The sequence below is a fragment of the Pristiophorus japonicus genome, unplaced genomic scaffold, assembly GCF_044704955.1.
Source record: "Pristiophorus japonicus isolate sPriJap1 unplaced genomic scaffold, sPriJap1.hap1 HAP1_SCAFFOLD_37, whole genome shotgun sequence".
NCBI lineage: Eukaryota > Metazoa > Chordata > Chondrichthyes > Pristiophoridae > Pristiophorus > Pristiophorus japonicus.
This window is the reverse complement of record NW_027253543.1, coordinates 1,675,032-1,746,316: the sequence shown is the minus strand read 5'-3', so window position 1 is coordinate 1,746,316 and position 71,285 is coordinate 1,675,032. Positions and strand designations below refer to the sequence as shown.

General features: G+C 51.1%; 1 non-coding gene and 1 pseudogene across 1 annotated transcript; both read left to right on the top strand.

Moving 5' to 3' along the window:
• The first annotated feature begins 20,151 nt into the window (after positions 1-20,151).
• LOC139250312 (G-protein coupled receptor 15-like) lies at positions 20,152-36,846 on the top strand (annotated as a pseudogene).
• A 1,224-nt stretch (positions 36,847-38,070) lies between these two features.
• Positions 38,071-38,142, top strand: trnac-gca (transfer RNA cysteine (anticodon GCA)). Its single transcript has one exon. It is a non-coding gene; the product is annotated as a tRNA-Cys (tRNA).
• Positions 38,143-71,285: the final 33,143 nt, after the last annotated feature.

Sequence of the window (71,285 nt, the reverse complement as noted above, 5' to 3'; positions counted from 1 at the left end):
AGATAGGTTAGAATAGGTAAGTCTGCCTGGGTTCGAGGCCCAGAGCTTGCCTGGGATCGAGGCCCAGTGTCTGTGTGGGTTCGAGGCCCAAGTAAAACCACGTGGCAACGCGGAGAGAGAGAGAGAGAATCACACGAACCGTGTATGTAAACGTGGAGGTTAGGGAATTATGTAAAATTAACCTGCGGGACTACGCGGGACTGTGTAAATTTTAAATTGTACTTACGCCAGGTACAGCATCGATCTTGTATATCACTTGGTCCGCCTTGGCTCTGGGTAAGATAACTGAAACCACCAGGGGGCGACGTGGGGACAATCAGGTCCAATTAGAACCCTGATCCAACGTGTGGCGACTCAGGATGGGTAATTTAGATAAAACTACGAATTTCCTGAAAGGTCATGGATTCAAAAATTAATAGGAAAGAAGAGAGACTCTTGTGAACATCTGTTTTAAATGAGAAATGCTTGTGTGATTTTTACTGTGAAAAAAAAAGCCGGGGTGTTGTGGTTTGTTTTAGCTCCACCCACTTTTTCAAACAGATTGAAAGTTGTTTTAACCCTTTGTAGTGTTGTCCTGTATGTGGGAAGTTTAAGAGTGTGAACCTGATTGAATTAGGTATATTCGGATGTTAAGTTATGGAGCCATGAAATGCACAAAGGATAGGTTTGTTGAGTAAAAAAAAAATACATGGTCCCGGTGGTTAAAAAAGGATTTGACAAGCTCACTTACTTGTCGAAAGAAAACATTCAGAGAAGGCACAGCAAAACAACTGAGATGGATTCAAAAGGATTCAAAAAAAATATTATGTTAAATAACACGACCTTGAGGCTGGAACAATTGAGATAACGTGCCAGACTCCCCTCTAGTTATGGAAAAGACAATAAAAAAGAAGTAACGTACTAAATAGGTGCTGAAAGAAAAATAAATGTTCTGAGATTTTAAATTATGAGAAGAGTTCCATTGCAGTCTGAAAAAAAGAATTCATCACGCCTGTCGAGTTGGCAGAAAAACTCCATTAAATTAGGGCTTTCATTGACAGAGGGAAGACATATTAAAAACTGTAGACGTCTTAAAGAGTGCACGAACGAGAAACGTACTCAGAGTTCCACTGGGACCTCTGAGAAAGGTATCGATAGACTGCGAAGTTAAAATGGTTGGCTTTGCATTGACCGAGGCTGATGACGAAATTGAATTTCATCAAACAAATAGCCATTAAAAATATGTGGTCTCGTTTTAAATCAATTAAAAATATATATCTTTGGAAATTACTTGAATTGGAGTTTAATCAAATGCTGCCTTTCCTTATGAAAAGATTTTTTTTTCAGATGGTTACGTGAAGTCAAGTAATGACATCAGGTCTTCTTACAAACCTGTAAAGGCGTTAACCCCTTCCATTGACAGCCGTTTCATACTGAACATTATCAATTTGGATTTCTTAATCGAAAAAAGACTCACCTAACAGAGGAATGGTGCGATAGTCAGAATAAAAATAAAAACAGAACTAGCTAATGAAAAAGTACTTGCCTGATACGATAAACAAATAGATACTCAAACAAAACAAATTGAAGAGTTAAAAGGCGAAGATAAATAAGCTGAAAGGGATCCACAAACCCAACTTAACCCTGACCTCCGACTTCACGGAGTGACCTCGACATGCATAGATATAATGCAGAATCAAGTGACATGTGGGCCCTGGTAAAGCAAACCCTGAGCCCAACTGAGCATGCCCGATTTCTAACTCACCTAGGACGTGCTACTCATGATGCATTGGTGGTTGCTCACCCTAACGACGTCCAGGATCGCCGAAACGCTATCTTTAATGCTCTCACCACGACCCTTGAGAAGCCCATCAGTATGCCCGCAGTATTAGAAACTAAATCCAAACGAGATGAAACTGCCGATGAATTCATGGAAAGATTTATTGAAATATACGGAAGTCAATCAGCAGATAATGCCTTCAGGGCAGGAGAGGATTCTCCTCAATTCTGCGCGATCCTACTTCAGTGCCTGCCCTATTCGGTTGCTCACGCTATCCGGACAAATAATTGGGCAGATAACAGTAACGCCCAGATGGAAAGGGCGGTTAAATATTATTAGTAGGAAAAGAAAGAAAAGGGGGGAGGTGCGCCCACAACCCAGGTCAAGACTGAATACATGACTAGAAAGGAAGAGCTGCCTCGGGTGGAAGGACCAAAACCCGACCCAAGGGGATACCAGATGGAACCGCAGTGTTGTGTGCAGGGTTGGGTGGATAATCAGAGATACGGTTATATCAAACACCCAAATGGCCCGGGCCCTGCTATTTACGGATCACCCTACCGTCCCCGGCCTGGTATGGGAAGAGGTCAGGGCTGGGAAAGACGAGATAGATGCTTTAATTCTGGGCAAGAAGGACATTGGAATTGAAATTGTCCCTCCCGTCAGCACGAAAAAGGAAGAGGAAGAGGATGGGGGCAATGGGGGAGAGGTCGGGGATCTTACAAAAACTTCTCCCAGAACTACCCCTTTGGCCAACCATCCGCCGATTCGCATTGACTACGCAGCTTGATTGTGCAGGGACCATCCCCGGATGACGAACTGATGATATTGTTAAAAAGTCGGAATGAGTGGCAACTCTTCTTGATAGATACGGGAGCCTTCATGTCTTCTGTACAATCAAAGCTTAAACTCCCCGCCTTCACTGAAACACAGCGACTGTCAGGATTCCTGGGACAAGTCTCTACATTCCCGGTGTCAGAACCGGTTAAAATGGGTTAACAGGAAGAATCGGTGGAACATCGATTGGTTATCACAACCAATCTGGACTGTAACTTGATGGCTAGAGACCTCCTCTGCAAATTCCAGTTGCATTTGGAGTGTTGAGATGATGGGATTATTGTAAAACAGGGAACCCTTAAGCGGCAGTATTATACCACTAGAACCCCTCAGTGGTGGTCTCTGGACCTGCCGCAGGCACCCTATCACGTGACCCTAGCATACGATCCCAGTGGAAAGAATCAGGACCTGCAGAACTTTTATCAGCATCACGAAGTGGAAGTGAAGGAAATTCTATTAAGGGCTAGAGTGACTGGACCGGAAGGGAAGGCAGATTTTGTGGAAATGGACAGCCCCCAACAGTTGCACCACATATTACTCGTGGAGTATTACCTCCCCACCACGCTAAAGATTTGGGAGTTATAGTGCGCCAGGCTATAGACGAGGCTGACCCTAGCAGCCGGGATGTGCAAATGTGGACTGGCCCTCTATCCGACAGTGCCCACTTAAATCACAGGCAATACCGAGTATCCACCGAGCTTTGGAGGCTAGCCGAGTCGAACCAATTTGCCATTTCCTGTCCCTAGCACTGCTAAACAAATGCGACAGTGGTTGGGGATGATCAATTACTGCAGATCCTGGATCCCTAATGTTGCCCTGATGATTAAGCATCTCACCCAGTATACAAATAAGTAAGGCAGCTTTGAAATAGTAACCGTAGACGTCCAAGCCTTCAAGGAACTAAAGAAAACCTTGCTGCAAGCTCCGGCTTTGGGCCGGCCCCTATATGACCGGCCCTTTCAACTGTATTGTACAATTCTGAAAGACTGTGCTTAACACCTCTCACTCCGTAACTGCCCTCCTGTGTCAACTGCAGACTCAACACCTTACCATAGCCAGGCAGAGCAGATATGAGATCTACTTACTAAACAATCCTAAACTGACCTTTCGGCCCTGTACAGCAATTAATCCGGACTTTTTTCTGACTGAGCCACCCCAAGATGAGGAAGAACACAGTCATGATTGTTTATCTTTAATTCAAGAGGCCACATCAGTCAGGGAAGATTTAGTTGATGTACCAATGGAGGACCCAGACTGTATTATGTATGTTGACGGAAGTCCGTCTATTAATGCAGAAGGTACACGAATCTCAGGATACGCCATAGTAAACCAGGAGAATCAGGTTTGGAATCTGCCGCTTTTGAAACCGCCTATTCTGCCCAACAATCTGAACTATTCGCCCTCACCCGAGCCTGTATCTTGGCCAAAGATCTAAAATTCAATATCTAGATCGACTCTAGTTATGCCTTTGGGGTAGCCCATGATTTTGGACAATTATGGCAAAATAGGGGATTCCTAACCTCACAGGGGAATGAGATATCCCATAAGCAACTAGTATCTGATTTGTTGCAAGCCCTCATGCTCCCCAAGCAAATTGCCACTGTTAAATGTACCGCCCACACCACCAGAAAATCCCCGGTTGTTATCGGGAACCACAGTCGTGACAGCGAGGCTAAACAGGCCTCTCGTGGACAACAAATGGTAGTGCCCAGAATGATGAGTCAGAATAAAAGTCCTGCAAAGGATAAGTTAGCCTCGGAAAAACCAATGCCAACCATCCAAGATGTTATTAAAGCACAGGAGGAAGCTCCTGAAAAAGAAAAACTGTTGTGGAAAAATTATGGATGTACTTATGACAATGTTTCTAAAATCTGGACCACTCCCGCGGAACAGACTTGCATGTCTGACGAGTTGGCTCCATGGGTTATTGAATGTATGCATTTTGCTACTAATTTGGAGCAAGGACCACGAGTCACACTTTTGGCTACTTGGTGGTACCCTAGACTCCAGGCGCTCGGCCACAACATCAGTAGTCGTTGCCTGGTTTGCCCGCAACATAATCCAGGGAAGGGAGTCCCCTGTTATTGTGGTAAAACGCCCCTACCCTAAGGTCCCTTTGAGACATTTCAGTTGGACTACATTGAGTTGCAAAAAGTTCAGCATTACAAATATGTATTAGTAATAGTAGATGTGTTTCGCAGATGGATTGAAGCCTACGCAACCCTGGACAATAAGGCTCAAACTGTTGTTAAGTGTTAATGAGGGGAATTGTTCCGAGATATGGTATCTCAATTCGACTGATGACCACCTATGTTCTTTCTCTGACTCAGGCTCTGCGACTAGCTCACAACCAGGTTCAAGATGCTCACCTCGACCTCCCAGTTTTACCCGAATTGTCCCTTGTGGCACCAGGGAAGTATGGATTCGGAAGGGATAGAGCCACAATGGGAGGGGCCTTTTCAGTTGTTACTCACTACCCCACTGCATCCAAGGTTGAGGAGAGGGGTGCCTGGGTTCACCTGCACCACTGCAAGCTCACCACCCTCTAACAAACCTATTTTACTGGTTATTCTAATTACTGTTTCTGTTCCAGACTTCCTCTTCTCCATATCTGAACAAGGCCGTTGGCATCCTAATTGGAACGTGGACCAGTTTGAACTTTTACCCATAGTGATAGACAGCCAGCTACGCCGACGGTGATCTAAGAAGAGAGTCGGGAGAACTGAAATATTTTAATCAGCAAAATAATTTGACTATTTAACTGAAATCTGAGCCATAAGATGAAACTGTCTGTATGCCACAGTCTGTATAATAGTGTTGATGTATGACAGTTTCGGCGCATGGGAGGGGAGACAGAGACGAGAGCTCCATGTAAACACCTTTTTGTACATGTCTTATGTTTATGCGCAAAATGGGAACTTTTCTCGATGTTGGGTGTGTTCACATTCCCTATACATTTCCCTATACATTCCAAAGGGGGAATTCCTTTGCGCCCCGTTCCACTGACCCTAACTGAGACTGTCAGATGGATTCAGAGCCAAACTATCACGAGTGGAGGGCGGGCCAATACAAATACGAGAGAGGAAAGGCGGGTCAAAAGAGGGATCACAGAGATCAGGAGGAGTATCTTATCGTTACCACATGAACGACCACGGGATGGTCACCAAGTGGGAGAGTGCTGGAGATCCCATTAGTCAGACATTCCAGGGATGGTAGAAACCAACCTACAACCGTGAAAAGAAAACCCCATTCATAGACCTGACCAATAGCTCAGGGATTGGGAGGCCAACCGGGGACATATGTCTAACCCGAAATGACACCAGTAACAAGGGTCATAACGTAGGGTACAGCAATTGCCAACACAGTCTGAACCTCACCACAGGTGCACGAGTAACCATCCACTCTCACGATCCGAATCCTTGGTTGCCTAGGCGATGGACAGGGTTCTGCTATCTGGGATATGTGGTGCCATTTGTGCGGCAAGTACGTACCCTGGCATAAGCACATGCCTCCAGCCGATACAAGCGAGCCATCACCCCCACCGACAAGTTATTTGGGGTCTTAATGTTCCCAATCGGGATAAGACGTCTCATGGACGAATTACATAACCTAGAGACGATATTGGAAGTGATAGCTATCAATACTGCTGAAGCTCTGGAGGGTATCACAGCTGAAATGGTAGCAATAAGGACGATAGCATTACAAAACCGAATGGCCCTCAATTACCTGTTAGCTGAGAAAGGGGGAACGTGTGCCCTGATAGGATCTGAATGTTGCACTTACATTCCTGATAGTTCAGAAAACATAACCAATCTCGCTGATCACATAAGAAGGGAGGTGAAGAAGTTATCCACACCAGCAGAAGGATCTAGCTGGTTCGATTGGCTATCAGATGGATCTTGGAGATCCTATCTAAATGTTGGTTGCCTGAACCTTTGTTGTAAAGTAATGACGGCAAGGTTAGCAAACCCTCTTGTGGTCAAGGGCTCCCGAGTTATGATCCAACGAAGTAAAGAACTACTCGACACTAACAACAATATGATTCTGGAAATAGAGTGTGAACGGATGAATGCGATACTCCTAGAATGATCCTAATTGTTATCATGGAATGATAAAAGGGGGGAATGTGTATGTTTAAAAATGTATAGAGACATTGAAGTTGAGAACGTGGGAATTATATAGGAACAGTATAAGCTAACATAGAAATCATGGAGGAATATCCATGACATCTCAGACTCGAGACTGCGAAATGTTACAACACTAACACATATTGAAACAAAACCCACAGCTTGCAGAACAACCTCAATGTCTTATTAAATCATGTTATTAACCTGAAACATTAACAGAAGGTCTTTGTTTAAAATCAGACCATACTTAGGTCGGCTTATGAGTGGACAAAAGGAAAGAGGGATCAAAAAGAGATAGGCTGAACTAGGATGTCACTCTAACCCTATCTTGTTATCTTTTGCCGAAAATGTATAACCGTCGTCCCTTTACAATGTAACGTCACTTTGTCCGTAGGAAGTGGGTGCGTTCTATCAGAGTGGCATTCCTTCTGTCTGATAAAGTCCCGGATCGGGATTTGCTTTTTAAATAAAAGTTTGTTTTGTTTACAGCACAAACGGTATTCGTTTCAGTAATTTTGCTGAACCAGATTGAGGTAAAAGAATCCAGAAATCAACAATGCTGGACAGGCTAATGGGACTCAAGGTAGAAAAGTCCACTGCCCCTGAAGAAATGTACACCAGGGTATTAAAAGAGATGGCTGAATTTATTGCAGATGCATTCGTTATCATCTACCAAAATTCTCTGGACTGTGGGGAGGTACCAGCGGATTGGAAAGCAGCTAATGTAACGCGTCTGTTTAAAAAGGGGGCAGACAAAAGGCAGGTAACGATGGGCTGGTTAGTTTAACTTCTATAGTCGGGATAATGCTTGAAACTATCAATAAGTCGGAAATAGCGGGACATCTAGATAGGAATAGTGCAATCAAGCAGACGCAGCATGGATTCATGAAGGGAAAATCATGTTTAACTAATTTACTGGAATTCTTTAAGGATCTAACGAGCATGCTGGATAAAGGTGTACCGATGATGTGGTGTATTTATATTTTCAAAAGGCATTCGATAAGTTGCCAAACCAAAGGTTACTGCAGAGGATAAGGTTCCGCGGCGTCAGTGGAAATGTATTAGTATGAATAGAGATTTGGCTGGCTAACAGAAAGCAGAAAGTCGGGATAAATGTGTCCTTTTCGGGTTGGAAATCTGTGGTTAGTTGTGTACCACAGGGATCGGTGCTGGGACCATAACTGTTTGCAATATACATAGTTGACCTGGAAGAGGGGACAGAGTGTAGTGTAACAACATTTGCAGATGACAGAAAGATTAGCGTGTTGTGTCGAGGACACAGAGAGGCTGCAACGAGATTTAGAAGGTTAAGGGAATGGGCTAAGGTTTGGCACATGGAATACAATGTCGGAAAGTGTGAGGTCATCCACCTTGGGGAAAAAAACAGAAAAGGGAATATTATTTGAATGGGGAGAAATTACAACATGCTGCGGTGCATAGGTACCTGGGGGTCCTTGTGCATGAATCCCAAAAAGATAGTTTGCAGGTGCAACAGTTAATCAGGAAGGTGAGTGGAATGTTGGCCTTCATTTCGAGAGGGATGTAGTACAAAAGCAGGGAGGCCTTCTGCAAATGTATAGGGTATTGGTGAGGCCGCACCTGGAGTACTGCATGCATATCTGATCACCTTACTTCAGGAAGGATATACTAGCTTTGGAGCGGGTACAGAGGCGATTCACGAGGTTGATTCCGGAGACGAGGGTGTTACCTTATGATGATAGATTGAGTGGACTGGGTCTTTACTCGTTGCAGTTCGGAAGGATGAGAGGTGATCTTTTTGAAACATTTAAAATAATGAAAGGGTTAGACAAGATAGAGGCAAAGAGATTGTTTCCACTGGTCACGGAGACTAGAACAAGGGGGCACAGCGTCAAAATACGGGGGAGCCAATTTAAAACCGAGTTGAGAAGGAATTTCTTCTCACAGAGTGTTGTGAATCTGTGGAATTCTCTGCCCAAGGAAGCAGTTGAGGCTAGCTCATTGAATGTATTCAAGTCACAGATAGATAGATGTTTAACCAATAAGGCAATTAAGGGTTATGGGGAGCGGGTGGGTAAGTGGAGCTGAGTCCACGGCGAGGTCAGCCATGATCTTGATGAATGGCGGAGCAGCCTCGAGAGGCTAGATGGCCTCCTCCTGTTCCTAATTCTTATGTTCTTATGTATGTTCTTATGTTCTTATTAGCTGTTTCATTGATAAGTATCTCACTTTCATTTTCTCCTGCTGGACTGCTCCTGCGCACCCTTGTGGGAGCGTCGGCAGGTTCAGCAGGAACGGCGAGGTCGGGTGAAGGAGCAGCAAGTGATTGTAGAGGGACATGTTCGGGGACCAGGAGAGTCGCGAGTTCGAGGCCCAGAATATGTGAGTCCTGGGGTAGCATGGGCCAGCCCACACTCGAAATGTGTGTGCATAATTTGCATGCAGCGCAGCTGGTCTCCAGTCGCCTTGATTTAGCCTTGCCACTGGAACAAGATTAGCTCTGTCAAGCTCATGTGGTGGCTGGTGTGCAATGGCCACCACATTTTAAAAAAAACGCACATGCATCTTCCACTTTTCAAGATTATTTCGGGACGTGGGATTTTAGCTCCTTCATTGAAATACCTCTGCACTTCTCTGAGCTCCTCTGAAGCAAATCATACTTGATTTGAGGGACTGCCTATGATGATCACCCTTGCTTAAGAATGGAGAAATGCATAGGCCCAGTAATTACAGACCACGCAGCCTAACCTCAGTGGTGGGAACATTATTGGAAAAAATCCTTAAAGACAAGATAAATCTACATTTAGAATGGCAAAAATTAATGAGGGGCAGTCAGCACGGATTTGTTAATGGAAGATCGAGTTTGACTAATCTGAGCGGATTTTTCGAGGAGGCAACCAGGAGGGTTGATGAGGGTATTGCGTATGGTGTAGTGTATATGGACTTTAGCAATCCTTTTGATAAGGTCCAACTTTGTAGATTGGTCACGAATGTTAAAGCCGACGGGATCCAGGGCAAAGGGGCAAGATGGATCTAAAATTGGCTTAGAGAAAGAAAAAACGGGTAATGTTCGATGGATGTTTTTGTGACTGGAAGGATGTTTCCAATGGGGTTCCGCATGGTCAGTGTGGGGTCCCTTGCTTTTTCTGTTATAAATCAGTGATCTATATTTGCAGATAGAGATTATGATTTAGAAGTTTGCAGATGAGACTAAAATTGGCTCTGTGCTTGAAAATGAAGAGGAAAGTCATGGACTGCAGGAGAATATCAATCTACTGGCCTGGCGAGCAGAACAGTGGCATATTGAAGTTAATTCACAGAAGTGTGATGTAATGCACTTGGGGAGGGTTAATCAGGAATGGGTATACACATTAAGCAGTAGACCACTTAATAGTGCAGTTGAAAATTGGGCCTTGGAGTGCTTGTCCACATAACCCTGAAAGTTGCAGGCTCGGTGGATAATGCGGTTTCGAAGGTAAATAGAATGCTTGCCTTTATTAGCCGAGGTTATATTTAAATTGTATAATACTCCGGTTAGGCCACAGCTGGAGTTCTGCCTGCATTTCTAATTGTCACTTCATAGGAGGGATGTGGTTGCACTGGAGAGTGTGCAAAGGAAATGTACTCGAATGCTGCCTGCAATGGGAGAATCTTAGCTTTGAGGACAGAAAGGATAGGCTGGATTTTTTCACATTGGAACAGAGGAGGCTAAGTGGAGACCTCATTGAGATCTCTAACTTTTTGAGGGGCCTGAATCTATTGGAAAGCAAGGGCATAATTTCCTTGCTGCAGTGGTCAATTACTCGGAGTCTCAGATTTAAAGTGGTTGGTCGTAGACCAGAGGGATTTGAAGGGGAAAACTTCTGCACGCAGAAGCTTGTGGCGCTCCGGAACTCGCTGCCTGGATGGCTGATGGATGCAGAAACCCTCACCACATTTAAAAGATGCTTGGATGGACACTTGCATTGCTGTCACCTGCAGGGTTAAGGAACTAGAAATCAGAAGTGGGAATAGACTGGAATAACCTCTTGTTGTCTGGCGCAGACACTTTGGTAAACATAGAAAACATAGAAAATATATGCAGGAGTAGGCAATTCGGTCCTTCGAGACTGCACCCCAAATACTGCAGGCAGTCTAATATGGCCAGAGTGGTATGTTGGATAGATTAAATCGCCTGTCTGTGTCGAAGAGGAATTATCCAAGATTTTCTTCCGCAATTACCTCGGAATTTGCCTTGTGTTTTGTCTCTCCCAGTGGATCCCAGGCCTCCAGGTGAGCTGATGCGTAGAATGTTGCAGGCAAGGGGTCTCGCAGTTGTGTGGGGCAGACTGCTTGGGCCTGATGCTCGTTTCCTGTCAGCCATCGTTCATTCTTCATAGTTTTATATGTAAACTGCAGAGCTGCTGACTGAGGGCCGTCTTGATCGTTATCGGCCGGCACGGACACATTCGTCCGAAGTGACCTCCTTCTGCACTGTGCATTTCTATGGTTTAATGTTTTAAGCGGGAGCAAAAAGATAACTATGAAAGTTGTGCCCATTAGAGACCATAAAGGAAATCTGAGTGTGGAGGCGGAAGAGGTGGGACCGATTCTCAGTGAATACTTAGCATCCCTTTTCGCAGAAGAGAGGAACGATGCAGAGTTTGTAATGAAGGAGGAGGAGTGTGAAATATTAGACGTGATACATATAGTGAGAGAGTATTATATTGAGTATTAAGGGGATTAGCAGCTTTACAAGTGGGTAAATACCGAGGAATGGATGAAAAATTAACCCAGGATTTTAAGAGAAGCAAATGAGGAAATAACAGACGCTCTGACCATCATTTTACAATCCTCTCTTGCTGCAGGTGCGGTGCCAGAGGACTGGAGGACCGCTAATGTTGTAAACTTATTTTAAAAGGGAGAAAAGTAAATACCGACTACATGCAGGCCAGTCAACCTAACTTCGCTGGTGGGAAAATTATTGGAAAAAATACGGAAGGACAGGATGAATCTTCATTTGTAAAGGCACAGATTAATCAAGGACAGTCTGCATGGAGTTGTCAAGTGAATTTCCTGTCTGTCTAACTTTATTACATTTTTCGATAAAGTAACCAGTAGTGTTGATGAGGGCAGTGCTTATGATATAACGTATATGAATGTTAGAAAACCGTTTGATAAGGTCCCACATGTCAGATTGTTCACGAAAGTAATAGCCTTTGGGATCCAGGGCAAAGTGGCAAGTTTGATACAAAATTGGCAAGGAGGCAGGAAGCAAAGGCTAAGGGTTGCTGGTTGTTTTTGTGACTGGAAAGCTGTCTCCAATGTGGTTGCAAATGGCTCAGTTCTGGATCGCTTGTTTTTTGAAGTATATATCAATGTTTTGGACTTAAATATTTGGGTTTTGATTGAGATGTTTGCAGATTATATTAAAATAGCCTGGGTGGTTGATAATGAAGAAGTAAGATGCGGGCAGCAGGAATACATCAATGTACTGGTCAGGTGTGCATCACAGTGGCAAACGGAATTATCTCCGGTAAAGTGAGAGGTAATACAATTGGGGAGGTCGAACAAACAACGCAATACACACTAAATGGTACGACACTTAAAAGTGCAGTGGAACAAAGAGAACTTGGTCTGCAGGTCCTCAGCTCCCTGAAGGTAGTAGGCCAGGAAGATAAGGTGGGTATGAAGACATATGTAATGCTTCCCTTTAAAAGTCGAAGCATTGAATAAAAGTGAAAGGAGTTTATGCTTGAACTGTCCAAAACCCTGGTTAGGCAGCAGCTGGAGTAGAGGAGTCTAACAGAATGGTGCCTGGACTGGAGATTGTCAGCTATGAGGAAAGATTGGAGATGCTGTATCTGTTTTGTTTGTAGCAGAAGAGGTTAAGAGGAGACCTGATTCAGCTGGCTAAAATTATGAGTGGCCCTTATAGATTGGATAGGAAGGACCTGTTTCCATTGGAAGAGGGGACAACAATCATGAGGTATAAATTTAAAGTAATCGGGCAGAGATATGAGAAGATATGATGGGAAATGACTGCACCCAATGAGTGCTGGAGGTTGGTAACAAACTGCCTGAAAGCGTGGTGGAGGCAGGAAACCTCACCACATATAGAAGATAATTGGGTGCGCGCTAAAAGTGCCATAACTGACATGGCTACGCACCAAAAGATTGAAATTGAGATTAAACTCCCAAGGCAGGTAGACCATGCGGTTAGCTACAAATTGAAGCTCCCTCTGCACACTCCCATCAAGCAATATCGGGGCAGGCAGAGCACGGGTTACATGCAGAGTAAAGCTCCCCCTGCACTTACCCATCAACAGTCGCAGGGCAGAAAGGAAACGAGCTGGGGCCGTTGCTGGTTAAAGAGGAAATTAACACATTAACACAATAGTAATGAAGGACATTAGCTTAGATGATGCGAAATCGCTATGGTTGGAGCTACGGAATATTAAAAGGCAGAAAATGCTCGTGGGAGTTGTGTACAAACCAATAAACAGTAAAGTGAGGTTGGGGACAGCATGAAACAAGAAATAGGGAATGTGTGCAATATTGGTACAGCAGTTATCCTGGGCGACTTTAATCGACATATTGATTGGGCTAAACAAACTGGTAGTAATGCGGTGGAGGAGGATTTCTTGGAGTGTATGAGAGATGGTTTTCCATACTAATATGTCAACGAACCAACGAGTGGGCTGGCCATCCTAAACTGGGTGATGTGAAATGAGAAAGGACTAATTAGCAATCTTGTTGTGTGAGGACCCTTGGGGAAGAGTTACCATAATATGGTAGAATTCTTTATGAAGATGGAGAGTGACAACAGTTAATTCATAAACTAGGTTCTGAACTTAAAGAAAGGTAACTGCGATGGTATGAGCCATGAATAGGCTAGAATAGATTGGCGAATTATACTCCAAGGCTTGACGGTGGATAGCCAATTGAAAATATTTGGAGATCAGATGGATCAACTTCAACAATTGTACATCCCTGTCTGGAGTAAAAATAAAATGCAGAACGTCGCTCAGGCGTGGCTAACAAGGGAAATTAAGGAGAGTGTTGAATCCAAGGAAGAGGCATAAAAATTGGCCAGAAAAAGCACCAATACTGTGGACTGGGTGAATTCTGTAATTATGTAGAAGAGGACAAAGGATTTAAATAGGAGGGGGGAAAATGGATTAGCAGAGGATGCTTGCTGGAAACATAAAAACTGACTGCAAAATAGATATGTGAAGAGAAAAAGATTAGTGAAGACAAACATCGGTCCCTTGCAGTCAGATTCAGGTGAATTTCTAATGGGGAACAAAGAAATGTCGGACCAGTTGAACAAATATTTTGATTCTGTCTTCACGAAGGAAGATACAAATAAAATTCTGGTAATGCTAGTGGACCGAGCGTCGAGTGAGAAGGAGGAACTGAAGGAAAGCCTTATTAGTCAGGAAATTGTGCAATGGAAATTGATGGGATTGAAGGTGGTTTAATCCCCGCGGAATGATAGCCTGCATCCCAGAGTACTTAAGCATTTGGCCCTAGAAATAGTGGATGTATTGGTGATCACTTTCCAACAGTCTATCGACTCGGGATCAGTTTCTATGGACTGGATAGTAGCTAATGTAACACCACTTGGTTAAGAAAGGGGGGAAAGAGAAAACGTGTAATCATGGACTGGTTAACTTGACATCGATATCGGGGAAAATGTTGGAATCAATTATTAAAGATGAACTAGCAGCGCATTTGGAAATCAGTGACTGGATCGCTCTAATTCAGCATGGATTTATGAAAGGGAAATCATGCTTGACAAATCTTCCAGAATTTTTTGAGGCTGTAATTGATAGAGTGGACAAGGGAGAATCCGTAGATGTGGTGTATTTGGACTTTCAAAAGTCTATTGACAAGGTTCCGCACAAGAGATCGGTGTGCAAAATTAAAGCACATGGTACTGGGGGTAATATACTGACGTGGATAGAGAAATGGTTGGCAGAAAGGAAGCAATTGTCTGGATAAACTGGTCATTTTCAGAATGGCAGGCAGTGATTATAGCGGTGCCGCAGGGCTCATTGCTGGGACTCCAGCAATTTACAATATACATTAATGATTTACATGAAGAAATTGAGTGTAATATCGCCAAATTTCGATTGACGTTTAGATGGATGGCGGTGAGAGATGTGAGGAGGACGCTGAGATTCTGCAGGGTGAGCTGGACAAACGCATGGCAGATGCAGTATAATGTGGATAAGTGTTAAATAAACCACTTTGGTGGCAAAAACACGAAGCAGAATATTAGCTGAATGGCGGCAGATAAGGAAAAGGGGAGTTGCAATGAAACATGGTGTCATGGTACATCAGTCATTTATGTTGGCATGCAGGTTCAGCAGGCGATAAAGAAGGTAAATTGTATGTTGGCCTTCATAACTAGGGGATTTCAGTATCGTAGCAGGGAAGTCTTACTGCAGTTGTACAGGGCATTGGTGAGGCCTTACCTGGAATATTGTGTTCAGTTTTAGTCTTCTGATCTGAAGACGGACGTCCTTGCTATGGAGGGAGTGCAGCCAAAGTTCAGCAGGCTGATTCCCGGGATTGCAGGACTGACTTATGATAGAGAGACGGGATCGACTGGGCCTGAATTCACTGAAGTTTGGAAGGATGAGATGATAACTCATAGAAAAATATAATCTTCTGATTGAACTGGACAGGTTAGATGCAGGAAGAATGTTGCCAATGTTGGGGATTTCCAGAACCAGCGCACAAATCTCAGAATAAGGGTAAGCCACCTACGACTGCGATGAGGAGAAACTTCTTCACTCAGCGAGTTGTTAACCTGTGGAATTCCCTACCACAGAGATTTGTTGATGCCAGTTTATTGGATATGTTCAAGAGAGAGTTACATATAGCCCTTATGGGTAAAGGGATCAAGGGGTATGGAGAGAAAGCAGGACAGGGGCACTGCGGTGATCGATCAGCCATGATCTTATTGAATGGTGGTGCATGCTCGAAGGACTAAATGGCCTATTCCTGCATCTATTTTCTATGTTTCTATGTTTCTATATGCAGTGCGGGTAAGATACAGAGTAGAGCTCCCGCTACCCTGTCGCATCAAACTCTTCGAGTGAAGTTACAGCGCTGGTTAGATACTGAGTTACGCTCCCTCTCCGATGTTGCATTAAACAGCCCAATGGAAGGTAAAGTACGGGTTACATTCAGATGAAAGATCGTTCGATAAGCTCCCATCAAACACTCACAGAACATCTACAGCACGGATTTCCTATAACATACATTTCCCTCTCCACTGTCCCATCAAACTCTCCCAGGGAAGATTATATTCAGCGTAAAGCTCATTCTAAATTGTGGCATCAAACATTTCTAGTACACGAACAGCATGGTTAGATACAGAGTAAAATTCAAGCTACACTGTCCAATCAAACATTAACAGTGCAGATACAGCTCAGGTTAGGTACAGACTAAAGCTGCATCTACACTGTCCCATCAACCACTCCATGGATAGCATCAGCATGGCTTTGATAGAGAGTAAAGCTCCCACTCCGATGTCGCATCCAACAATCCAATGGGAGGTCAAGCAGCGGTTACATTCAGAGCAAAGTTACCTGGACACTGTCCCATCAAATGTTCCGTGGATAGCTTCAGCACGGGTAAAATAGAGAACATAGCTCCCTCTACAGTGTCCAATCAAACACTACCAGTGCAGGTTCAGCTCGTGTTATAGACAGAGCAAAGCTCTCTCTACATTGTCACATCAAACAGTCGCTGGATAATTTCAGCAGGTGTTAGACACAGATTAAATCTCCCTCCACACTGTCACATGAAATATTCCCAGGGCAGGTGCAGCATGGTTTCGATATCGATTAAAGCTCCTTCTATAACGTCCCATCAAACATTCCCAGGGCAGTTACAGCAAGTAGTAAGACAGAGTAAATCTCATCAGAACATTCGAAAATAAGATATAGAATTAGGAGTCTGCCATTTAGCACCTCGATCGTTCTGCGCCATTCAAGAAGATCAAATAAGATCATGGCTGATATGACCATGGACTCAGCTCCACTTCCCTGCCGCTCCCCATAACCCGTTATTCACTTCTCGCTCAAAGATCTGTCTATCTATGACCTTGAATATATTCAATGACCCAGCCTCCACAGCTCTATGCGGAAGAGAATTCCATCGATCTACAACGCTCTGAAAGAAGAAGTTCCTCTTGATATCAGATTTAATGGGTGGTCCCTTATTTTGAGACTATGTCCACTTATTCTGAGACTATGTCCCCTTTGAGTGGAAATATCATCTGTGCTTCCACCTTGTCGAGTCACGTCATTATATTATATGTTTCGATAAGATCACCTCTCAATCTTCTGAACTCCAATGTGTATATGCTCGACTTACTCAATCTGTCATCATAATTCAAAAACCTCATCTCCGCAGTCAACCGAGTGATCCTTCTTTGAAAAGCCTCCAATTCAAGTATATGATTCCTTAAATACGTAGAGCAAAACTGCACGCAATAAACAAGGGGTTAACAGTACCCTGTAATGTTGTAGCAGGAATTCGTTTGTGTTATACTCTGCAGCCCTTGCAATAAAGGCCAACGATCCATGTGCCTTCCTGATTAACTGCTGTACGTGCACCCTAATAATTGTGTTTCATGTACAAGAACACCAATTCCTCTGCACAGCAGTACTTTGCATTTTTTCTGCATTTAAATTATCATTTGATTTTCTTTTTTTTCTGCAAAGGACGATAACCTTCAATTTTCACACACTATACTCAATCTGCCACATTTGTACATACTCACAAAGTCTCTCTTTACCCCTTTGCATATTTGTTGTTTCCACCTCACAATTTGCTTTCCCACCCATGTTTGTATCATCAGAAAACTAGGCTACGTTGCCCTCGCTCCCTTCACCCAAGCCATTCATATTGATAGAAAATAGCTGACGACCCAGCACCGATCCCTGCGGCACCCCACCAGTCACTTTTTGCCAACCAGGAATGATCTATTTCTCCCGACTTTCTCTTTTCTCTTTGTTAGCCAATTCTCTATCCATGCTGATATTTTACCCGGATCCCTGTGAAGTTTTATCTTGTGAAGTAACTTTTTATGCAGCAGCTTATCGAATGCCTTCTGGAAATCCCATTACACCACATCCACTGGGTCCCTGTTACCCACCCTGCTCCTTTCTCCCTCCAAACTTTCCAATCATGAATTCACAGGCCATTTGCAGCACGGGTAAGATACAGAGTAAAACTCCTTCTGTACTCTGAATATTGCCAATTGATATGAATAGCATAATTAAGTGGGCAGTAAAGTGGCAGCTGGAGTGAAGTGTGGGGAAATGGGAATTAATTCACTTTGGTCGAAATAATAGAAGTCAGAATATTTTTTAAATGTTGTTGTTCAGAGAGATGTGGTTGTCCTTGAGCAAGAAACAGAGAAAGCTAGCATGCAGGTAAAGCACGCAATAAGGAAGTCAAATGGAATATTGTCCTTTATTTCAAGCGGTTTGAATTCAAAGAGTAAAGTAGCATTTCTAGAAACTTACACGGCCCCGGTGAGACCACACATGTCGTACTGTGCACAATTTTGCTCAACTTCTCTAAGGAAGGATATATGTCCCTTGGAGGCGACACACCGGAGGTTTACTAGATTGATTCCTGGGATGAGAGGGCTGCCTTATGAAGAGAGACGATTAAAGTTGGACTGTATTCTCTGGAGTTTAGAAGAATGAGAGGCGGTCTCATTTAAACATGGAATTTTCTGAATGCGATTTACAGTGTAGATGCTGAAAGGTTGTTTCCCCTGGCTGTAATGCCTATATCGAGGAGTCACAGACTCAGGATTAGTGGTCGGCCATTTAAGGCAAGCATGAGGAGGAATTTCTTCATTCAGAAGGTTGTGAATCTTTGGAATTCTCTGACCCAGAGCGCTGTGGATGCTGAATCTCTAAATATATTCAAGGCCGAGATTTGTAGGTTTTTGGAGTCGAGTGGAATCGACGGATAAGGGTATCGGGCACTAAATTGCAGTTGAGGTCGATGATCAACCATGATCTTATTGAATGATGGACCAGGCTCGATGGACCATACGGCCTGCTCCTGCTCCTAATCTTTATGTTCTTATGTTTCTTTATGTACACTGCTCCATAAAACACATCCAGGCCAGGTACAGCATTGGTTAGATATAAATTAAAGATCCTTCTGCACATTCGCTCCATCTCTCCCTCTCAATCTCACTCTCTCGTTGCCTCTCCCTCTCCCTCCCATCGGCTCTCTCCCTCTCCCACCATCTCTCTTTGCTTCTCTCGCACTCTGTCTCTCTCTCATCTCTCTCTCTCCATCTCCTTCCCATCTTCTCTCTCTCTCTCCATTCCGCCATCTCTTTCTCGGTCTCTTTCACTCTCTCGCTGTGTCTCTTATTTAAACAAAGTTCTCGCAATTTGGGGACCATCCCTATAGATTGGTACCTTGTGCAAGTCAATCTGCTATTTAAAACTGGTGAGAGATGGAAATCTAGGAATTATATAACACTAAAATGCGATCTGTTGTCGGGCAAATGCTTGAGTCTACAATTAAGCGTAGGGATTCTGAACAACTAGAATATATTCAGTTGGTCAGAGAGTGCCAGCATTAATTTGTGAAAGATAGATCTTGCTTGACAACGGTTGCGAGATCTCGGCGAAATGCGAGGTGGGAGGAAGACCACGGGAGGCCCGAGAGCAGAGGGGGCATGGTCGGGAGCAGCAGCAGAGATGGAATAAACAGCGCGGTATGCTCGAGTGCAGAGGCGGCGCGATGGGGAACGAAAACAGATTTGCGAGCATCTCATCACATGCAGAAGTTGAAAGATTGACGTCAGAGTGATATACCAAAACTGCGGTCGGCAGAAGGGATTAAACTGATTGGCCCGTATCTGGTGAATATTTTTCAAACTTTTATGTTCACTTCTTTTAAGTCAATTCTTACTCTATTAAATAGGACAGCTCAATCCACTGGAAATTATTGGGCGCATCCCGCGTCTGGGGCAAACACATGTACAGCAATTGTCGGCAGCTGGAGGACCGCGAGATCTGGTCTTCTGTGCTTATATAGCCGCTACCGTCGCTGCGGTGCATTTTTGAGGCTGAGAGCTACGTGGATAGCATGTTTAAAGAGGTGATTACCTCGCAGCTTAAGAGTATTCAGCCAGAGAGGGAATGGGTGACCGCCAGAGAGACAAAGAGTACCAAACAGGTATTGTAAGAGTCTCATGAATGAATGGCTCCCTCCAACCAGTATTCTGTTCTGAGTGCTGGTGAAGGCGATAGGGACGCTGCGGAATGCAGCCAGAGCCATGTGCACGACACTATGGCTGGCTCAGCTGTATAGGGGGGGAGGAAGAAGAATGGAAGAGCAATAATGGCAGTGGATTCGATAGTCAGGGGAGCAAACAGGCATTTTTGCGACTGTCGACGTGATTCCAGGATGGCATGTTGCCTCCCAGTTTTCCCGATTAAGGAAGGTTGCGAGCAGTTGCAGGACATTCCGAGAGGCGAGGGTGAACAATCAGAGCTCCTCGTCCACATCAGTACCAGCGACATAGGTACAAAGAGGGATGAGGTCCTGCAAGTAGATTTTAGGGAGCTAATCGAGAGTTTAAAGATCAAGCTCTATTATGTAATAATCTCTCGATTACTTCCGGCTCCATGCTCGAATAAGTACACAAATAGGAGGATACAGCAGATTAATGCGTGACAGGAGGGATGGTGCAAGGGGCTGGGCTTTAGTTTCCTGAGGCCTTGGGATCTTTTCTGGGGGAGGTGCGATCTGTAAAGACGGACTGGTTGCACCTCAACAAAGCTGGGATCAGTGCCCTCACAGGAAGGTTTGCTTTTACGGTTGGTGAGGGATTGAACTAATCTGGAAGGGTGATGGGCACCAGGATGTAATATTAGAACGGGGAGGGGGGGTGTGCTCAAAGTATTAGGAGAGGCTGAGTGTACTAAAATAGTACAGTGTTAGTTTGGTAAATCTAAGAGGGAATACATGCATATTCCAAGATACGGTTACAGTGTATGGATGTGAATGCACGAAGTGTAGGAAACAAGGCAAATGAGCTGCGGGCACAAATAGACGTATGGGAATGTGATATAGTGGCAATAACTGAGACCTGGCACAATGGATAGGAGTGGCTAGTAAATATTCCTGGTTATATTACAGGAAAAATAGCGAAGGAAAGAGAGGTTGTGGTGTGGCATTATTGAATAAGGTGAATGTTATAGTGTTGGAGAGGGAGGATTTCATGGATGGGTCAAGCACAGAATTTATATGGCTAGAGTTGAGATATAATAGAGTTGACATTAAACTACAAGGTGTATTATATAGACCTTCAAATTTTGGGAAAGATATGGAGGAGCAATTTAACAGAGCCATATAGAGAGGAGCAAGAACTCTAGGGAAGTAGAAACGGTGCACTTCAACGATACTAATATAGACTCGGGTTGTAATAGTGTAAAAGGCAGAGAGAGGCAGACTTTCTAAAGTATGTCCAGGAGAAGTTTTTTGATCAGTACATGGATTTTCAAAAGCTATTTTGACAACTTGACAAATAATAGGCTTGCAAGCAAGTTTGAATCCCATGGAATAAAAGGGACAGTGACAACTTGGATATTAAATTGCCTAAGTGAGAGGAAACAGATCGTCGTGGTGAACGGCTGTTTTTCGGATTGGACGAAGGTAAACAGTGGTGTTCGCCAGAGGCCGGTTCTAGGACCACTGCTTTTCTTGATATATATTATTGATTGGATGTGGATGCAGATGGCAGTTGGGAAAAGAGTTAAAAATTTCGTGCGATCTTGGGCTTCATAAATATAGTTATATGATACAAAATGTGGTAACTATGATGAAGCTGCAGAACACACTGGTTCTGCCCCAACTGGAGTACTGTGTCCAATTCGGGACATCGCATTTTGGATAGGATGTGAAGATAGTGGAGAGGGTTCAGTGAAGCTTTTGCGAGAATGTTTCCAGGAATGAAGGACTTCAGTTATGTAGATAGACTGGAGAAGCAGGGGTTGCTCGCCTTCGATCAGAGAATATTGAGAGCAGATTTGATAGCGATCTGCAAATTCACAAGCTATCCAGATAGAGTAGATAGAGAGAAATGGCGGAATGGTCGAGAAGCAATGAACATAGATTTAAGGTTATTGGCAAAGGAACCAAAGTTATATACGGCTAGTGGAATGCACAGTCTGAAAGGGTGGTGGAGGTAGACTAAAAAGGGAGTCGGATAATCATAGAAACACACACATTTACAGCACGGAAGGAGGCCGTTTTGGCCCATCGTGTCGCCGCCGCCAAAAAGCTATCGAGCCTAATCCCACATTGCAGCTCTTGTTCGTAGCCCTGTTACGTAGAGTATTCGAAGAACACATCCAATAAAATTTTTTTAATGTGGTTTGTGTTTCTGCCTCGATCACCCTGTCAGGCAGTTAGTTCAGACCTCCACCTTCCTCTGGGTGAAGACATTTCCTCTCGTACCACATCTAAACCTCCCCCCACTTACATAAATCGATGCCCCTTGGTTGTTGACACTTCAGTCAATGAATGTGCATTGACGCAAGTGTCATTCGCATATTGTAGTTCGACGACATTGGTTGGGACTGTCTTTTTTCTGGCCTAGAGATGTCGAAGTTTGAACAGGTTCCTACTGGTCCTGTATTCAATTTCCACTCATGTGATGAGCCTGTTGAGTGTGAGGTGGAGCATTGCAGCGAGCAAGATCGAGAAGAGTGTTGGCGCGATGAGGCAGCACTGCTTGACCACGGTCCGGACGTGGGTTGGGTCTGTGATTGGTCCGTTGGTCAGAATCCCGGCTTCCATGCCTTGGTGGAGCAGGCAGAGGATGGTGACAAACTTTTGCGGGAACCATTTGATACGCCTCAATACCGTCTCTCCTCAGCCTCCTCTGCTCGAATGAATTCAAACGCAACCAATCCAAACTTCCCTAATGGGCAAAAATGTCCAATCCAAGCATCGCTCTTGTAAATCTTCTTCTGTACCTTCTCTAGTGCAATCACATCTTTCTTTTAATATGGACACCAGAACTTCAGGCAACACTCTATGTATGGCCTAAATAGTGTTTTATACAGTTCAAACATAACCTCGCTGCTCTTGTCTTCTATGCCTTGGCTAACAAACGTCAGTATAACAAATGCCTTTTTACCATCGCATCTCATGGATTACGACCTTCAGCGGCCTGTGGACAAGCACTCCAAGGTCCCTTTGTTCCTCTACACTTTTCAGGACCTTACCATTTAACGCGTATTCACTTGCCTTGTTCGCCCTCCTCAAATGCATTTCCTCACAATTCTCCGCATTGAATTCAATTGGCATCTGTTCTGCCCACATGACAAAAACGTTGATATCTTCCTGCAATGCACAGCTTTCTTCTTTATTATCAACCGCACAGCCGATTATAGTATAATATGCAATTAATACCCCCTACATATAACTCTAAATCTTTTAACACAGAAAGCAAGCGACGTAGTATTGAGCATGGTGGAACCACGCTGGAAATAGCCTTTCTGTCAAAAAAACACGCATCAACATTTCCCAATTGCTTCGTGGCACTGAGCATTTTTTGGGTCCTACTTGCCACTTTGCCCTGGATGGGCTTTTGCATTCGTGAACAATCTGCTATGTGACACCTTATCAGAAGCCTTGCAAAACTCCATATACACTACAGCAAACGCACTGCCCTCATCGAGAGTTCTTGTTACATCCTGAAAAAATTCAAAAATATAAGTCAGACACGACCTACCCTGAACAACTCCATGTTGACTGTCGTTGATTCACCCGGACCTTTTAAATGAAAGAAAGACAGTGCAGGGCTACACAGAAAGGGCGAGGTGGTGTGGGACAGGATGTGAGTCGGCAGGATCGCGATGGGCCGAATGGGCCTCGTCCATGCTGTAACAATTTTATAACTCTGATTCTATGATTTTTGAAAGTTTTATAATGATTCATTAATGGACATGATGAATAGAGGTGGCTATAACGGATTGCAAAGAGCTCTGAAGGCTTTATTGGAGATGCTGCCAGTATTCTTGCGCACAGGAGTTGCACTGACTTAGGAAGCATGTAACGGCCGTCAATGTTTGTGCAGGGTAGAGGGGCCTTTCCAGAGGGGCCTGAGACAGAGTCGTACCTCGCACAGGGAGCCCAGTCTAGAGAGTGTGTGAGTGTGTGAGCGTGTGATCCTTCACCCGGATCACTGGCCCACCACCGGGAGCCGATGGGAGACAAAGTGTGAGTGACAGTGTTAATGTTCGCCCAGATCACTGAACCCTCACGCGGAGCGCATTGTAGATAGTATGTGAGTGAGCATATTAATGTTGGCCCCGATCACTGGCATCTCTCAGGGTGCTCAGTGTTCACAGTGTGTGAGTGAACATGTTAATATTGAGCCAAATCTCTGGCTGCACGCAAAGAGAGCCACTCGCTCACAATATCAGGACACAGGGAGTCGGAGGATGGAAAGTCTCCGCTGATTCTCATCGTTTAATGAATTTCACAATCAAAGTAAAGGGATATTTCCCCACATTCTTCAACTGCTCTCTGAACTTAGTCTGTGTCAAGGAATAAATAACCGTGTTTGTGCAGCAGCTCAGCAGCTGCAGCATGAATCCAAATTCCCTCACATAAACTGGTCGACGTATCAGCAAAGTATCGAACCAGCGCAATGAGCCCCACAGAGAATAGACCATATACACCGGCCATAACAGGATGAAATTCCCCGAGATAAGAAGCAGGTAAATGATGGATTTCCTGCGGCTCTGCATCTCTGGGTCTGTGGAACTCTCCACATTGCTCGGTCCCGGAGGCTCCTGCGGGCTCTGCTGGACACTAAAATATAATCTGACGGTTTGAGCATTGAGCAGCACTATGACCACAAATGGGACACACGGGGTGAGGATGTAATGCAGGAACTCGATTGTTTCCCCAGACCGTTGATCTCATAACCTAGTGTTTATTCTGCAAAACGAGGGGTTATTAAATAGCTGATTGTTATCTGACTGCATAATATACCAGAAAATGACTATAAAGCAGCACATCACAGTCACTGTTCCCAGAACCACAGCCACCGTTTTTCCGTTGCAAAATTTAGTCTTCAGCTTCTGACAACAAATCGCCACAAATCGGTCAAAGGTGAAAGTGACAGTGAACCAGACAGAACAGTTTGTGGCTGCATAAACCAGGACAGCGTGGATATTACACGTGGGGAGGGAGAACAGGAAATAGAAATGTATCCGATAAACAATCGGAAGGTGCCTCATAATCATGTCGAGGATAATGACCAGTAGATGCGCCGCTGCCATGGCCACCAGGTAGCGAGTGACACATTGAGAGAGACCGCACTTTCCCTGAGACAGGATCACAATCGTTACTACGTTTAACGTGAGGAAGGGAAATAAACAGAGAAAGTTTACATCAGGCTGCGATCAAGAGCAACAGTTTAATTGAAGTTGGGGTGAAAAGTGAAAATCATTATCGAAATGTACATTTTTTGGCAATAAAATTAAGGAAACCGCAAAGACGTGCTGTAAATATATTGAGAAAAAGTGGATTACTACAGAAAGGATAGTGCAAAATACAGACCATGAGTGTAATCTACGTGTGGAGGCGGAAAATGTTGGTTTGGTGCTTAACCTATTCGTTGCGTCTGTTTTCTCAAAGGAACGGGAAAATGCAGATACTGTTATAAACGAGGAGTATGAAATTGTGGATGAAGTAAACATAATGAAAGAGGAGGATTTAAGGGGTTTAGCAGCTTTAAAAGTAGATAATTCACCAGGCTCGGATGAATTGCATCCCAGTCTGTTGCGCGAAGTAAAAGATGAAATAACATACGCCTTGACCATTATTTTCCAGTCTGTTTAGATTTGTGCATCTTGCCGGAAGATTGGAGGACTGCTAATGTGCTACCCTTTTTTAAGATGTGAGAAAAAGTTAGGCCGAGTAATTCCAGGCCCGTCAACCTAACCTCAGTGATGGCAAAATTATTGGATAAATCTGGAAAGGGAAGGATTAATATGGGGCAGTCAGCACGGATTTGTTAAACGATGATTGTGCTTGACTAACTTGATCTAATTTCTTAAGAAGGTAACCTAGACGATCGATGAGGGTAATGCATACGATGTAGTGTACAGTACTATAGCAAAGCTTTTGATAACGTCCCACATGTTAGACTGGTCATCAATGTTAAAGCCCATGGGATCCAGGTATCCACGGCCATGTGTCTAATTGAATCAAAATTTGGCTTAGAGTTAGGAAGCAAAGGATTATGTTTGATGGATGTGTTTGTGACAGGAAGTGCGTTTCCACTGGGGTTACACAGGGCTCAGTACTGGATCGCTTGCTTTAGTGGTAGATATCAATGATCTACATTTGAATTTTGGGAGCATGATTAATAAGTTTGCACATGGTGCGAAAATTGTCTGTGTGGTTATGAATGAAGAGGAAAGTCATGTAGTGCAAGAGGATATAAATATACTGGTCTGGTGGGCACAGCAATGGCAAATAGAATTTCGTTCAGAGAAGTTTAAGCTTATGCATTTAGGGAGGACTTAATCGTGTTGTTGAGCAGAGGGATCTTGGAGTGTTTGTCCACAGAACCCGCAACGCATCAGCCGATATGCAAAAGATGGTTCAGAAAGCGTACAGAATTCCTCGGGTATTGGGTGAGGCATCGAATACAAGAGCAGGGAGGTTATGCTTACATTGTGTAATATTCTGGTTAGGCCACAGCTGGATGACTGCTTGCAGTTCTGGGTGCCGCATTATAGGAAGAACGTGATTGCACTCGAGAGGGCGCAGATGCTGCCGTGAATTGAGAATCGCAGCTATGAGGACAGATTGGATAGTCTTGGTCTGTTCTCATTGGAACAGAGGAGGTTGCGAGGAGACCTCACTGCGGTCTGCAACATTTTGTGGGGTCTGGAAAAAGGGGGTAGCAAAGGCCAATTTCCATTGGTGGAGGGGTCAAGTATGAGGAGTTTAAGTGGTTGTTTAAAGGTTCAGAGGGGATTTGAAGGGGGCCTCTTCACGCAGAAGTTTCTGGTCTGATGGACCTGGAAAATGTGGAGGTTGCAAAAGGAATCACCACGTTTAAAATGTGCGTGGTTGTAACTTAAAGAGGTGTAACCTGCAGGATTACGGAGCGAGTGCTCTTAATTGGGAATAGAATGTCCATCCTGTTGTTGACTGACGCAGAAACGGTGGTAAGTACAGCAGCAAATCGAATCCGGCCATTGTGATCTCCTGGATTTATTTCGATCGCCTTGATGGGTCCGGGACGAATTTTTCTAGATTTTTTTTCCCTCAGTTCGCCGAGGTTTTTATTTGTTTTCTGCGCCTCCCAAGAGAACAGATGGCTCCGTTTGCGTTGGAGTATAGAATATGTCGGTGGAATGGGCGTCGCAGTTGTATGGGGCAGATGGTTGGCCTGGGTGTTCTTTACTTTACCGCCTTTGTTAGTTGTTCATATGTTTATATGTAACCTTCAGGGCTGCTGACCGAGGGCCTTGTGGCTCTTTGAAATAGCTTGGCAGGGGGATGGGAACCTGAGGACGAATATAAAAGAGATGTAAGTAAAGCAGACGTTGGATAGTATGAATCTTGAAAGCGAATCTCTAAGACAGAGGCAACATGCCTTAGCACATAACAAGTAAGGATGTCTTCCGTTGCTGAGTGGTACATATTTACTGCAAGGAGTATAACGAATAAGACGGATGAGCTAAGAGCACATGTAGACTCTTGGGAGTGTGACCTTATAGCCATTACATGAACTTGGCTGAAAGAGGGGCAGGTTTGGCAGATCAATATATCTGGCTGACGGATTTTTAGGCAAGTGAGAGAGGGGGGAAAACAAAGGGCGGTGTTGCTGTACTGATTAAATAAGCACTTACAGCGGTGAGGAAGGATGATATGTTAGACGGATCATCAACAGAGGCCAGATGGGTCGAATTGGAAAAAAAATCGGCGATCACACAGCTGGGAGTGTATTATAGATATCCAGAGTGTGGGAGGGAAATAGAAGGAGCAAATATGTAGACAAATTGCTGTGAAGTCTAAATATTAATAGTAGGGCACATTAATTATGCAAATATTGATTGTGACAAATTTAGTGTGAAGGCTATAGAGGCTGCCAATTTCTTGAAATTCTTTGAAGAGAACAATTTTAGTCAGTACATAGCAAGCCCAACACAAGACCGGGCGGACTTGGATTTAGTTTTGCGGAAACAAAGTCGGCAGTTTGAAGTGGTATTCGTGGGGGAGTATTTGGGTGACTGTGACCATAATTCAGTGAGATACAAGTTGTTTATGGATAAGGACAAGAATAGGCCTGCAATAAAATTTCTGAATTGCGGAAAAGTTAATTTAGCTAAGTTAAGGAGTGATTTGGCCAGAGTGGACTGCAAACATCTAATTGTGGGTAAATCCGATTCGGAACAGTGTGAGGCATTTTAGAAGGAGATCCGGAAGGTAGGAGCCAAACGTATGGCCTTAAATAAATAAAGCTGGGCACATAATTCTTGAGCGCTCTGGATGTCTAGCGAATTACAGGTGAGGATTAAGCAAAGAAAAGGACGCTAATGTCACATATCAACGGCTTAATACTTTAGAATTTTTAGAGAAATATAGAAAGTTAAGAGGCGAAATTAAAAACGATATTAGGAAAGCTAAGAGTGAGCATGACACATTTTTGACCATTAAAATTTAAAAAAACCCTAAGATGTTCTATAACGATAAATAGTAAAAGGTTAACTAAAGATAGTTTAGGGCCCATTAGAAATCACAAAGGTAATGTTCTGTGGAGGGGGAAGTTGTTTGCAGGGTTCTTAACGAAAACTTTGCATCTTTTTTCACAAAGTAAAGAGCTAATGCAGATACTGCTATCGAGGAGGGTGTGATATTCTGGATGAAATAAATATGGTGAGAGAGGAATTGTTCAGGAGTTTAGTAGCTTTGAAAGTAGATAATTCCCAAGGCCCGGATGAAATGCATCACTGGCTTTTGAGTCAAGTAAAATATGCTATCGCAGAGGCATTGACCAGCATTTTCTAGTCCTCTTTTAATATGGGCATGGTGCCGGTGGATTGGAGGAATGCTAACGTAGTACCCTTGTTTAAGAAGCAAAAAAATGATATGCAGAGCAATTACAGGCCTGTCAGCCTAAACTCAATGGTGGGAAAAGTATTGGAAAAAATCGGAAAAAGAGGATAATTCTGCATTTGGACAGGCAAGGATTAATAATGGACAGTCAGCAAGGATTGTGAAGGGAAGATCATGTTTGACAAACCTAATTTAATTTTTTGAGCAAGTAACCAAGAGGGCCGCTGAGGGTAGTGCAAACGATGTCGTGTATGTGGACTTTTGCGAAGCTTTTGATAAGGACCCACATGGTAGACTGGCCATGAAAGTTATAGCCCATGGGATCCAGGGTAAAGTGACAAGTTGAATCCAGAATTGGCTTGGAGATAGGAAGCAAAGGATAATGGTTGATGGATGTTTTTGTGAGTGGGAGAATGTTTCCAGTGGGGTCGCACAGGGCTCAGCACTGTGTCCCTTGCTTTATGTGGTGCATACCAACGATTTATATTTGATTAAACGGAGTATTATTGAGACGTTTGCAGACGATGCTAAAATTGGCTGTGCTGTTGCTAATGAGGAGGAAACCATGGGCTGCAGTAGGATATGAATCTACTGGTCAGCTGGGCAGAGCAGTGGCAAATGGAATTTATTCCAGAGAACTGTGAGGTGATGCAATTTGGGAGGTCATTTTAGTCCCACCCTTTTTCATTAAGGGCACATGATTGGCCTGGGCCTTCCAGATCTCCTCCTTCAATGCCTCCCACTGTTCTGACATTGATTTAACCATAAACAGCAGTTTCCAGTCCTCTGTGGCGAAATCACCACTTAACGTAGCACAAATATAATTTCCCCAATTTGGGACATTTATTGCACGCCTATCCTTGACCATATCCACAGAAAACTTAAATTTGTCCGAATTATGGTCACTGGCACCCAAGCGTTTTCCACTAATACCACTTCAACCTGCCCAGATTATTTTTCCAGAACAAAATCCATCACCGCCCGCTCTCGTGCTGTGCCTGTTACATATTGACTGAAAAAGTTCTCTTGAATGCATTTTAAGAATTAGACACCCTCGATACCCTTCACACTCTATTTGTCAAAATAATTATTTGGATAATAAAATACCCTGCTATTATTACCCTGTAGGTTTTGGACTTCACAGCAATTTGCCTATATTACTTGGTCCTCTATCACACTCCCACCGTTTGGCGGCCAATAATACATGCCCAACGGTGTGATCACCCTTTTGAATTTTTCAGTTCGACTCTTATGGCCTCATTTGTTTGTCCCTCTAGCATATCATCACTCCTCACAGCTGCAATAGTTCCTTTAATCAGTACCGCGATGTCCCCTCCCCAAATCTTTACTATATTTTCAATTCAGTTTTATTCGTTATATTGAAACTCCACTGCTGCCATGGTGGAATTTGAACTCATGGTTCCGGACCATTATTCCAGGGATCTGGGTTACTAGTCCAGTAAGATAACCACTATGGTGGACCGGGGAAATGTGCTACATTGCTGTGGTACAAAAAGTGTTGGATTGAAATGGGATAAGTGAAGCTGTTTGTTCAGTGACTGTAATTAATGTCAGTCTCCACGGGTTAACTGAAGCTGTTTGTTCAGTGACTGCAATTATTGGTATTCTCCATGGATCCTAATGTATCTTTGCCTGGTTTCCCTCTTCTATTAATAAGGAATTCCTTTCAAAGCATTATCGCATAGTATCAGTGAGAGTTTCACCTCCGGCACTAACAGGGATCAGAACAGTACTCCAAGAGAGGCAGCCAGAATCTGCATTCTGTTAAATTGGAATGTTACGAAAATGGATTGGAATCAGACAACAGTGACTTGGAATGTTACAGCAATGGACAGGAGTTTCATCTGGGAGTTTGACATGCTTTATGAACATTATAATAGAATTCCGTTACACGCACGGATAGAATTGGCACTTCGTGCTTTTAAATACATTTACTATCCACTGCTTGCTGTTGTTGGAGTTCTGGGTAAGTCTCTCTATCCAGCTATTAACTCGGCAAACTCAAGCAAACTGTATATCTGTTCTTGTAATTTACTTGTCATCTTTGTTGAACTTGGTGTCCGTGGTAAGTTTCTATATCCAGCAATTAAATGTGTAAATCACGTTTCACTGTATTACTGTGCTTGCTAGTTAAGCATTTGCTTCGTATCACAATCTCAATTTTCGATCGATCGATGTATTCCCGGTCAGTGACCAATATCTGAGGCTGAATTTGGAAGCTCGCAACCTCTGCCTTTTCTTTGAGCCAGAGCTGAGTTCCGACCTCACATCCTCTGAGTTACCAAACCTGCCAACTATCTCCTCCTTAATTTTGTCTGGTCTCTGCACCATATCAGGCCTTATGCTGCATAAACTCTCATCCCTTTCATTTTTACATTTGAACTCATCTATTCCAGACTTCTTACAAAACTCCGCTGTCTACATCATAATTCGCACCAAGTACCATTCAACAATCACTGCTATTATCACTGATCAACATTTGCTCCTGATCCTACAATCTCTCTGTTTTAATATTCCCGTATTAATGATTTAACTTCAGTCGTCGGAGTATTTGAGGGGACTGAGGGGAAATGTTTTTTTCACTCAGATTGTGATAGGTGTATCGAAATCACCGCCTGAAAGAGTGGTAGAGGCAGAAACTCTCAGCACATTTATAAATTACTTGGATGTGCAATTTAAGTGATGTAACCTATAAGGCAATGGACCAAGAACTGGAAAGTGGGATTAGATTGGGTAGCTCTCTGTCAGCGAGCCCAGACACGGTGGGCCGAATGGCATCCATCTGTGCTGTAAATATCTATGATTCTATCATCAAATTCCACCACCTCCAGTTAATCCCAATGCAATGCCCATTTCACACAGTTGTGAAAGTCCCTGGTAATCTCTGTATCCAGGAATTAATTCTCGAAATGTTTCTTAAATGTGTTTCTCTCCACGCCCTTCGCTATCCTATCCACACTGCCGTTGGCTATTAATTCTGAGTGTGAAACGTTTTACCAAGTTTCAAATTTTCTATTTTCGACTCAGGCAAAGATATTGGTCGAGAAATGTTATTGAACGAATTTCAGTATTCTCTCTCCCCTCAACGTTTATAACAGGTGAAATGAAATGTGTCTTGATTTACTAGACCTTTCACCCGATGGCTAAAGATAATCGACCTGAAACATAACTGTGTTACTCTCTCCATGTGTGCTGATTGACCTTCGGGTTATTTCCAACATTTTCTGTTTCCATTTCACATTTTCAACATCCACAGTAGTTTGCTGTTTTTTTCACCTAATGTTCGGTATGGTTAATATCACACACTGTCATCTAATGCCCAGTATGGCTATTGACACACACTGTCACCTGATGTTTGGTATGGTTAATTACACACTGTCACCGAATGTTCGGTATGGTTACGAACACACACTGTCACACTGTCACACTGTCACCCAGTGCTCGGTATGGTTAATGACACACAGTCACCTAATGACCAGTATGGTTATTAACACACACAGTAATTAATGTTTGGCATGTTTCATGACACACAATCACCTAAAGTTCGGTATGCTTGCTGACACATTGTCACCTAATTCTCGTTATAGTTGCTGACACACAGTCACCTAATGCACCGTATGGTTACTGGCACATACTCAGTCACGTAATGCATGGTATGCTTACTGGCACACACAATGGCACCTATTTCGCTGTATAGTTACTGACGCACACAATGGCAGCTAATGCCCGGACTGGTTACTAAAATAAATTCAATGGAACAAATCCTGGCAGATGATCATTAATTTCTGAAATGTCCATGAATCATTTAGTTCCAGTCAGTGTCTCCTTTGCAAAACTGCCCAGTTCTACATTCGTGGCACTGCTTCTGATGGTCAGAATAGGGTTTCAAGGATAATTTACATTCTCACAAAATGTTCATTCAGGCAGATCTCTCTTGCTTTATTCCAAATCATTGTCACAGTGCTCTATCGCCGCCTGCTATGTTTCATGATAAACGATCCCAGCTATTGTAACGGGAGTATTGAGAATATGAAAGTCTATTCATATTTTCTCGAATAATTTTCTGTGCACAAGTGAAATCCAACAGGTGATAAAGGACATGGACAAATCTCTTCCATTTGTGTTGATATACTTTACTAAATTATTCGCTGACTCTTTGCCTGAGGAATAACTCGCCTTGTCTCGATATTAATACATGCATTTTGTCGGGCATAACCTGATCAATGATAACTATTTATTTTAATTCGGTGCCTATTTTTTGTAATTTTATTTGGAATATCTTCCTTTCTATAAGCGATAATTGATGTATTTCAACAAAAATGCATAAAACTAATTCTTTAACACATTTCTCTCAGCCCTGTTATATTTGTAACTATAGTGCATACGTATTCACTATCTTAGCATTGTCATACTATATCTGTATGTTTTAAATACAATTGCCAGTAATCATTGCATGCCAAGGAAAAAGGTTATGTATTTTGCTATTTCATTCATTTTCTCTTCTAAATATAATGGATATTCTAACCAAGCAGGAAGCCAGCGCGATATCCAACTCCCTAATCCAGGGGCACAGAAGCGAATTACACCGCTCCAAATGTTGACTGACCCCACGACACGAAAACTTTCTGAGAGGTTCTGGTCCTTTTTGACCTGGTACATGGTATGACGCTTTTGTCTGCAGGGATAAAGGTAGTTCTATCACTTGACCTCCCATTGATCAAACATCTGTTACTTTCCTGTTGTAGTTATTGCCATTTCATTTATTGATTCCACGATGTACTATTGATAATTTTTAAAATAAACCCTGTATTAAACTCCCCGGGTAATATAATTAGATTATTTCATCGAATGTCATCGAAACATAGAAAAATAGAAAAGCAAAGAGCGGAAGTAGGCCATTTCGGCCTATCGTGTCCACGACATCCGACAAAGAGCCACACGGCCCTCGGTCAGCAGGCCTGAAGTTTACATAAAAACATGTGAACAATTAACAAAGGCGGAAAGGTAAAGAGCACCCAGGTCAACCATCTGCCCCATACAACTGCGACGCCCATTCCACCGAAATATTGCACACTCCAACCCAACCCGAGCCATCTGAGCTCTTGGGAGGCGCAGAAAACAAGTAAAAACGCAGACTAACTGAGGCTAAAAAAATCTTGGAAGATTGGTCTCCGACCCATCCAGGCGATGGAAATAAATCCAGGAGATCACAATGGCCGGATTCGATTTAATGCTGTACTTACCATCGTTTCTGCGTCAGCCAACAACAGGTTGTACATTCTATTCCCAATTAAGAGCCCTCGCTCCGTAATCCTGAAGGTTTCGCCTCTTTCAGTTACAACCACGCACATTTTAAACGTGGTGATTGTTTTAGCATCCACCACCTTTTCCGGGGCAGCACGGCCCATTAACCCAGATCCCTCTGCGTGAAGAAGCCCCCTTGAAATCCCCTCTGGACCTTCAAACAATCACTTAAACTCCTCATAATTGAGCCCTCCACCAATGGAAATTGACTGTTGCTACCCACTTTATCCAAACCCCTCAAAATGTTGCAGACCGCAGTGAGGTCTCCTCGCAACCTCCTCTGTTCCAATGAGAAGCGACCAAGGCTCTGCAATCTGTCCTCATAGCTGCGTTTACCAATTCAGGGCAGCATCTGCGCCCTCTCGAGTGCAATCACGTCCTTCCGAAAATGCTGCACCCAGAACTGCATGCAGTATTCCAACTGTGGCCTAACCAGAATATTACACAAAATAAGCAGAACCTTCCTGCTCTTGTATTCGATGCATCACCCAATAAACCAATATTTCTGTACGATTTCTCAACCATCTTTTACATTTTGCCTGATACGTTCAGGGTTCTGTGGACAAACACTCCACGGTCCCTCTGCTCAACAACACTATTAAATCCTCCCAAAATGCATAAGCTTAAACTTCACCGAACGAAATTCTATTTCCCACAGCTCTGCGCACCAGACGAGTATATTTATATCCTCTTGCACTCCATGACTCTCCTCTTCATTCCCATCCACACAGATAATTTTAGCAACATGTGCAAACTTATTAATCATGCTCCCTATATCCAAATGTAGATCAATGATATCTACCACTAACGCAAGGGATCCAGTACTGAGCCCTGTGTAACCCCAGTGGAAACAGCCTTTCTGTCACAAAAAGATCCATCAACCATAACCCTTTGCTTCATAACTCTAAGCCAACATTTGATTCAAGCAGACACATTGCCCTGGATAACAGGATCCCATGGGCTTTAACATTCATGACCAGTCTAATATGTTGGACTTTAGGAAAAGCTTTCCTAAAGTGATGTACACTACATCGTATGCACTACCCTCATCGACCGTCTTGGTTACCATGTCAAGAATTCAATCAAGTTAGTCAAGCACGATCATCCTTTAACAAATCCGTGCTAACTGCCCCTTATTATTCCTTCCCTTTCCAAATGTAGATTAATCCAATAATTTTGCCATCACTGAGGTTAGGTTGACAGGCCTGGAATTATTCGGCCTATCTCTTTCTCCCATCTTAAACAAGGGTAGGACATTGGCAGTCCTCCAATCCTCCGGCACTATGCACAAATCTAAAGAGGACTGGAAAATAATGGTCAAGGCGTCTGTTATTTCCTATTTTACTTCGCTCAACAGACTGGGATGCAATTCATCCGGGCCTGGGGAATTATCTACTATGAAAGCTGATAAACCCCTGAATACCTCCTCTCTCATGATGTTTACTTCATCCAGAATTTCACACTCCTCATTGATCGCAGTATCTGCATTTTCCCGCTCCTTTGTGAAAACAGACGCAACGAATTGATTGAGCACTATACCAACATTTTCCGCCTCCACACATATATTACACTCATGGTCTGTATTATGCACGACCCTTCTTTAGTTATCCTCTTGTTCTCAATATATTTATCGAACGTCTTTGCGGTTTCCTTAATTTATTGCCAAAAAATGTACATTTAGATAATGATTTGCACTTTTCACCCCAACTTCAATTAAACAGTTGCTCTTGTTCGCAGCCTGATGTATACTTTCTCTGTTTATTTCCCTTCCTCACAGTGAACGTAGTAACGATTGTGATCCTGTCTCGGGGAAAGTGCGGTCTCTCTCAATGTGTCACTCGCTACCTGGTGGCCATGGCAGCGGCGGATCTACTGGTCATTATCCTCGACCTGATATTGAGGCACATTCCGATTGTTTATCGGCGATATTTCTATTTCCTGTTCTCCCTTCCCGTGTGTAATATCCACGCTGTCCTAGTTTATGCAGCCACAAACTGTTCTGTCTGGTTCACTGTCACTTTCACCTTTGACCGATTTGTGGCGATTTGTTGCCAAAAGCTGAAGACCAAATATTGCACCGGGAAAACGGCGGCTGTGGTTCTGGGAACAGTGACTGTGATGAGCTGCTTAATAGATATTTTCTGGTATTTTATGCTGTCAGATAACTATTAGCTATTTAATAACCCCTGGTTTTGTAGCGCAAAATCTAGGTTAATGAGATCAACAGTCTGGGGAACAATCGAGTTCCTGCATTACATCCTCACCCCGTGTGTCCCATTTGTGGTCATAGTGCTGCTCAATGCTCTCACCGTCAGATATATTTTAGTATCCAGCAGAGCACGTAGGAGACTCCGGTGTCCCAAAAATGGGGAGATTCCCAGAGACCCAGAGATGGAGAGCCGCAGGAAATCAATCATTTTACTGCTTCTTATCTCGGGGAATTTCATCCTGTTATGGTCGGTATATATGGTACATTCTCTGTGGGGCTCATTGCGCTGGTTCTCTGCTAGGCTGATATATCTGCCGGATTATGTGAGGGAATTTGGATTCATGCTGCAGCTGCTGAGCTGCTGCACAAACACGGTTATTTATTGTGTGACACAGACTAAGTTCAAAGAGCAGTTGAAGAATGTGGGGAAATATCCCTTTACTTTGATTGTTAAATTCATTAGACGATGAGAAGCAGCGGGGACTTTGCAGCCTCCGACTCCCTGAATCCTGATATTGTGATCGATTCGCTCTCACTGCGTGGGGCCAATGATCGGGGTCAACATTAACATGCTCATTCACACACAGTCTACATTGCGCTCCGCGTGAGGATTCACTAATCTGGGTGAATATTAACACACTCATTAACAACCTGTCTGCCCTCGGTTCCAGGTGATGGGCCAGTGATCTGGGTGAAGGATCACACGCACACACTCACACACTGTCTAAACTGGGCTGCCTGTGCGGGGTACGACTCTCTCTCAGGCCCCTCTGGAAAGGCCTCTCTGCCATGCACAAACATGGACTGCCTAACGTTCTTCATGAGTCAGTGTAACTCTTGTCTGCACGAATATAGGCAGCATCTCCGTTGTACCATTTATAGCTTTTTGCAATACGGTATCGGCATTTCGATTTATCGTGACCATTTATTAAACATTATCACAATTTATAATGCTTTAAAAGTGTTCGAAAATCATAGAATCAGAGTTATAAAATTGTTACAGCATAAGAACATAAGAACATAATAATTAGGCACAGGAGTAGGCCATCTAGCCCCTCGAGCCTGCTCCGCCATTCAACAAGATCTTGGATAATTCTGGCCGTGGACTCAGCTCCACTTACCCGCCCGCTCCCCGTAACCCTTAATTCCCTTATAGGTTAAAAATCTATCTATCTGTGATTTGAATACATTCAATGAACTAGCCTCAACTGATTCCTTGGGCAGAGAATTCCACAGATTCACAACCCTCTGGGAGAAGATGTTCCTTCTCAACTCGGTTTAAATGGGCTCCCCCGTATTTTGAGGCTGTGCCCCCTAGTTCTAGTCTCCACGACCACTGGAAACAGCCTCTCTGCCTCTATCTTTTCTATGCCTTTCATTAATTTAAATGTTTCTATAAGATCACCACTCATCCTTCTGAACTCCAACAAGTAAAGACCCAGTCTACTTAATCTATCATCATAAGTTAACCCCCTCATCTCCGGAATCAGCCTCGTGAATCGCCTCTGTACCACCTCCAAAGCTAGTATATCCTTCCTTAAGAAAGGTTACCAAAACTGCAGGCAGTACTCCAGGTGCGGCCTATAAAATTGCAGCAGGACCTCCCTGCTTTTGTACTCCATCCCTCTCGCAATGAACGCCAACATTCCATTCGCCTTCCTGATTAACTGCTGCAACTGCAAACTAACTTTTTGGGATTCATAGCTCAGTGGTAGAGCATTTGACTGCAGATCAAGAGGTCCCTGGTTCAAATCCAGATGCCTCCTCAGAATCATTCATGTTGCACAACTAATCATTCTGTGCTCCTCAGTGACCATAAGCACTATTCACCACAAATGAATCCTTGTGGTGATGGAGGTCGATTGGATTAACTCGAAAAGAGTTTCATGCACAAGGACCCCCAGAACCCTTTGCACCGCAGCATGTTGTAATTTCTACCCCTTCAAATAATATTACCTTTTACTGTTTTTTATTCCAAGGTGGATGACCTCACATTTTTCGACATGGTATTCCATCTGCCAAACCTTAGCCCATTCGCTTAACCTATCCAAATCTCTTTGCAGCCTCTCTGAGTCCTCTACACAACCCGCTTTCCCACTAATCTTCGTGTCATCTGCAAATTGTGTTACACTGCATTCTGTCCCCTCTTCCAGGTCTTCAATGTATATTGTAAACAGTTATGTTCCCAGCACCGATCCCTGTGACACACCACTAAGCACCGATTCCCAGCCCGAAAATAACACATTTATCCCGACTCTCTGCTTTCTTTTAGCCAGCCAATTCTCGATCCATGCTGATACATTTCCTCTGCCGCCGCGTAACTCTATCTTCTGCAGTAACATTTTGTGTGGCACCTTATCGAATGTCTTTTGCAAATCTAAATACACCACATCCATCGGTACACCTCTATCCATGATGATCGTTATATCCTCAAATAATTCCAGTAAATTAGTTAAACATGATTCCCCCTTCATGAATCCATGCTGCGTCTGCTTGATTGCACTATTCCTATCCAGATGTCCGGCTATTTCTTCCTTAATGATAGATTCAAGCATTTTCCACACTACAGATGTTAAACTAACCGGCCTATAATTACGTGCCTTTTGTCTGCCCCCTTTTTTTAAACAGAGGCGTTACATTAGCTGCTTTCCAGTCCGCTGGTATCTCTCCAGAATCCAGAGAATTTTGGTAGATTGTAACGAATGCATCTGCTATAACTTCTGCCATCTCTTTTAATACCCTGTGATGCATCTCCTCAGGACCAGGGGACGTGTCTACCTTGAGTCCCATTAGCCTGTCCAGCACGACCCCCCGATTAATAGTGATTGTCTCACGGTCCTCCCTTCCCACATTCCTTTGACCAGAAATTGTTGCCATGATTTTTGTGCCTTCCACTGTGAAGAGCGAAGCAAAATAATTCTTTCATGTCTCAGCCATTTCCACATTTCCCATTATTAAATTCCCCTTCTCATCTTCTAAGGGAGCAACATTTACTTTAGTCACTCTTTTCCGTTTTATATATTTGTGAAAGCTTTTACTACCTGTTTTATGTTTTGTGCAAATTTACATTCGTAATCTATCTTTCCTTTCTTTATTGCTTTTTTCGTCATTCTTTGCTGTTGCTTAACATTTTCCCAATCCTCCAGTTTCCCACTAACCTTGGCCACCTTATACGCATTGGTCTTTGCTTTGATACTCTCCTTTATTTCCTTGTTAATCCACGGCTGGTTATCCCTTCTCTTGCCGCCATTCTTTTTCACAAAAATATATTTTTGTTGCGCACTGTGAAAGAGCTCCTTAAAAGTCCTTCACTGTTCCTCAATTATGACACCGTTTAGTCTTTGTTTCCAGTCTACTTTAGCCAACTCTGCCCTCATCCCACTGTAGTCCCCTTTGTTTAAGCATAGTACAATCGTTTCTGACACAACCTCCTCACCCTCAATCTGTATTACAAATTCAACCATGCTGTGATCACTCATTCCGAGAGGATCTTTTACTCGGAGATCGTTTATATTTTCCTGTCTCATTACACAGGACCAGGTCTAAGATGGCTTGCTCCCTTGTAGGTACTGATACATATTGTTCTCAGAAACAATCCCGTATGCATTCTATGAATTCCTCCTCCAGGCTACCCCGTGCGATTTGATTTGACCAATCGATATGCAGGTTAAAATCCTCAATGACTACTGCCGTGAAGTTATTATTTGTTGGCCTATAAACTACGCCGACCAATGACTTTTTGCCATTAATATCTCTAATCTCCACCAAAAATGATTCAACATTTTGTTCATTGGAGCCAATATCATCCCTCACAACTGCCTTGATATCATCCTTTATTAACAGAGCTACCCGACCTCCTTTCCCTTCTTGTCCATCTTTCCGAATCGTCAGATATCCATGTATGTTTAATTACCAGTCTTGGCCACCCTGCAACCATGTTTCTGTAATGGCCACCAAATCATACCCATTTGCAAAGATTTGTGCCGTGAACTAATTTACTTTATTTCGAATGCTACGTGCATGTAGGTAGAGTGTTTTAATCCTAGTTTTTAAACCATGCTTTTTAGTTTTGACCCCTCCTTCAGACCCTTTATATTCAGTGGCCCTTTTTGTTTCTTGCCTTGGGTTTCTCTGCCCTCCACTTTTACTCATCTCCTTTCTGTCTTTTGCTTTTGTCTCATTTTTGTTTCCCTCTGTCTCCCTGCATTGGTTCCCGTCCCCCTGGCATATTAGATTCACTCCTCCCCAACAGCACTAGCAAACACTCCCCCAAGGACATTGGTTCCGGTCCTGCCCAGTTCCAGACCGTCCGGTTTGTACTCGTCCCACCTCCCCCAGAACCTGCTCCAATGCCCCAAGTATTTGAATTCCTCCCTGCTGCATGTCATTTGAGCTATCCTGCGATTCCTAGTCTGACTAGCACGTGGCTCTGCTAGCAATCCCGAGATTACTAATTTTGAGGTCCTACTTTTTAATTTAGCTCCTTGCTCCTTACCTTCGTCTCGTAGGACCTCATCCCTTTTTTTTTACCTATGTCGTTGGTACCAATGTGCACCACGACAACTGGCTGTCCTCCATCCCTTTTTTGAATGTCCTGCACCCGCTCCGAGACATCATTGACCCTTGCATCAGGGAGGCAACATACCATCCTGGAGTCTTGGTTCCTGCCACAGAAACGTCTAGCTATTCCTCTTACGATTGAATCCCCTATCACTATCGCGCTCCCACTCTTTTACCTGCCCTCCTGTGCAACAGCGCCAGCCACGGTTCCATTCACTTCGCTGCTGCTGAACTCCCCTGATGAGTCATCCCCCTCAACAGTACTCAAAGCAGTGTATCTGTTTTGCAGGGGGATGACCACAGGGGACCCCTGCGCTACCTTCCTTGCACTAGTCGTCCTGCTGGTCGTCCATTCCTTAGCTGGCTGTGGATCCTTCTCCTGCGATAAGACCAACTCGCGACACGAGTTTTTTTGGAGCGGGTGCAGGACATTATAAAAATGAAGGAAGACCAGCTAGTTGTCATGGTGCACATTGGTACCAACGACATAGGTAAATAAAGGGAGGAGTCCTACGAGACGAATTTAAGGAGCAAGGAGCTAAATTAAAAAGTAGGACCTCTAAATTAGCCAGCTCGATAGGGAATGTGGGCCTCTATAACCCCAGGCAGGGAGGGAAGGAGGGAGTGTGGGCCTCAGTACCACAAGGCAAGGGATGGAGGTGAGAGTGGGCCTCAGTACCGCCGGTCTGGGAGGGAGGGAGTGTGTGTCTCAGTACTTCCAGTGCTGGGAGGCAGTGAGTGTGGGTCTCAGTACCTCCTGGGCAGGGAGGATGGCAGTTAGGGTCTCAGTATCTCAAGTACTGGAAGGTAGGGAGTGTGGGCCTCAGTACTTCCAGTGCTGGGAGGGAGGCGGTGTCATCCTCATTATCTCCAGTGCTGGGAGTGAGGTAGTGGGTGTGGGTCTCAGTATCCCCAGGGCAGAGATGGAGGGAGGGAGTGTGGGCCTCAGTACCTCCAGGGCAGAGAGGGAGGGAGGGAGTGTGGGCCTCAATACTCCCAGGCAGAGAGGGAGGGAGGGAGTCTGGGACTCAGTACAACAAGTCAAGGGAGGGAGGGATTGTCGGCCTCAGTACCTCCAGGGCAGGTAAGGAGTGTGGGCCATAGTTGCACAAAGCAAGGGAGGGAGGGTGTGTGGGCCTCAGTACCCCCATGGCAGGGAGGGAGGGAGTGTGGTCCTCAGTACCACCAGTGAGAGAGAGAGGGAGTGTGGCCCTCAGTATCCCCAGGCAAGTAGTGGAGGGAGAATGGGCCGCAGAACCCCCAGGGCAGGGAGGGAGGGAGCGAGTGTGGGTCTCAGTATCCCGAGGGAAGTGAGCGACAGAGTGTGGGCTTCAGTTTCCGGAGGAAGGGAGGGAGTGTGTGCCTAAGTGTTACCTGGGCAGGGAGGGAGGGAGTTTGGGCATCAGTACCTCCAGGGAGGGAGGGAGGGAATGTGAGTCTCAGTACCCACAGGGCAGAGAGGAATGGACTGTGGGCCTCAGTATCCCCACAGCAGGGAGGGAGGGAGTCTGGTCCTCAGTACCCCCAGGGCAGGGAGGGAGGGGGTGTGGGCCTCAGTACCTCCAATGCAGGATGGGAGGGAGTGAGTGTGGGCTTCAGTACCTCCAGTGCAGGGAGGGAGGGAGTGTGGGCCTCAATACCCCAGGGTAGTGAGGGATAGAGGGAGTGTGGACTTCAGTACACCTAGGGAGGGTTATAGGGCATTTGGGCCTCATTGCAGCCAGGGCAGGAGGGAGGGATGATGTGTGGGCATCATTGCACCCAGGGCAGGAGGGAGGGTGATGTGTGGGCCTCAGTACCACAAAGCAAGGGAGGGAGGGAGTTTGGTCCTCAGTACCCCCGGACTAGGAGGGAGGGAGTTTGTGCCTCAGTACCTCCACTGCTGGGAAGGAGGGAGTGTGCGTTTCAGTATCTGCAGGGCAGCGTGTGTGGCAGTGAGGGCTTCAGTATCTCCAGTGCTGGGAGGGAGGGATTGTGGGACTCAGTACCTACAGTGCTGGGAGGGAGGTGTTGTGGGCCTCAGTACCTCCAGTTCTGGGAGGTATAGTCGGTGTGGGTCTCAGTACCCCGAGGGCAGAGACGGAGGGAGTGTGGGCCTCAGTCCCCCCAGGGAGAGAGGGAGGAATGGAGTGTGGGCCTCAATACCACAATGCAAGGGAGGGAGGGAGTGTGGGCCTCAGTACCACCGGGCTTGGAGGGCGAAGTGTGCGCCTCAGTACTCAACTGCTGGGAGGGACGGAGTTTGGGCCTCAGTATTCCCAGAGCAGGGAGGGAGTTAGTGTGGGCCTCAGTACCTCCAGGGCAGGTAGGGAGTGCGGGCCTCAGTACCACACAAAGGGAGTGAGGGAGAGTGGGCCTCAGTACCACAAAACCAGTGAGGGATGAAGTGAGGGCCTCAGAACCTCCAGGGCAGGGAGGGATGGAGCGAATATGGGACTCAGTACCAATAGTGAATTGAGGGACGGAATGTGGGCTTCAGTTTCCGGAAGGAGGGAGGGAGGGAGTATGCTCCTCAGTGTTCCCTGTGCAGGGAGTGAGGGACTTTGGGCCTCAGTACCCCCAGGGCAGGGAGGGAGGGAGTGTCGGCCTCAGTACCTTCAGGGCAGGGAGGGAGGGTGTGTGGGCTTAAATACATCCAGGCTTTGAGGGAGGGAAGGAGTGTGGGCCTCAGTACCGACAGGGCAGAATGGGAGGAAGGGAGTGTGGGTCTCAGTACCCGAAAGGCAGGGAGGGAGGGAGTGTGGGCCTCAGTACCCCCAGGGCAGGTAGAGAGCGAATGTGGGCCTCAGTACCCCAAGGGCAGGTAGAGAGGGAGTATGGGCCTCAGTACCCCGAGGACAGGGAGGTCGGGAGTGCGGGCCTCAGGACCCCCAGTGCTGGGAGGGAGGGAGTGTGGGTCTCAGTACCTCCAGTGCAGGGAGGGAGGTACTGTGGGCTTCAGTACACCCAGGGTATTGAGGGAGGGAAGGAGTGTGGGCTTCAGTATTGCCAGGGCAGATAGAGAGCGAGTGTGGGCCTCAGTACCGCAAGGGCAGGTAGAGAGGGAGTGTGGGCCTCAGTACCCCGAGGACAGGGAGGGCGGGAGAGTGGGCCTCAGGACCCCCAGGTCAGGGAGGGAGGAAGTGTGGGCCTCAGTACCTCCAGTGCAGGGAGGGAGGGAGTGTGGGCTTCAGTACCCCCAGGGCAGGTAGAAAGGGTGTGTGGGCCTCAGTTCCGCCACGGCAGAGTGGAAGGGAGGGAGTGTGGGTCTCAGTACCCGAAAGGCAGGGAGGGAGGGAGTGTGGGCCTCAGGACCCCCAGGGCAGGGAGGGAGTGAGGAATTATTGGACTCAGTACCTCCAGAGCAGTGTGTGAGCGAGTGTGGTTCTCAGTATCCCGAGGACATGTTGGGATGGAGTGTGGGCTTCGGTACCTCCAAGGGTTAGGGAGGAAGTATGGGCCTCCATACCCCCAGGGCAATCAGGGAGGGAGGGAGTGTGGGCCTCAGTACCCCCATGGCAGAGAGGGATGGAGGAAGAGTGGACCTTGGTACCACCAGGGCAGTCAGGGAGGGAGGGAGTGTGGGTCTCAGCACCCCCAGGGCAGAGAGGGAGAATGAGTGGGCCTCAGTATCCTCAGGGCATGGAGGGAGGGAGGGAGTCTCGGCCTCAGTAGCCCGAGGGCAGGTAGCGAGGAAGTGTGGGCCTCAGTAGCTACAGGGCACGGAAGGTGTATGGGCCTCAGCAACCGAAGGACAGGGAGTGAAGGAGTGTGAGCCTCAATACCCCGAGGACAGGGAGGGGGTGAGGAGGGACTGTTTGCCTCAGTACCCACAGGGCAGGGAGTGAGCGAGTGTGGGTCTCAGTACCCCGAGGACAGGGAAGTAGAGAGTGAAAGTGGGCCTCAGGACCCCCAGAGCAGGGACGGAGGGAGGGAGTGTGGGCCTCAGTATCTCCAGTGCAGAGAGGGAGGGAGGGATTGTGGGCCTCAGTACCACAAAGTCAGGGTGGGAGGGATTGTGGGCCTCAGTACCGCCAGGGCAGAGATGGAGCGAGGGAGTGTGTTCCTCAGTACTTCCAGGGCAGAGAGAGAGGGAGGTAGTGTGGGCCTCAATATCCCCAGGCAGAGAGGAAGGGAGGGGGTGTGGGCCTCAGTACCACAAGGCAAGGGAGGGAATGAGTGTGATCCTCATTAACTCCAGGACAGTGAGTGAGGGAATGTGGGCTGCAGTACCCCCAGGGCAGGGATGGAGGGCGTGTGGGCCTCGGTACCTCCAGGGCTGGTAGGGAGTGCGGTCCTCAGTACCTCCAGGGAGGGATGGAGTGGCGGCCTCAGTACCACAAGGCAAGGGAGGGAGGGAGTGTGACCCTCATTAACGCCAGGGCAGTGAGTGAGGGAATGTGGGCTGCAGTACCTCCAGGACAGGAATGGACGGGGGTAGGCCTCAGTACTCCCAGGGCAGCGAGGGAGGAAGTGTGGGCCTCAGTACCTCCAGGGCAGTTGGGAGTGCGGTCCTCAGTACCTCAAGGGAGGGAGGGAGGGAGTGTGGGCCTCAGTACCACAAAACAAAGGAGGGATGGAGTGTGGACCTCAGTACCACCAGGGCAGGGAGGCAGGGATTGTGGGCATCAGTACCTTCAGTGCAGGGAGGGAGGCAGTGTGCGCCGCAGTACCCCCAGGACAGGTAGAGAGGGAGTATGGGCCTCAGTACCGCCAGGGCAGAGTGGGGGGGAGGGAGTGTGCGTCTCAGTACCCTAATGGCAATGAGGGAGGGAGTGTGCACCTCAGGACCACCAGGGCAGGGAGGGAGGGAGGGATTGTTGGCCTCAGTACCTACAGAGCAGGGTGTGAGCGAGTGTGGATCTCAGTTTCCCGGGGACATGTTGGGATGATGTGTGGGCTACGGTACCTCCAAGAGGTATGGAGGAAGTCTGGGCCTCCGTATCCCCAGGGCAGGGAGGGAGGGAGGGAGTTTGGGCCTCAGTATCCCCAGGGCAGTCAGGGAGGGTGGGAGAGTGGGCCTCAGTACCCCCAGCGAAATCAGGGAGGGGGGAGTGTGGGCCTCAGTAGCCCCAGGGCAGAGAAGGAGAGAGGAAGAGTGGACCTCGGTACCACCAGGGCAGTCAGGGAAGTAGGGAGTGTGGGCCTCAGTGCCCCCAGGGTAGAGAGGGAGAATGAGTGGGCCTCAGTATCCTCAGGGCAGGGAGGGAGGGAGTTTCGGACTCAGTACCACGATGGCAGGTAGAGAGGGAGGGTGGGCCTCAGTAGCTGCAGGGCACGGAGGGAGTATGGGCCTCAGCAACCCGATGACAGGGAGGGAGGGAGTTTGAGCCTCAATACCACGAGGGCAGGGAGGAAGTGAGGGAGGGTGTGTTTGCTTCAGTACCCACAAGGCAGGCAGTGAGCGAGTGTGGGCCTCAGTACCCCGAGGACAGTGAGGTAGGGAGTGAGAGTGAGTTCAGGAACCCCATGGCAGGGAGGGAGGGAGTGTGGGCCTCAGTACCTCCAAGGAGGGAGGGAGGGAGTCTGGGCCTCAGTACGTCCAAGGAGGGAGGGAGGGTGTTTCGGCCTCAGTAACCCCAGGGCAGGTCGGGACATTGTCTGATCCTCAGTACCCGCAGGGCAGGAAGGCAGCGAGTGTGGGCCTCAGGACGCCTAGCTCAAGGAGGGAGGGAGTACAGGCCTCAGAACCTACAGTGCAGGTAATAAGCCTGGGCATCAGTACCCCGATGGCAGGGAGGGAGTGGGTGTGGACCTCAGGTCCCCCAGGGTAAGGAAGGAGGGAGTGTGGTCCTCAGTACCCCAAGGGCAGGGAGGGTGGTAATATGGGCCTTAGTACCCCTATGTCAAGGAGGGAGGGAGTGTGGGCCTCAGGACCCCAGAGCAGTGAAGGAGTGAGTGTCGTCCTTAGTACCACGAGGGAAGGTAGGGTGTGTAGGCCTCAGTATCCAAAGGGCAGGGAGAGTGTGAATGTGGTCCAGGGCAGCCAGGGAGGGAGGGAGTGCGGACCTCAGTAGCTCCAGGGAGGGAGGTGGGTATGTGAGCTACAGTAGCCTCAAGGAGTGTGGGCCTCAGTACCTCCAGGGCTGGGAGGGAAGGAGTTTGCGCCTCAGTACCCCGAGGGCAGGGAGGGAGGGAGTGTGCGCCTCAGTACCCCCAGGGCAGGGAGCGAAGGAGTTTGCACCACAGTACCCCGAGGGCAAGGAGGGAAGAAGTGAGTGTGGGCCTCAGTCCTCCACGACAGTGAGTGAGCGAGAGTGGCCCTCAGTACCCCCGGGGCACGGAGGGAAGGAGGGAGTGTGGGCCTCAGTAACCCCATGGCAGGGAGACAGGGAGTATGTTCCTCAGTACCTCCAGGGGCAAGAGAGAAGGAGTGTAGGCCTCAGTAACCCCAGGGAGGGAGCGAGGAAGTGCGTGTGGACCTCATTCCCCCAAGGTCTGTGTGTGAGGGAGATTGGGCCTCAGTACCCCGAGGGCAGGGAGGGAGGGAGTGTGGGCTTCAGTACCATCAGGGCAGTAAGGGAGGAAGGGAGTGTTGGCCTCAGTACCACCAGGGTAGAAATGGAGGGAGGGTGTGTGGGCCTCAGTTCCACAAGGCAGGGCGTGAGAGAGTGTGAGCCTCAGTACCTCCAGGGCAGGGAGAGAGAGTGGGCCTCAGTACCCCAAGGAGGGAGAGAGGGAATGTGGGCATCAGTACCCCGACAGCCATGAGGGAGGGAGTGTGGGCCTCAGCATCGCCGGGCAGGGAGAGAGGGAGACTGGGCCTCAGTACCTCAAGGGCAGGCAAGGTGGGAGTGAGGGCCTCAATACCTCAAGGCCAGGGAAGGAGGCAGTTTGGACTTCGGTACCCCCAGGGCTGGGAGGGAGGGAGTGAGACTGGGCCTCAGGAACCACAGGGCAGGGAGCAAGGGAGTTTGGGCCTCAGTACCTCCAAGCAGAGAGGGAGGGAGTCTGGGCCTCAATACTCCCCGGGCAGGTAGGGAGGATATGTGCCTCAGTACCCACAGGGTAGGCAGGCAGTGAGCAGGGGCCTCAGGACCCCCAGGGCAAGGAGGGAGGGCGTGTGGGCCCAGTACCTCCAGGGCAGATAGGGATCGTGAGCCACAGTACACCGAGGGCAGGGAGGGAGGGAGTGTGGGCCTCAGTACCCCATGGACAGGGAGGGAGGTAGTGTGGGCTTAATACCTTCAAGGAGGGAGCGAGGGAGCTGGGCCTCCGTACCTCATGGGCAGGGAGGGAAGGAGTGTGGGCCTCTGTACCCCAGGGCAAGAGGGAGAGTGTGTGGGCCTGAGGACCCCCAGGGCAAGAAGGGAGGGAGTTTGGGTCTCAGTACCTGCAGGGCAGGGAGAGTGGCAGTGAGGGCTTCACAATCTCCAGTGATGGGAGGAAGGAAGTGTGGGTCTCAGTACCACCAGGGCAGAGAGGGAGGGAGTGTGGGCCTCAGTACCTCCAGGGCAGTGAGGGAGGGAGGGAGCGTGAGCCTCAATACTCCCAGGTAGAGAGGCAGGGAGGGAGTGTGGGCCTCAGTACCACAAGGCAAGAGAGCGAGGGAGTGTGGGCCTCAGTACCTCCAGCGCAGGGAGGATGGCAGTGAGGGCCTCAGTACCTCCAGTGCTGGAAGGGAGGGAGTGTGGGTCTCAGTACTTCCAGTGCTGGGAGGGAGCGGGTGTGGGCCTCATTACCTCCCGTGTTGGGAGGGAGGTAGTGGGTGTGGGTCCTAGTACCATCAGGGCAGTGATGGAGGGAGGGAGTGTGGGCCTCAGTACCTTCAGGGTAGAGAGGGAGGGAGGGAGTGTGGGCCGCATTACCTCCAGGGCAGGTAGGGAGGGAGGGCCTCAGTACCACAAAGCCAGAGAGGGAGGTAGTGTGGTCCTCAGTACCGCCAGGGCAGAGATGGAGTGAGGGAGTGTGAGCCACAGTACTTTCAGGGCAGAGAGCGAGGGAGGTAGTGTGGGCCTCAATACCCCCAGTCAGAGCGGTAGGGAGGGAGTGTGGGCCTCAGTACCACAAAGCAAGTGAGGGAGGGAGTGTGACCCTCATTAACCCCAGAGCAGTGAGTGAGTGAATATGGGCCGCAGTACCTCCAGGAAAGGGAGGGAGGGGCGTAGGCCTCAGTACCCCAGGGCAGGGAGGGAGGGAGTGTGGGCCTCAGTACCTCCAGGGCAGTTCGGAAAGTGCGGTCCTCAGTACCTCCAGGGAGGGAGGGAGGGAGTGTGGGCCTCAGTACCACAAAGCCAGGGAGGAATGGAGTGAGGGCATAGCACCCCCTGGACAGGGAGGGAGGGAGTGCGTGCCTCAGTACTGCCAGGGCAAGGAGGGAGGGAACGAGTAGTGAATTGAGGGACGGTGTGTGGGCCTCAGTTTTCGCAGGGAGGGAGGGAGGGAGTGTGATCCTCAGTGTTCCCTGTGCAGGGAGTGAGTGAGTTTGTGCCTCAGTACCCCCAGTGCAGGATGGGAGGGTGTGTGGGCCTCAATACCTCCAGTGCACGGAGGGAGGGAGTGTGGGCCTCAGTACACCCAGGGAAGTGAGGGAGGGAGCGGGTGTGGGCCTCAGTACCGCCAGGGCAGAGTGGGAGGGAGGGAGTGTGGGTCACAGTACCCGAAAGGCAGGGAGGGAGTGAGTGTGGGCCTCAGTACCCCCAGGGCAGGTAGAGAGGGAGTGTGGGCCTCAATACTCTCAGGGAAGGTAGAGAGGTTGTGTGGGCCTCAGTACCCCCAGGGCAGGTAGAGAGGGCGTGTGGGCCTCAGTACCCCCAGGGCAGGTAGAGAGGGAATGTGGGCCTCAGTACCCACAGGGCAGGGAGTGAGTGATGGAGGTAGTATGGGCCTCAGTACCCCCAAGGCAGGGAGGGAGTGAGGGAGGTAGTATGGGCCTCAGTACCCCCAGGACAGGGAGAGAGGGAGGGAATGTGGGCCTCAGTAACACCGGCACAGGGAGGGAGGGAGGGAGTGCGGGCCTCAGTACCTCGAGGGCCGGGAGGGAGGAAGGGAGTGTGGGTCTCAGTACCCCGAGTGCAGAGAGGAAGGGAGTGATTGTGTGCAACGGTACCCACAGGAAGGGATATAGAGTGTGTGGGCCTCAGTACCGTCTGTACAGGTATGTAGGGAGATTGGGCCTCAGTACCTCCAGTTGGGGAGGGAGGGAGTATGGGCATCATTACACCTAGGGCAGGGAGGTAGGGAGGGATTGTGGGCTTCAGTACGCCCAGTTATTGAGGGAGTGTGGGCCACCGTTTCCCCAGGGCAGGGAGGGAGTTTGGGCCTCAGTACCCGAGGACAGGGAGGAAGGAAGTGAGAGTGGGCCTCAGGATCCCCAGGGCAGGGAGGGACTGAGTGTAGCCTCAGGACCCCCAGGGCAGGGAGGGAGGGAGTGTGGTCCTTAGTACCCCCAGGGCAGGGAGTGAGCGTGAGTGGGCCTCAGTACCTGTAAGGAGCGAAGAATTGTGAGCCTCCAACTCCAGGGCAGGGAGGGAGGGAGCCTCAGTACACCCAGGGTTGGGAGGGAGGGAGGGAGTGTGGATGTCAATACCCCAGGGCAGCGAGGCAGGGAGCTTGGGCCTCAGGACACCCAGGTCAGAGTGTGAGGGAGTGTGGGCCTCAGTACTCCCAGGGCAGGAATTGAGCGTGAGGCGGCCTCAGTACCTCCAAGGAGCGAGGGATTGTGGGCCTCTACACCCAGTGCAGGGAGGGATGGAGTCTGGGCCTCCGTACACCCTGGGTTGGGATGTTATCGTGTGATTGTGGGTCTCAGTACACCAGGGCAGCGAATGAAGGAGTTTGGCTTCAGGACACCCAGGTTAGCGAAGGAGGGAGTGTGGACCTCAGGACACGCAGGGCATGTAGTGAGGGAGTGTGGGCCTCAGTACTCCCAGGACAGCGAGGGCGGGGGGGGGTGTTGGTCAAAGTACCCCCAGAGCAGGTAGGGAAGGTGTGTGGACCTCATTTCCCCCAAAGATGTATTGAGGGTGTGTTGGCCTCTGTACCCAAAGGGCACGGAGCGAGAGTGGGCCTCAGAACCCCTGGGCAGGTCGGGAGGAAGTGTGGCCTCAGTACACCCAGGGCAGAGAGGCAGGGAGTGTGAACCTCAGTACCCACAACAGGGAGGGAATGTGGGCCTTAGTACCCCCAGGGCAGAGACAGATTGGTTGTGTGCCTCAGTACCCCGACGGCAGTGACGGAGGGAGTGTGGGCCTCAGGAACGCCAGGGCAAGGAGGGAGGGAGTGTGGGCCTCAGCACCCCCAGGGCAGGGAAGGAGGGAGTGTGACCTTAGTACCCCGAGGGCTGGGAGGGAGTGAGTGTGGGCCTCAGTACCTCCAGGTCAGGGAGGGAGGCAGTTTGGGCCTCAGTACCTCCAGGGCAGGGAGCGAGTGACGGCCTCAGTATCTCCATGGAGGGAGAACGGTGGTGTGGGCCTCAATATCCCCAGCGCAGCGAGTGCGGGAGTCTGGGACTCAGTGCCACCAGGGAGGGAGGGAGGGAGTGTGGGTGTCAGTACCTCCTGTGGAGCGATGCTGGGAGTGCAGGCCTCAGTACCCCCAGGGCAGGGAAGGACGGTGTGTGGGCCTCAGTACCCCCAGGGCAGCCAGGAACGGAGTGTGGGCCTCAGTACCCTCAGAGCAGGGAGGAAGGGAATGTGGGCCTCAGTACTACCAGGGAGCGAGAGAGGGAGTGAGCGCCTCAGTACCACTAGGGCAGGTAGAGAGGGACTGTGGGCCTCAGTGCCCCCAGGGAGTGTGGGAGGGAATGTGGGCCTCAGTACACCCGGGGGGGAGGGATGGAATATGGGCCTCAGTACCCACAGGGAGGGAGAGAGGGAGTGTGGACCTCAGCACACCCAGCTCAGAGAGGGAGGGAGATTGGGCCTCAGTACCTCCAGGGGAGGAGGGAGGGAGTATGGGCCTCAGTATCCCCAGGGCAGGGAGGTAGGTTGGGAATGTGAGCCTCAGTACCCCCAGAGAAGGGAGTGAGAGTGGGCCTGTGTACCCCCAGGGCAGAGAGGGCCGCAGTGTGGGCCTCAGTACGCCCAGATATTGAGGGAGTTTGCACTCTTTATCCACAGGGCAGGGATAGAGTTTGGGCCACAGTAAACCGAGGACACGGAGGAAGGAAGTGAGTGTGGGCCTCTGGACCCGCAGGGCAGGGAGGGAGGGAGTGTAGCCTCAGTACCCCCAGGGCAGGGAGGGAGGGAGTGTGGTCCTCAATATTCCCAGGGCAGGGAGTGAGTGTGACTGGGCCTCAGTACCTCCAAGGAGCGAGGGATTGTGGGCCTCTACCACCAGGGCAGAGAGGGAGGGAGTCTGGTCCTCCGTATACCCAGAGTTGGGAGGGAGGGAGGGTGGGTGGGTCTCAGTACCCAGAGGGCTGGGAGGGAGTCAGTGTTAGCCTAAGGACCCCCAGGCCAGGGAGGGAGGGAGTGTGGGCCTCAGTACACACAGGGTGGGGAGGGAGTGATCTTGGGCCTCAGTACCACAAGGCCAGGGAGGGAGTGAGTGTGGGCCTCAGTACCACAAGGCCAGGGAGGGAGGGAGTGTGTGCCTCAGGACTCCCAGGGCAGTGAGGGAGTGCGAGACTCAGTACCCCCAGGGTGGGGAGGGAGGGAGCTTAGGCCTCAGTACACCTTGGGCAGAGAATGATTGAGTGTGGGCCTCAGTAACACAAGGATAGGAAGGGAGGGAGTGAGAGTGGGCCTCAGGACCCCGAGGGCAGGGAGGGAGGGAGTGTGGGCCTCACTACCCACAATGAAGGAAGGCAGGTAGAGTGGGCCTCAGGAACCCCAGAGTAGGTAGGGAGGGAGTGTGGGCCTCTGTACCCCCATGGCAGGGAGGGAGTTTGGGTCTCAGTACCCCCAGGGAGGGAGAGAATGAGTGTGGGCCTCGGTATACCGTGGGAGGGAGAGAGAGAGTGTGGGCCTCAGTACCCCCAGGGCAGAGAGGGACGAAGTTTGCGACTAAGTACCTCCCTATATGGAAGAGTGTGGGCTTCAGTATCCCCAGTGCAGGGAGGAGGGAGAGAGGTAGTGTGGGCCTCAGCACCCCCAGGGTAGCGAGAGAGTTTGGGCCTCAGTATCCCCATGGTAGAGAGGGAGTGAGTGTGAGTCTCAATAACTCAAAGGCAGGGAGGGAGGGAGGGTGGGCCTAAGTTTCCCCATGGTAGGGAGGGAGGGCGTGTACACCTCAGTACCCCCACGGTAGGGAGGGAGGGAGTGTGCGCCTCAATACCCTTAGAGCATGGAGGGAGGGAGTTTGGGCCTCAGTACCCCTAGAGCATGAAGGGAGGGAGTTTGGGCCTCAGTACTGCCAGTGCAGGGAGCGAGGGAGAGTTTGCATCAGTAGCCCCAGGGAATGTAGTGAGCGAGTGTGGGCCGCAGTACCCCGAGGGTAGGAAGGGAAGAAATGAGAGTGGGGCTCAGGTCCCCCAGCACAGGGAGGGAGGGAGTGTGGACCTCAGTCCCACCAGGGCAGAGAGGGACGGAGTTTGGGCCTCTGTACCCCGAGGAAAGGTAGGGAGTTTTTGAGTGTGCGCTTCAGTAATCCCAGTGTACAGTAGGATTTGGGCCTCTGCACCCCCAGGGCAGTGAAGGTGGGATTAGGGCCTCAGTTCCCTCAAGGCAGTGAGGGTGTGAGTTTGGGTCTCAGTTCCCTCAGGGCAGTGAGGGTGGGAGTGTGGCTCTCAGGACGCCCAGGGCAAGGTGTGAGGAATGTGGGCCTCAGTACCACGAAGGAAGGGAGGGATTGAGGGATAGTGCGCCTCAGTGCCACCAGGGAATGGAGGGAGGGAGTGTGAGTCTCGTTACCCCGAGGGCAGTGAGTGAGGTAGTGTGGGGCTCAGTACCCCCAGTTTAGGGAGCGAGTGAGTGTGGGCCTCAATACCTCCAGGGGAGGGTGTGAGGGAATGCCTTGGCAGGGAGGGAGACAGTGTGGGCCTCAGGACCGCCGAACGGGAAGGGAGGGAGAGTGGGGCTCAGTGACCCCAGGGCAGGTAGGGATTGATGTGGGCCTCAGTATCCCGAGGGAAAGGTAGGAGGGGATGTGGGCCACAGTGACCCCAGGGCAGGTAGGGTGGGCGCGTGGACCTCAGTACCCCGAAGGCAGCGGCGGAGGAAGTGTGGGCGTCAGTACCAGCAGGGCAGGGAGTGAGGGAGTGTGGGCCTCAGTACCCAGAGAGAGGTAAGGTGTGTAGGCCTCAGTACCCCGAGGGCAGGGAGCGAGTGTGGGCCTCAGTACGTCTCGGGCATGGAGGGAGTGAAGAAGTATGGGCCTCAGTACCCCCAGGGAGGGAGAGGTGTAGTTTGGGCCTCAGTCCCCCCAGGGAAGAGAGCGACGGAGTGTGGGCCTCAGTACCCCCAGGGCTGGTAGGGAGGGATGGAAGGAGGGAGTATGGGCCTCAGTACCCCCAGGGCAGGGAGTGAGGGAGGGAGGCAGTCAGTGCCTCAGTGTTCCCAGGGCAGCGAAGGAGGGATTGTGGGCCACAGTACTCCGAGGGCAGGAAGGGAAGGATTTTGGACATCAGTACCCCCAGGGCAGGGCGGGAGGGTGTGTGAGTCTCAGAACTCTCAGGGCAAGGAGGGAGGGATTTTGGTCCTCAGTATCCCCAAGGCAGGGAGGGAGCAAGGGAATGTTTGCCTCAGCAATCCAAGTGGAGGGAGTGAGCGAGTGTGGGCCTCAATACAACAAGGATAGGAAGGGAGGGAGTGTGTGCCTCAGTACCTCCAGGGCAGGGAGGGTGGAAGTATGGGCCTCAGGTCCCCCAGGACGAAAAGGAGGGAGTTTGGGCCTCAGTACCCCAGGGCGGGGAAGGAATGAGCCAGTGTGGGCCTCAGTATCCACAAGGAGGGAGAGAGGGTGTGAGGCCCTCAATATCCCCCAGGTAGGGAGGGAGTGAGTGTGGGCCTCAGGAACTTCAGGGCAGGGTGGTTGGGAGTATGGGCCTCAGTACGCCCAGGGAGGGAGTGAGGGAGTATGGGCCTCAGTGCACCCAGTGCAGAGAGGGATGGAGTCTGGGCCTCATTACCCCCAGGACAGGGAGGCAGGGAGGGAATGCGATTCCCAATACCCAAGGGCAGGGCTGGAGGAAATGTAGGCTTCATTACCATCCGGGCAGGGAAGGTGGGATTGCGGGCCTCAGTCCCCCAGGGCAGGGAAGGTGGGTTTTTGCGACTCAGCACCCCAAGGGCAGGGAGGGAGGGATATAGTGTGGGTCTCAGTATCCCCAGGGCAATGTGGGAAAAGTGTGGGCCTCTGTACCACGAAGGCATGGAGGGAGGGAGAAAGAGTGGGCATCAGTCCCATCAGGGCAGGAATGGAAGGAGCGACTGTGAGCCTCATTACTCCGAGGGCAGGAAGGCAGGGAGGCGAGTGTGAGCCTCATTACCCCGAGGGCAGTGAGTGAGATAGTGTGGGCCTCAGTACCCCCAGTTTAGGGAGCGAGGGAGTGTGGGCCTCAATATCTCCAGGGCAGGGATGCAGGGAATGCCAATGCAGCCAATTGTGGGCCTCAGTATCATCAGTGAGAGAGGGAGGGTGTTAGAGTGAGCCTCAGGACCCCGACGGCGGGAGGGAGCGAGTGTGGACCTCAGTACTCCCAGGGCAGGGAGGGAGGGAGTGTGGGCCTCATGTCCCCAGGGCAGGAAATGAGGGAGTGTGGGCCACAGTACCCCAGTGCACGGAAGGAGTGACCAAGTGTGGGCCTCAGTACCCCCAGGGAGGGAGAAAGGGAGTATGGACCTCAAAGGTCCCCAGATAGGCAGGGAATGTGGGCCTTAGTATCGCCACGGCAGGGAGAGACAGTGGGACTCAGTAACCCCAGGGCAGGTAGAGAGGGAGTGTGGGCCTCAGCACCCCCAGAGCAGTGAGGGAGAGAGTGTGGGCCTTAGCACCTGAAGAGACGGAAGGTTTGTGGGCTTCAGTAATCCCAGGATAGGGACAGAGTGAGAGTGGGCCCAGTACCCCAAGGGAGGGAAGGAGTGTGGGCCACAGTACTCCAGGGTAGTAAGGGAGAGAGTTTGGGCGTCAGGACCCCCAGGGCAGTGAGAGAGAGAGTGTGGGCCTCAGTACGCCCAGGGCAGGGAGGGGGTGTGGGCCTCAGTAGCACATGTCTATAGAGGGAGTATGAGCCTTATTAACCCCAGGTTAGGGAGGGAGGGAGATTGGGCTTCAGTACACCCAGGACAGGGAGGGAGGGAGGTTGTACCTCAGTTAGCCTGGGCAGGTAGGGAGGGCGTGTAGGCCTCATTACCCCGAGGTCAGGGCGGGATATAGAGTGGGCCTCAGTACTACCAGGGCAGGAAGCGAGGGAGGGTGTGTGGGCCTCTGTACCGCCAGGTCAGTGTGGGAGGGAGTGTGAGCCTCATTACCTTCAGGACAAGGAGTGAGGGAGTGTGGACCTCAGTACCTCCAGGGCAGGGAGGGAGTGTGGGCCTCAGTTCCCCGAGAAAGGGAGGATGGGGGTGAGAGTGGGCATCAGGACCCTGGGGGCGGGTAGTGAGTGAGTGTGGTCCTCAGTAGATCCAGTGCAGGGAGGGAGGGAGTGTGGACATCAATACCTCCAGGGCAGGGAGGAAAGAGTGTGGACCTCAGTACGCCCTGGGCAGGGAGGGAGAGAATGTGGGCCTCAGTTCACCAAGGACAGAAAGAGAGTGAGTGTGGGCCTCGGTACTCGGAGAGAGAGAGGTGGTGTGGGCCTCAGTATCACCATGGTAGGGAGGGAGGGAGTGCCTTGGGCGGGAGGTAGGGTGTGTGGGCCTCACAACCTCAGGGCAGGGAGGGAGGAAAGGATTGTGGGCCTCAGTACCTCCAGGGCAGGGAGGGAAATAGTTTTTGTGGAGGGAGAGAGCGTGGGCCTCAGTTCCCCCTGGACAGGGAGAGAGTGAGTGTGGGCCTCAGTACTCCGAGAGAGGGAGGTGGTGTGGGCCTCAGTATCCCCAGGGTAGGGAGGGAGGGAGTGCCTTGGGCGGGAGGTAGGGAGTGTGGGCCTCACTACCCCCAGGCCACGGAGGGAGGGAGGGAGTGTGGACTTCTGTACCCACAGGGCAGGGAGGGATCGTGTGTTGGCCTCATTACCCCCACGGCAGTGAGGGAGGAAGTTTGTCTTCAGTACTCCATGGGCAGGGACGGAGGGAGGGAGTGCGGGCCTCAGTACCCCAGTGTAGCGAGGGAGGGACTGGGGGCCTCAGTACCCGCAGGGTAAGGAGGGATGGAGTATGGGCCTCAGAACAACCAGGGCAGCGAAGGATGGAGTGTGGGCCTCAGTAACCCCAGGGCAGTGAGTGAGGAAGTGTAGACCTCAGTACCCCCAGTACAGGGAGGGAGGGAGTGTGTGCCTCAGTACAACCAGGGCAGGGACGGAGGGCGGGATTGTGGTCCTCAGTACCTCCAGGGGAGGAAAGGAGGGAGAGCCTGGGCAGGGAGAGAGGGAATGTGGGCCGCAGGATCCCGAGAACAAGGAGTGAGTGATTGAGAGAGGGCCTCAGGACCCCCAGGGAAGTGATGGAGTGAATGTGGGCTTCAGTACCTCCAGGGCTGGGAGGGACTGAGGGCCTCGGTATCTTCAGGGAGGGAGGGACGGAGTGTGGGCCTCCGTACCCTCGGGGAAGGGAGGGAGTGAGGGCCTCAGTAACTCCAGAGAGGGAGTGAGGGTCTCTGTATCTCCAGTGAAGGAGGGAGGGATGGAGTGTGGGCCTCATAATACTCTGGGAACGGAGCGAGGGAGTGAGTGTGGGCCTCAGTACCCACAAGGCATTGAGTGAGGGACTGAGGTCCTCAGTACCGCCAGGGCAGGCAGGGAGGGAGTGTGGGCCTCATTAGCCACAGGGCAGGGAGGGAGGGTCTGTGGGCCTCAATACCCCCAGAGCAGGGAGGGAGTGTGGGCCTCCGTTGCCCCAGGGCAGGGAGGGAGGGAGAGTGGGCCTCAGTACCTCCAGGGCAGGGAAGAAGTGTGGGCCTCAGTACCTCCAGAGCAGACAAGGAGTGTGGGCCTCAGTAGCCCCAGGACAGGAAGGGAGTGAGGAAGTGTGGCCTCAGTACCCCGAGGGCAGGGAGTGAGGGAGAGTGGGCCTCAGTACCACAGGGCAGGGAGGGAGGGAGTGTAGGTGTCAGTAGCCCCAGGGCAGGGAGGGAGGGACTGTGGGCCTCAGTACATCCAGGGCAGGGAGTGGGTCAGTTTGGGCCTCAGGACCCCCAGGGCAGGGAGCGAGGGAGCTTGGGCCTCTGTACCACAAGGCCAGGGGTGAGGGAGAGTGGGCCTCAGGACCCACAGGGAAGGGAGCGAAGGAGTGTGGGCGTCAATTCCACAAGGCCAGGGAAGGAGGGAGTGTGTGCCTGAGGACACACAGGGCAGTGAGGGAGTGTTTGCCTCAATACCCGCAGGGCAGGGAGGAGAGTGAGCCTCAGTAACCCCAGGGGTGGGAGTGAGGGAGCTTTGGGCTCATTACCACAAGGCCAGGGAGGGAGGGAGCTTGGGCCTCAGTACCCCCAGGGCAGAGAGTGAGTGAGTGTGGGCCTCAGTAACACAAGGATAACGAGGGAAGGAGGGAGAGTGGGCCTCACTACCACCAGTGCAAGAAGGCAGGGAGTGTGGGCCTCGTACCCAGAGAGAGGTACGGAGTGTCGGCCTCAAAAACCCCAGGGCAGGGAGGGAGTTTGGGCCGCAGTACCTCTAGTGCATTGAAAGAGTGATGAAGAGTGGGCCTCAGTAACACAAGGGAGGTAGAGAGGTAGTTTGGGCCTTAGTACCCCCAGGGCAGTGAGGGACGGTGTTTGGGGCTTAGTACCCCCCGATAGGAAGGGAGTGCGGGCCAAAGTACTCCCCGATAGGGTAGTAGTGTGGGCCACTGTAACCCGAGGGCAGGGAGGGAGTCTGGGCCTCAGTACCCGCAGTGAGGGAGGGAGTGTGGGCTTCAGTTTCTGCACAGTAGGGAGGGAGGGCGTGTGTGCCCCAGTACCCCCACAGCATGGTGGGAGGGAGTTTGGGAGTCAGTATCTCCAGTGCAGGGAGGGAGGGTGTGTGGGCCTCAATATCCTCCAGATAGAGAGCTAGTGAGTGTGGGCATCAGTACGGCCAGGGCAGGGAGTGAGCGTGGGCCTCAGCGTCCTCAGGGCAGGGTGGGTGGGAGTATGGGCCTCAGTACACCCAGGGAGGGAGTGAGGGAGTCTGATCCTCAAAACGCTTAGTGCCGAGAGGGAGGGAGGAACTGTGGGCCTCAGGACGCTAATGCAGGGAAGCTGGGATTGTTGGCCTCAGTACCCCCAGGGCAGGGAAGGTGGGATTGTGGGCCTCAGCACCCCCAGAGCAGGGAGGGAGGGAGGGAGTGTGTGTCTCAGTACCATCAGGGCAGGAATGGAGGGAGGGAGTGTGAGCCTTATTAACCTGACGGCAGTGAGTGAGATAGTGCTGGCATCAGTACCCCAGTTTAGGGTGGAAGGGAATATGGGCCACTACACCTTCAGGGCAGGGAGGGATGGAGCGCAAATGCAGGGAGAGAGGAAGGGTGGGCCTCAGTATCACCAGGTCAGAGTGTGAAGGAATTTGTTCCTCAGTATCACCACCGAGTGAGGGAGTGAGTTAGAGTGGGCCTCATGACACCGCTGGTGGGAGTCAGCAAGTGTGGGCCTCTGTACCCCCAGTGAAGGAGAGAGGGAGTGTGGGCCTCAATAGCCCCCAGATAGGGAGGGAGTGTGGGCCTTAGTACCCCCACAGCGAGGAGAGCGAGTGGGACTCAGTAAAACCAGGGCATGTAGGGAGGGAGTGAGAGTGGGCATCAGGACCCTGGGGGCAGGGAGGGAGGGAGTGTGGACCGGAGTACCTCCAGGGCAGGGAGGGAGGGAGTGTGGGCCTCAGTTCCACAAGGCCAGGGAGGGAGGGAGTGTGTGCCTCAGGACCCCAAGGGCAGTGAGTGTGTGTGAGCCTCAGCACTCGCAGGGCTGGAAGGAAAGTGAGCCTCAGTACCCCCAGGGTGGGGAGGGAGGGAGCTTGGGTCTCAGTACCACATTGCCAGGGAGGGAGGGAGCTTGGGCCTCAGTAACCCCAGGGCAGAGAGTGATGGAGTGTGGGCCTCAGTAACCCAAGGATACGGATGGAGGGAGTGAGATTAGGCCTCAGTACCCTCAGGGCAGGGAGGGTGGGAGTGTAGGCATTAGTCTATCCAGGAAATGGAGATAGGGAGTTTGGGCCTCAGTACTCGGAGTGAGGGAGGGAGTGTGGGACTCAGTACCCACAGTGCAGGGAGGGAGTCTGGGCCTCAGTACCTCTAGTGCATGGAAGGTGTGAGGTAGTGTGGGCCTCAGTATTGCAAGGGAGGTAGATTGGCAGTGTGGGCCTCAATACACCCAGGGCAGTGAGGGACTGAGTTTGGGCTTAAGTACCCCCCGATAGGGAGGGAGTGTGGGCCTAAGTATTCCCCGATAGGGAGGGAGTGAGGACCTCAGTACCCCTAGGGCAGGGAGGGAGTTTGACCTCAGTAATCGCAGGGAGGGAGGGAGTGTGGGTCTCAGTTTCTCCATGGTAGGGTGGGAGGGCGTGTGGGCCTCAGTACCCTCACGGGAGGGAGGGAGAGAATGTGCACCTCAGTAGCCCCTTCGCGTGGAGGGAGGGAGTATGGCCTCAGTACCTTCAGTGCAGGGAGGGAGGGTGTGTGGGCCTCAGTAATGCCAGGGCAGGGAGGGAGCGAGGGAGTGTTTGCCTCAGAAGCCCCAGGGTAGGGACTGAGCGAGCGTGGGCCTCAGTACCCCGAGTGTCGTAAGGGAGGGAATGAGATTGGGCCTCAGGTCCTCCAGCAAAGTGAGGGAGGGAGTTTGGGCCTCAGTAGCTCCAGGGCAGGGAGGGAGGGAATATGGATCTCAGTACCATCAGCGCAGCGAGGGACAGAGTGTGGGCTTCAGTACCCAGAGACAGGGAGGGACAAGTGTGGGACTCAGTATCCCCAGGACAGGGAGAGACGGAGTGTGGGCATCAGTGTCGCCAGGGCAGGTAGGTTTGGCACGTGGAACTCAGTACCCCGAGGGCATGGAGGCAGTGAGGAAGTATAGGCCTCAGTACCCCCAGGGAGGGAGAGAAGGAGGGTGGTCCACAGTCCCCCATGGAAGAGAGCGACGGAGTGTGGGCCTCACGACATGCAGATAGGGAGGAAGTGTGGGCCTCAGTAACCCCTGGGCAGGGAGGGAGGGAGGGAGGGAGTGTGGTCCTCAATAACACCAAGGCAGGGAGTGTGTGTGTGCCTCAGTGTTCCCAGGGCAGGGAGGGACGGATTGTTGGCCTCAGTACCCCAGGGCAGGGTGGGAGGGAGTTTGGGCCTCAGTACCCCCGGGGCAGGGAGGGAGCGAGTGTGGGCCTCAGTACCACCAGGGGCAGGGAAGGAGGAAGTGTGGGCTTCAGTACCCATGGGCCGGGAAGGAATGAGTTTGTGCCTCTGTACCTCCAGGGAGGTGAGGGTGGCAGTGTTGGCCTCAGGTACCCCAGGGCAGGAAAGGAGGGAGTTTGGGCCTCAGTACCCCAGGGCGGGGAAGTTGTGAACGAGTGTGGGGCTCAGTACCCACTGATAGAGAGAGAGTGTGTGTGGGCGTCAGTACCGCCATGGCAGGGAGTCAGTGTGGGCCGAAGCATCCTCACGGCAGTGTGGGTGGGAGTATGGGTCTCAGTACAACCAGGGAGGGAGTGAGGGAGTGTGAGCCTTAATACCCCTAGTGCAGAGAGGGATGGAGTCTGGGCCTCAGTACCCACAGATAGGAAGGGAGTGTGGGCCACAGTAGCCCCAGGACAGGCAGGGAGGGAGGGAGTGTAAGTCCCTGTACCCCAGGGCAGGTAGGGAGGAACTTTGGGACTCAGTACCCTCAGGCAGGGAAGGTGGGATTGTGGGCTTCAGCACCCCCAGGCAGGAATGGAAGAAGGGTGTGTGTGCCTCAGTACACCAAGGGCAAGGTGGGAGAAGTGTGGGCCTTAGTACCACGAAGGCAGGGATAGAAGGAGGGAGAGTGGGCCTCAGTACAATCAGGGCAGGAATAGCGGGAGGGAGTGTGACCCTCATTACACCGAGATCAGGAAGGCAAAGAGGCTAGTGTGAGCCTCATTACCCCGAGGGCAGTGATCGAGATAGTGTGGGTCTCAGAATCCCCAGTTTAGGGAGGATGCGAGTGTGGGCCTCAGTACCCCCAAGGCAGGGAGGGAGTATGGGCCTCAGTACCTTTAGTGCATCGAAAGAGTGAGGAAGTGTGGGCCTCAGTAACACAAGGGAGGTAGAGAGGTAGTTTGGGCCTCAGTACCCCCAGGGCAGTGAGGGACGGTGTTTGGGCCTTAGTACCCCCCGATAGGGAGGGAGTGTGGGCCTAAGTACTCCCCGATAGGGAGGTAGTGTGGGCCACTGCAAACCGAGGGCAGGGAGGGAGTCTGGGCCTCAGTACCCGCAGTGAGAGAGGGAGTGTGGGCCTCAGTATCTTCACAGTAGGGAGGGAGGGCGTGTGTCCCTCAGTAACCCCACAGCATGGAGGGAGGGAGTTTGGGCGTCAGTACCTCCAGTGCAGGGAGGGAGGGTGTGTGGGCCTCAATATCCTCCATATAGAGAGCTAGTGAGTGTTTGCATCAGTACGGCAAGGGCAGGGAGTGAGTGTGGGCCTCAGCATCCTCAGGACAGGGTGGGTGGGAGTATGGGCCTCAGTACACCCATGGAGGGAGTGAGGGAATCTGGGCCTCAAAACCCCCAGTGCCGAGAGGGATGGAGTCTTGGCCTCAGTACCCCCAGGACAGGCAGGGAGGGTAGGGAGTGTGAGTCCCATTACACCAGGGCAAGGAGGGAGGAACTGTGGGCCTCAGGACGCTAGGGCAGGGAAGGTGGGATTGTGGGCCTCACTACCCCCAGGGCAGGGAAGGTGGGATTGTGGGCCTCAGCACCCCCAGGGCAGGGAGGAAGGGAGGGAGTGTGTGTCTCATTACCCCCAGGGCAAGGTGGGAGAAGTGTGGGCCTCACTACCACGAAGGCAGTGAGTGAGATAGTGTTGGCCTCAGTACCCCCAGTTGAGGGAGGAAGGGAGTATGGGCCTCAATACCTTCAGGGCAGCGAGGGAGGGAGCGCTAATGCAGGGAGAGAGGAACGGTGGGCCTCACTAATATCGGGTCAGAGTGTGAGGGATTGTGGGCCTCAGTATCACCAGGTCAGAGTGTGAGGGAATGTGGGGCTCAGTATCACCAGCGAGTGAGGGAGTGAGTTAGAGTGGGCCTCAGGACCCCGCTGGTGGGAGTGAGCAAGTGTGGGCCTCTGTACCCCCAGTGAGGGAGAGAGGGAGTGTGGGCCTCAATAGCCCCCAGATAGGGAGGGAGTGTGGGCCTTAGTACCCCCACGGCGTGGAGAGAGAGTGGGACTCAGTAACCCCAGGGCATGTAGGGAGGTAGTGAGAGTTGGCATCAGGACCCTGGGGGCAGGGAGGGAGGGAGTGCGGACCGCAGTACCTCAAGGGCAGGGAGGGAGGGAGTGTGGGCCTCAGTTCCACAAGGCCAGGGAGGGAGGGAGTGTGTGCCTCAGGACCCCCATGGCAGTGAGTGAGTGTGAGCCTCAGCACTCGCAGGGCTGGAAGGAAAGTGTGCCTCAGTACCCCCAGGGTGGGGAGGAAGGGAGCTTGGGTCTCAGTACCACATTGCCAGGGAGGGAGGGAGCTTGGGCCTCAGTAACCCCAGGGCAGAGAGTGATGGAGTATGGGCCTCAGTAACCCAAGGATAGGGATCGAGGGAGTGAGATTAGGCCTCAGGAGCCCGAGGGCAGGGTGGGAGGGAGTGTGGGCCTCACTACCCCCAGTGCAGCAAGGCGGGCGTGTGGGCCTCAGTACCCAGAGAGAGGTAGCGAGTGTGGGCCTCAGTACCCACAGGGCAGTGAGGGAGTCTGGGCCTCAGTACCTCTAGTGCATGGAAGGAGTGAGGAAGTGTGGGCCTCAGTATCGCAAGGGAGGTAGATTGGCAGTGTGGGCCTCAGTACCCCCAGGGCAGTGAGGGACGGAGTTTGGCCCTAAGTACCTCCCGATAGGGAGGGGGTGTGAGCCTAAGTACTCCCCGATAGGGTGGGAGTGTGGACTCAGTACCCATGGGCAGGGAGGGAGTTTGGACTCAGTACCCGCAGGGAGGGTGGGAGTGAGGGCCTCAGTTTCTCCATGTTAGGGTGGGAGGGCGTGTGGGCCTCAGTACCCTCACGGGAGCGAGGGAGAGTGTGTGCACCTCAGTACTCCCTTAGCGTGGAGGGAGGGATTATGGCCTCAGTACCTTCAGTGCAGGGAGGGAGGGTGTGTGGGCCTCAGTACTGCCAGGGCAGGGAGGGAGCGAGGGAGTGTTTGCCTCAGAAGCCCCAGGGTAGGGACTGAGCGAGTGTGGGCCTCAGTACCCCGAGTGCCGTAAGGGAGGGAATGAGATTCGGCCTCAGGTACTCCAGCAAAGTGAGGGAGGGAGTTTGGGCCTCAGTAGCTCCAGGGCAGGGAGGGAGGGAGTGTGGATCTCACTACCATCAGTGCAGCGAGGGACAGAGAGTGGGCTTCAGTACCCCCAGGACAGGGAGGGACGAGTGAAGGCCTCAGTACTCCCAGTACAGGGAGAAACGGAGTGTGGGCATCAATGTCCCCAGGGCAGGTAGGTTGCGCACGAGGACCTCAGAACCCCGAGGGCAGGGGCGGAGGGAGTGTGGGCCTCAGTACTACCAGGGCAGGGAGGGAGGGAGTGTGGGCCTCAGTACCCGGAGAGAGTTAGGGAGTGTTGGCCTCTGTACGCCTAGCGCAGGGAGGGAGTGTGGGCCTCAGTACCTCTAGGGCATGGAGGCAGTGAGGAGGTATATGCCTTAGTGCCCCCAGGGAGGGAGAGAAGGAGGTTGGGCCTCAGTCCCCCATGGAAGAGAGCGACGGAGTGTGGGCCTCAGGACATGCAGATAGGGAGGGAGTGTGGGCCTCAGTACCCCCAGGGCAGGGAGGGAGGGAGGGAGGGAGAGTGGGCCTTAGTATCACCAGCGCAGGCAGGGTGTGTGGGCCTCAGTGTTGCCAGGGCAGGGAGGGACGGATTGTGGGCCTCTGTACCACCAGGGGCAGGGAAGGAGGGAGTGTGGGCCTCAGTACCCTCAGGGCAGGAAGGGAGCGAGTGTGGGCCTCAGTACCACAAGGGTCAGGGATGGAGGGAGTGTGTGCTTCAGTACCCATGGGCCGGGAAGGAATGAGTGTGTGCCTCTACCTCCAGGGAGGTGAGTGTGGGAGTGTGGGCCTCAGGTACCCCAGGGCAGGAAAGGAGGGAGTTTGGGCCTCAGTACCACAGGGCGGGGAAGGTGTGAGCGAGTGTGGGCCTCAGTACCCCATGATAGAGAGAGAGTGAGTGTGGGCGTCAGTACCGCCATGGCAGGGAGTGAGTGTGGGCCTTAGCAGCCTCAGGGCAGTGTGGTTGGGAGTATGGGCCTCAGTACAACCAGGGAGTGAGTGAGGGAGTGTGGGCCTTAATACCCCTAGTGCAGAGAGGGATGGAGTCTGGGCCTCAGTACCCACAGATAGGAAGGGAGTGTGGGCCACAGTAGCCCAAGGACAGGCAGGGAGGGAGTGAGTGTGAGTCCCAGTATCCCAGGGCAGGGAGGGAGGAACTGTGGGCTTCAGTGCCCTCAGGCAGGGAAGGTGGGATTGTGGGCTTCAGTACCCTCGGGGCAGGGAAGGTGGGATTGTGGGCCTCAGCACCCCCAGGCAGGAAGGAAGGGAGGGATTGTGTGCCTCAGTGCACCCAGGGCAAGCTGGGAGAAGTGAGGCCCTCAATACCACGAAGGCAGGGATGGAAGGAGCGAGAGTGGGCCTCAGTACCATCAGGGCAGGAATGGAGGGAGGGAGCGTGACCCTCATTACCCCGAGATCAGGAAGGCAAAGAGGCGAGTGTGAGCCTCATTACCCCGAGTGCAGTGATCGAGATAGTGTGGGCCTCAGAACCCCCAGTTTAGGGAGGATGGGAGTGTGGGCCTCAATACCTCCAGGGAAGGGAGGGCGGGAGTGTTAATCCAGTTGGGGAGGAACTTTGGGCCTCAGTAACATCAGGTGTGGGTGTGAGGGAGTGTGGGCCTCAGTATCATCAGGTCATAGTGTGAGGGAGTGTGGACCTCAGTATCACCAGCAAGAGAGGAAGTGAGTTAGATTGGGCCTCAGGACCCCGATGGTGGGAGTTTGCAAGTGTGGGCGTCAGTACCTCCAGGGCAGGGAGGGAGGGAGTGTGGACCTCAGTACCTCCAGGGCAGGGAGGGAGGAAGTGTGGGCCTCAGTACCCACAGGAGAGGGAGGGTGGGAGGGTTGGCATTAGTACACCCAGGACAGGGAGAGAGGGAGAGTGGGCCTCAGTACCCCCAGGGCAGGGAAGGAGAGAGGGTGGGCCTCAGTATCGCCAGGGCAGGGAGGGAGAGTGTGTGGGCCTCAGTACCCTCAGGGCAGGGAGGGTGGGAGTGTAGGCATTAGTCCATCCAGGAAATGGAGATAGGGAGTTTGGGCCTCAGTACTCGGAGTGAGGGAGGGAGTGTGGGACTCAGTATTCACAGGGCAGGGAGGGAGAGAGTGTGGGCCTCAGTATTACCAGTGATCGAGGGAGTGAATTAGAGTAGGCCTCAGGACCCCGATGGTGGGAGTGAGCAAGTGTGGATCTCAGCACCCCCAGGGAGGGAGACAGGGAGTGTGGCGTCAATAGCCCCCAGATAGCGATGCAGTATGGGCCTTAGTACCCCAACGGCAGGGAGAGAAAGTGGGAATCAGTAACCCCAGGGCAGGTAGGTAGGGAGTGTGGGCCTCATGACCGCCAGGGCAGTGAGGGAGAGAGTGTGGGCCTTAGTACCTGGAGAGAGAGATGGAGTATGGGCTTCAGTAATCACAGGACAGGGACAGAGTAAGATTGGATCCAGTACCCCCAGGGAGGGAAGGAGTGTGGGCCTCAGTACTCCAGCGCAGTGAGGGAGAGAGTGTGCGCCTCAGGAACCCCAGGGCAGTGATGGAGAGAGTGTGGGCCTCAGGACCCCCAGGGCAGTGAGGCAGAGAGTGTGGGCCTCAGTACCCCCAGGGCAGGGAGGGAGTGTGGGCGTCAGTACCACAAGGCCAAGGAGGGAGTATGAGCCTTATTACCCCCAGGCTAGGGAGGGAGGGAGATTGGGCCTCAGTACCCCAGGCTAGGGAGGGAGGGAGTGTGGGCCTCAGTACGCCCAGGACAGGGAGTGAGGGAGTGTGGGCCTCAGTTCCCCTGGGCAGGTAGTGTTGAGCATGTGGGCTTCATTACCCCGAGGGCAGGGCAGGACTTAGAGTGGGCCTCACTACCACCAGGCCAGAAAAGGAGGGAGGGTGTGTTGGCCTCAGTACCCTCAGGGCAGGGAGGGTGGGAGTGTAGGCATTAGTCTATCCAGGAAATGTAGATAGGGAGTTTGGGCCTCAGTACTCGGAGTGAGGGAGGGAGTGTGGGACTCAGTATCCACAGGGCAGGGATGGAGAGAGTGTGGGCCTCAGTATCGCCAGCGATTGAGGAAGTGAATTAGAGTGGGCCTCAGGACCCCGATGGTGGGAGTGAGCTAGTGTGGATCTCTGTACCCCCAGGGAGGGAGACAGGGAGTGTGGGCGTCAATAGCCCCCAGATAGCGAGGAAGTATGGGCCTTAGTACCCCAACGGCAGGGAGAGAAAGTGGGAATCAATAACCCCAGGGCAGGTAGGTAGGGAGTGTGGGCCTCATGACCCCCAGGGCAGTGAGGGAGAGAGTGTGGGCCTTAGTACCTGGAGAGAGAGAGGGAGTAAGGGCTTCAGTAATCACAGGACAGGGACAGAGTAAGAGTGGATCCAGTACCCCCAGGGAGGGAAGGAGTGTGGGCCTCAGGAACCCCAGGGCAGTGATGGAGAGAGTTTGGGCCTCAGGACCCCCAGGGCAGTGAGGGAGAGAGTGTGGGCCTCAGTAACCCCAGGGCAGGGAGGGAGTGTGGGCGTCAGTGCCACAAGGCCAAGGAGGGAGTATGAGCCTCATTACCCCCAGGATAGGGAGGGAGGGAGATTGAGCCTCAGTACCCCAGGCTAGGGAGGGAGGGAATGTGGGCCTCAGTACCCACAGGACAGGGAGGGAGGGAGATTGAGCCTCAGTACCCCAGGCTAGGGAGGGAGGGAGTGTGGGCCTCAGTACCCACAGGACAGGGAGGGAGGGAGTGTGGGCCTCAGTTCCCCTGGGCAGTTACTGTTGGGCATGTGCGCTTCATTACCCCGAGGGCAGGGCAGGACGTAGAGTGGGCCTCACTACCACCAGGCCAGGAAGGGAGGGCGTGTGTGTTGGCCTCTGTACCACCAGGCCAGTGTGGGAGGGAGTGTGAGCCTCATTACACTCAGGGCAGGGAGGAAGGGTATGAGAGTGTGCATCAGGACCCTGGGCGCGGGTAGGGAGCGAGTGTGACCTCAGTACATCCAGGGTAGGGAGGGCGGGAGTATGGGCCTCAGTATACCCAGGGCAGTGAGGGAGAAAGTGTGGGCCTCAGTATCCCCAGGGCATGGAGGGAGGGAGTGTCTGAGGCGGGAGGCAGGGAGTGTGGTCCTCACTACCCCAGGGCAGGGAGGGAGGTAGGGAGTTTGGGCATCATTGCACGCAGAAAAGGGAAGGAGGGACCATGGGCCTCATGTCCCCCAGTGCAGGAAGAATTGTAGTGTGGGCCTCAGCAGCTCCAGGGAATGGAAGGCTTGAGCAAGTGTGGGCGTCAGTACCCCCCTGGAGCTTGAGAGTGAGTGTGGTCCTCAGTAACTCCAGGCAGGGAGAGAGGGCGTGTGTGCCTCAGTACCTCCAGGCAGGGAGAGAGGGAGTGTGTGCCTCAGTACCTTCAGGGCAGGGAGAGAGAGTGGGACTCAGTGATCCCAGGGCAGGTAGCGAGGAAGTGTGGTCCTCAGTATCCCTAGGGCTGAATAGGAGGGACCGTGGGCCACAGTGACCCCAGGGCAGGTAGGTTGGGCGCGTGGACCTCAGTAATCCGTGGGCAGTGGCGGAGGGAGTGTGGCCCTCAGTACTGGGAGAGAAGTAGGGAGTGTTGGCCTCAGTATCCCCAGGACAGGGAGGGAGGGAGTGTGGGCCTCAGTTCCCCTGGGCAGGTTGGGTTAGGCATGTGGGCTTCATTACCCCGAGGGCAGGGCAGGACGTAGAGTGGGCCTCACTACCACCAGGCCAGGAAGGGAGGGCGGGTGTGTTGGCCTCTGTACCACCAGGCCAGTGTGGGAGGGAGTGTGAGCCTCATTACACTCAGGGCAGGGAGGAAGGGTATGAGAGTGTGCATCAGGACCCTGGGCGCGGGTAGGGAGCGAGTGTGGTCCTCAGTACCTCCAGGGCAGGGAGGGAGGGAGTGTGACCTCAGTACATCCAGGGTAGGGAGGGCGGGAGTATGGGCCTCAGTATACCCAGGGCAGGGAGGGAGAAAGTGTGGGCCTCAGTATCCCCAGGGCATGGAGAGAGGGATTGCCTGAGGCGGGAGGCAGGGAGTGTGGTCCTCACTACCCCAGGGCACGGAGGGAGGTAGGGAGTTTGGGCATCATTACACGCAGAAAAGGGAAGGAGGGACCATGGGCCTCAGGTCACCCAGTGCAGGAAGAATTGTAGTGTGGGCCTCAGCAGCTCCAGGGAATGGAAGGCTTGAGCAAGTGTGGGCGTCAGTACCCCCCGGGAGCGAGAGAGTGAGTGTGGTCCTCAGTAACTCCAGGCAGGGAGAGAGGGAGTGTGTGCCTCAGTACCTCCAGGCAGGGAGAGAGGGAGTGTGTGCCTCAGTACCTTCAGGGCAGGGAGAGAGAGTGGGACTCAGTGACCCCAGGGCAGGTAGCGAGGAAGTGTGGTCCTCAGTATCCCTAGGGCTGAATAGGAGGGACCGTGGGCCACAGTGACCCCAGGGCAGGTAGGTTGGGCGCGTGGACCTCAGTACTCCGAGGGCAGTGGCGGAGGGACTGTGGCCCTCAGTACAAGGAGAGAGGTAGTGAGTGTTGGCCTCAGTATCCCCAGGGCGGGAAGGGAGTGTGAGTGGGCCTCAGGACCCAGTGGGCGGGAGGGAGCGAGTGTGGGCCTCAGTACTCCAAGGGCAGGGAGGGAGGGATTGTGGGCCTCAGTACCCCATGGCAGGGAGGGAGGGTGTGTGGGCATCAGCACCCGGAGAGAGGTAGGGAGTTTGGGCCTAAGTACACCCCGATAGGGAGGGAGTGTGGGCCTCAGTACCCCCAGGGCAGTGAGGGAGGGAGAGAGGTAGTGTGGGCCTCAGCATCCCCAGGGTAGGGAGGGAGTTTGGGCCTCAGTACCCGCAGGGAGTGTGGTTGGGCCTCAGTATCCCCACGGTAGGGAGGGAGGGCCTTAGTTTCCCCTCGGTAGGGAGAGACTACGTGAGGGCCTCAGTACCCCCATGGCAGGGAGGAATGGAGTGTGCGCCTCAGTACGGCCAGCTCAGGGATGGAGCTAGGGAGTGTTTGCCTCAGTAGCCCCAATGAAGGGAGTGAGCGAATGTGGGCCTCAGTACCCCGAGGGTCAGAAGGGACGGAATGAGAGTGGGCCTCAGGTCCCCCAGCACAGGGAGGGAGGGAGTGTGGGCTTCAGTACCACCAGGGCAGAGAGGGAGGGAGTTTGGGCCTCAGTACCCTTAGGAAAGTTAGGGAGGTTGTGATTGTGGGCCTCAGTACCCCATGGGCACAGCGGGATGCTGGGCCTCTGCTCCCCCAGGGCAGAGAGGGAGGGAGTGTCGGCTTCAGTACCCCGAGGGCAGGGAAGTTTGGATTGTGGGCCTCAGTTCCCTCAGGGCAGTGAGGGTGGGAGTTTGGGTCTCAGGTCTCCAGGGCAAGGTAGGAGGAGTATGGGCCTCAGTACCACTAAGGCACGGAGGGAGGGAGGGAGGGAGAAAGGGCCTCAGTACCACCAGGGCAGGGATGGAGGGAGGGAGTATGAGCCTCATTACCCCGAGGGCAGTGAGTGAGGTAGTATGGGCCTCAGCTCCCCGAGTTTAGCGAGCGAGTAAGTGCGTGCCTCAATACCGCCCGGGGCAGGGAGGGAGGCATTGTGGGCCTCAGTATCCCCATTGAGGGAGAGAGGGAGTTAGTGTGGGCCTCAGGACTCCACGGGTGGTAGGAAGCGCATGTGGGCCTCAGTACACCAGGGCAGGGAGCCTGAGAGTTTGGGCCTCAGTACCCACAGGACAGGGAGGGAGGGAATGTGGGCTGCAGTACACCAGGCAGGGAGAGCGGGAGTGTGGGCTTCAGTATCTCCAGGGCAGGGTAGGACTGAGCAAGTGTGGGCCTCAGTACACCCAGGCAGGGAGAGAGGGAGTGTGGGCCTCAGTACCCCCAGGGCAGGGAGAGAGAGTGGGAATTAGTGACCCCAGGTCAGGTAGGGAGGGAATGTGGTCCTCAGTATCCCGAGGGCCGGGTAGGAGG